Source organism: Podarcis melisellensis (assembly GCF_964234715.1).
Source record: "Podarcis melisellensis genome assembly, chromosome: 14".
Lineage (NCBI taxonomy): Eukaryota > Metazoa > Chordata > Lepidosauria > Squamata > Lacertidae > Podarcis > Podarcis melisellensis.
The window spans coordinates 49,688,005-49,756,137 of NC_138546.1; the positions used below are offsets into that span (position 1 = coordinate 49,688,005).

Here is a 68,133-nt window from a genome sequence, read left to right on the forward strand (position 1 = left end):
GCTGCATAGATTTAATACTCTGAGTAGAGTTGTGTAGTGTTTAGAATACTGGATTGTTGCAATGTACTCTACATGGGGCTGCTTTTGAAGATTTCCCGGAAATATAAAAAGTAAAGGGACCCCTGACAGTTAAGTCCAGTTGTGGACGACTCTGGGGTTGCGGTGCTCATCTCGCTTTACTGGCTGAGGGAGTCGGTGTTTGCCACAGACAGCTTCCAGGTCATGTGGCCAGCATGACTAAGCCACTTCTGGCGAACCAGAGCAGCGCACAGAAATGCCATTTACCTTCCCACCAGAGTGGTACCTATTTATCTACTTGCACTTTGAGGTGCTTTCGAACTGCTGGGTTGGCAGGAGCAGAGACGGAGCAACAGGAGCTCACCCCCTCGTAGGGATTCAAACCACTTACCTTCTGATCGGCAAGCACTAGGCTTCATGGTTTAGACCACAGTGCCACCCACGTCCCTCCTGGAAATATAAGTTAGTCCAAAATGCAGCAGCCAGATTACTGACTGGGTTCCATTTAGATCTCATGTAGCTTCTGTTGTAAAACTGGTTGTCAGTTCATTTGGGGGCCCAATTGAAGGTGCTCACATTAGTGTTTAACTGAACAACTCCAGCCCCAAACATCTCAAAGACTGCCTCCTTCCCAACAGACCCTATTGGGTGCTGAGATAAGCAGGGATGCTCCCTCAGAGGCTTGGGATGGTAGCCTGGGGGAGGGCCTTCTCTGGGGCGGCCCCTAAGCTGTGAAACCCCTTCCCCACAGAGGTGCCCTTGTCACCTTCACTGTATAGCTTCTGGTAATGCTTTTGACATTTGAGGTATTAGTTTTAGGAACCACTCTATTGTGATTGTGAGTTGTTTTAACTATTATTAACATAGTGTTTTAATGTTGTAATCTCACCTGAGACATTACAGTGAAGGGTGGGAGACAGATAAATAAATAAATGTCCCAAAACACCCCAGTCTAGTTGGTCTAAGACAGCAATCCTAACCCTGCATACCAGAAGCAAGCCCCACCATGAATTCAGTAGGACTTGCTTTTGAAGAGACATTGCAGGATTGTGCTGGATTTCCAGAGAAAGCCAGGCTCAAAGCTGTCTTGACCATGGAGTTCCATTGGTGGCGCTGGGCAGCTACTTTCTTGCAGCCTAATCCGCCTCACAAGGCTGTTGAGACAATACAATAGAAGGACCACAGAGGTCCCAGAGCTCCTTGGAGGGTATGGAATGCAACCTGGAACCATGTTAATGCCTCTCCCTTGTCTGAAGATCATGTGATCATCTAACTTTCGTATGGTTGGAATGCAGCTTATTGTGCAAATGGAAGAGTTGCATCCATTGCTCTGCCCACTTTTGCCTCTGGCCTGCCCACCTCTTGTATGATATAATAATAATAATAATAATAATAATAATAATAATAATAATAATAATAATAATAATAATAATTTATTATTTGTACCCCGCCCATCTGGCTGGGTTTCCCCAGCCACTCTGGGCGGCTTCCAACAAAGATGAAAGATACACTAAAATGTCACATATTAAAAACTTCCCTGAACAGGGCTGCCTTCAGATGTCTTCTGAATGTCAGGTAGATGTTTACCGCTTTGAAATCTGATGGGAGGGCGTTCCACAGGGCGGCCGCCACTACCGAGAAGGCCCTCTGCCTGGTTCACTGTAACTTGGCCTCTCGCAGTGAGGGAACCACCAGAAGGCCCTCGGAGCTGGACCTCAGTGTCCGGGCAGAATGATGGGGGAGGAGACGCTCCTTCAGATATACTGGACCGAGGCCGTTTAAGGCTTTAAAGGTCAGCACCAACACTTTGAATCCAAAATGACTCCCAGGCTGCGCACCTGGTCCTTCAGGGGCACAGTTACCCCATTCAGGACCAGGGAATCCTCCACACCTGCCCGCCTCCTGTCCCCCAAAAACAGTACTTCTGTCTTGTCAGGATTCAACCTCAATCTGTTAGCCGCCATCCATCCTCCAACCGCTTCCAGACACTCACACAGGACCTTCACTGCCTTCACTGGCTCTGATTTAAAAGAGAGGTAGAGCTGGGTATCATCTGCATACTGATGAACACCCAGCCCAAACCTCCTGATGATCTCTCCCGGTGGCTGCATGTAAATGTTGAAAAGCATGGGGGAGAGGACAGAACCCTGAGGCACCCCACAAGTGAGAGCCCAGGGGTCTGAACACTCATCCCCCACCACCACTTTCTGAACACGGCCCAAGAGGAAGGAGCGGAACCACTGTAGGACAGTGCCCCCAGCTCCCAGCCCCTCAAGACGGTCCAGAAGGATGTTATGGTCGATGGTATCAAACGCCGCTGAGAGATCCAGCAGAACTAGGAAACAGCTCTCACCTTTGTCCCTAGCCCGCCGGAGATCATCAACCAGTGCGACCAAGGCAGTTTCAGTCCCATGATGAGGCCTGAATCCCGACTGGAAGGGATCCAAATGGTCCGCTTCTTCCAGGCGTGCCTGGAGTTGTTCAGCAACCACTCGCTCAATCACCTTGCCCAAGAATGGAAGGTTTGAGACTGGGCGATAATTGGCCATCGTGGCCGCATCTAAAGATGTTTTTTTAAGAAGCGGTTTAATAACCGCCTCTTTCAGCGGGTCTGGGAAGGCTCCCTCACGGAGGGAAGCATTCACCACCCCACGAAGCCCATCGCCCAGTCCTTCCTGGCTAGCTTTTATAAGCCAGGATGGGCAAGGATCCAGGAGACAGGTGGTTGGCTTCACTCGTCCAAGCAGCCTGTCCACATCCTCGGAGGTAACAGATTGGAATTGATCCCACACAACTTGACTAGACAGGACTCTAGCACTCTCCCGCCCTGGCCCTGCTCCCACAGTGGAGTCTACTTCTTCCCGAATCTGAGCGATTTTATCTGCAAAAAACTTTGCAAAATCATTGCATGGGGCCACATACATCAAATGGAGGTAAAGCAGACTGGCTGGTCCAAATTCTTGCAAAGTTCTCAAGGTATCTGCTATTTATTGCTGTCTTAACAGAACTGTGGGGACGTGGGTGGCGCTGTGGGTAAAACCTTGGTGCCTAGGGCTTGCCGATCGCATGGTCGGTGGTTCGAATCCCCGCGGCGGGGTGAGTTCCCGTCTTTCGGTCCCAGCTCCTGCCCACCTAGCAGTTCGAAAGCACCCTTAAGTGCAAGTAGATAAATAGGTACCGCTTTATAGCGGGAAGGTAAACGGCGTTTCCGTGTGCTGCGCTGGTGCTGGCTTGCCAGAGCAGCTTCGTCCCGCTGGCCACGTGACCTGGAAAGTGTCTTTGGACGGCGCCGGCTCACGGCCTCTTGAGCGAGATGAGCACACAATCCTAGAGTTGGACACGACTGGCCCATACGGGCAGGGGTACCTTTACCTTTAACAGAACTGTTGGTTGAAAACTGAGAGATCAGCCACTTTTGACTCCTCCTCTCCTTGAATCCTTTTTTATTCCAGCCATTCAGAGCTCTGAAACAGCTAACTGGTTTTGCAGCTTCACCATTTCCCTTCCAATCCCTTTTTCCTTTTGGGTCTTGTCATTTAGACTGTTAGTCTGAGGTAAATGACTATCTTATTCCTGATGTGGGAAGCCACTCACAGAGCCTTTTTTATCAGCTGGGGGGAGGCTAAAAATTCTTTAAATAAATATATGAAACTGCTATATGAAAGATAAAATAGTGGGTGCTGGTTTTTTTTAAATGATTACTCCATATTCATTGTGATGGTGATGAAATTAGCTCAGTTGTTTCTGAGTTGCCCCTATGATGTCATGTCATGACGTGTTTAAAGACATTCTGACAGGCGAGGAGGAAGAGGAGGACTCTGTCATCGCTGCAGCGGCTGTGATGGAGGTGGAGCATCCGTGAGGCTGGGGGTAAGCAGGAACACTCATCTCCATCCAGCAGTTTCCTGTAAGTGGAAATTTCAATATCAAGGGCCATCTTTACATTCAGCAGGAGAAATCATGTGGTCTGAGAAGAGACATATTCCAGAGAAAAGGGTGTGGACTACTGCTTAACTTTTATTTTATTAAAAATTAATGTTAAAGTTGATTAACACATAAACCGCTTAATCCACCTCACTGAAATTGGGCGGGGTTAATCTCCTCTTGTGAGGCTACTATCTCATCAGGTTTCATGCAATGCAAAAGGTTATGGCCGTTTAGCTTTGAAATGTAGCCTCCATCTGCCTCCCTGACTCTGCTTTTTAGAATGGCGACCCCTGGCTTTATCTACAATGAGCCAGGGTTGTGTGGTGGTTACAGTGTCAGACTAAGACCTGGGAGGCCAGAGTTTGAATCCTCCCTCAGCCATGAAGCTCCCTGGGTCACCCCGGGTCAGTCACTGTCTCTCAGCCTAAACCACCTCACAGGGTTGTTGTGAGGAGAAAAGGGGGAGGAGAAAAATGTACAGCACTTTGAGCTCGGGTTAGGGCTAGGTGGCATATAAATCTAAGTAATAAATAAATGATAAAGCAGAGGTGAGGAATCCTCTTCATCTGGCCCTTGGGACTTCTCCTCCCAGGCCACACACTGTCCTCAGCCGCACCTCTTTTGCCTCTCTGGGTCATCTTGCTTCCCTGGATGGAAGATGCCAAGGGCTGTGTGGGGAAGTCGGCCTTTTGAACAAAGATAACATTTACATTCTGCCCACTTTTGCTTCTGGCCCCACCTGCCACCGACCCACAGAAGGGACATTTGTGAACACATTGGTTTGAGCCCCTAATTGGCAGTCAATCTTAACGAATGCCTTTCATTAACGGATATAATTTGAAGAACTGGGTAATTGACTCACATTTGATTAAGGCAGATTCTATTGGATTAACATGATTAATAGATAAAATTATAGTCAAACAGAAAGCAGTACAAAAGGTGACATAAGTCATGGTTCACATTAAGATCCTAAATTTAAAATAAGATGTATCTCTGACAGGAATATTTATTTTATGGCAAACGGCTCAAACTGATGAGGTACTCAAAAAGGCTGAGGGCAAAGCAGAGGAAAGGACTGATCCTGTGTCAGCAACTCATTGTATTTATTTAAGATATATTTTTATTTCCTACTTTTTGTTTCCAAGAATATGATTCCACATGGCATCTACAGTACAACAGCTGCACCACCTTCTGGTTCATTTGCTAGCGAAATCCAAAGTGATGGTGGTTTGTTTTTAAAGCTCTAAAAGGCTCGGGTCTGGGCAAATGCCTTCCTTTGGGACTGACTCACAGCCTTCCTCAACCTGTGGGTCCCCAGATGTTGTTGCACTACAACTCCCATCACCCCTAGCTAGCAAGGCCAGAGCTCAGGGATGATGGAAGCTGTAGTCCAACAACACCTGGTGACCCACAGGTTGAGAACCGCGGGAGGGAAAACATGTCCCGCAGGGGGTTGAATCTCAGCAGCCTGGAGAAAAGGCTGAGGAAGCTGTTAGTCCCCACTGAGGACTCCTCTGCCTTCCTTAAGCATGTGAGAAAAGCCCTGCAGCTGCATCAGGCCAATGGCCAGTCTAGTCCAGGATCCTGTTCTCACAGTGGCTGATCAGATGTCTGCGGGAAAACCTCAAGCAGGACTCAAGCAAAAGAACTATCTCTCTTTCCCCTGCTCATGCTTTCCAGCAACTTGACATGTCTCATGAGTACATGGCCCTGTCTTTGAAAGCTCAGTGAGTGGGCGCACCGACCCATGGGGACAATTTTGTGACTTTCATGCATAAGAGGCAGCTCCTAGGGGGCGAGGTCCCTTCAGCCCCCCCCCTAAAATATTTGAGTGTGATTATGCAGGTGGGACTTATCTGCTCTCCAATATTTTATCCGAGTTGGCACCCCTGTGTTCTGTGCAGTTCTGAAATCCTCATCCTGAACTTGGACTCTGTAGACTTTGACAGGCACGTCAGGTTTCGCCCAACATTGGGGGGCCTGGCACATGCTCACGATGTCACCCGTGTGTCGTGTGTCACATCATACTGCGGAACGAGGCCCAACGGGGCCTATCACGCTCCCCCAAAGGCCCGACGGAGCATAGTTGCAGCTGTGGAAGGACGCAAGGGGTCCCGCCTAGCTGCAGAATATTTAGGGGGCCCAGCCTCCTCAGTGAACATTTTGGGGAGCCTTGGCCCCCACAGCCCTGCATGGATGGCACAGATTTGGACCACTGCTTTCAGCCCAGCTAGTCTCGCCTTTCCTGTCCCCTAGCCTGGGCATGGCAGATGCCTCTTGTTGAGCCTGTCGGTCTTCTCCGCCTTGATAAAGATCTCTTACTTCCTCTCAAGCAAGAGCCTCTGTCATAATAGTCTGGGTTGGAGCTAGGGCAAATCCCAATGTTTCTGAGCTGGCCGTTTCATCTTGCTGTTGCTTGATTAGTTTATTCCAGTTAACCATATCAGGCGATGCTCAGTCTGGCTGTGTTCTTGAAACAAAATTGCCTTATGTACAAGGAACTGTTTTGCTTCTTGTTGCAACCAGGCAGACAAGCGCTGAAAACTGTTGCTTCATCTTGATCTCTAATTGAGACGCTACCACAAGCGGCAAACCTCTGGAGTATAATGATTTGTCAGTACAGGCCAGAGAGTGGACCAATTTAATGCTTGCTGCGGGGGTTAGGATTTCAACAGCCTTTGATCAAATCTTTTTAGGTCAGTAACATTTAGAGGTGCAGAGGGGGGAAATCGTATAATTAAGAGGAAAAAACCTCACACGGTTGGTGGCTAATTTGGAATACACAGATGATATTGTTGTGCAATATTGCCTCCTTCAAATGGAAAGGTCTTAAGTTTTCCAAAGAGCTAGATTAATATTGATATCGTGTTACTCTTTGTAACGTTCAGTGTGCAAACACCAGCCACCGCCTCTGCTCCCGCCCCTGCCACCGACAGCAGCTCAAACACTGAGCCCAAGGAAGTAGCATCAGGAAGCTCTCGTGTCCCAAGAGTAGGGCAGAGTGTGGTGGGTGCCTTAGGGAGCAGATGCAAGGGGCCATGGGGGTGCAGTGGTGAGTCTTGGGAGAACCCTATGCCCGCTAAGCAAACTTGATGACCTCATGTGCAATGCAGGAGGCTGTCCTGTAGAGCTGAAGAAAAAATCCAGGGCCAGAAAGTATAAAATAGGAATCAGGCCTTAGTGTGGTGGCACTACCCTTTGGAGAGTCCTCTGGTTCCATATGAGACAGGCACCAGCTCTGCAGTCCTTTCAGTATGTGGGGGGGGGGGGAGAGAATTGGTCCTTTCAGCGTTTGTGTGTGTGAGAGAGAGACAGAGAAGCTGGAGACACAGAGACATGCCTGCTCTACACTGGATTTGGGGGCTGCCCTGGCAACCGAATGGGAAAGCAAGATCTGTTGGAGGGTTCATGCTGTGAGACCCTCCATCCTATGCTCAGGTTGTATGTGTAAATAAAGTCATACAGTGGTACCTCGGGATGTGAACGGGATTTGTTCCGGAGCCCTGTTCGCATCCTGAACAGAACGTGAGACACAACAGCGCGTCTGCACATGCGCAGGTCACGTTTTGTCGCTCCCGCTTGCGCATGACGTCATTTTTAGCATCTACGCATGTGTGAGCGGTAAAACCTGGAAGTAACGCACTCCGTTGCTTCCGGGTCGCCGCGGAGCGCAACCCACAAGCACTCAACCTGAAGCGTATTTATCCTGAGGTATGACTGTATATCCTAAAAACCCCACAGTCTCTACAGTGGTATCTCAGGTTAAGTACTTAATTTGTTCTGGAGGTCCATTCTTAACCTGAAACTGTTCTTAACCTGAAGCACCACTTTAGCTAATGGGGCCTCCTGCTGCCGCCGCGCCGCCAGAGCACGATTTCTGTTCTTATCCTGAAGCAAAGTTCTTAACCCGAGGTACTATTTCTGGGTTAGTGGAGTCTGTAACCTGAAGCGTATGTAACCCAAGGTACCACTGTACTGATCTTCATTCCAAGGGAACTAAACCCTGGGTATGTTGGAACTGCTGGAGTCTTTTGACACCTGGAGATTGCAGAAGCACACAACAGTATTTATTGCTACCTGTATATGGCCATCTGATTGATTCAATATGCTAGATGCCACTGTTATGTGTTCTGTAAAACCAAAGTACACTGAATGTCCATTGCAACAATCATTTTGCCTTTATGGCTATTTTTAATATGTTATAACCCACTCTAAACGTTGTTTCCACAATGGAAGTTTAGGGATAGAAATACTCTCTGTAACAACAGCTGCAACATTTTCCCTACCCACGGCCATATTTGTTGCCCTCCTCTGAACCCACCTCAGTTTCTCCCATTTGTTTCTTGAAGTGCAGTGGCCAGAATTAAAGAGTATTAGAGTAGCAATTATGACCTCCAGGCCACTTTATTTCCTTTAAAAGGTTTCTAGGCCACCTTTCAACTGATGTTTTGATGGCAGCGCACACAATGAAACAAGCAGTAAGAAAACTTAATTAAAACATAGCAATGAGAAGAACAGTGGCAGAAGCAGAATGAAACGAAGTAATAAAATCAGGAATAGCAGAAATTTAATTAGCCATGAAAAGCTGGAAGAATAGAGCCATCTTCACCTGACAGCTAAAAAACAGCAAAACAAACTTGGTGCCAGCTGGTGTTCCTGGGAAGAGCATTCTGCAACTTGAGCACCATCACTGCAAAGACCCTTTCGCCAGTCGCCACACCCATCACACTTCTGACAGTTCCAAGGGCTTCCACTAGCCATCTTAACAAAACAACAGAGAAACAGGCACTTTAGGGAGCAGCTGGTCCTCCAGGCCTCTCTTGCTCTGTAAAAGATCCATGTAATAAGACTCCCCATTGCCTCACTGTAAGCATTTTCTCAGTTTTGTATCTCCAGTGCTGTTATCTTTAGCAGGAATTATTAATAATAAAAAAGAGAAGTCCGTCATTCCAGCAAAACTTCTCTGTGCCCAGTGTTTGCCAAGGACAAGTAGGCATTTCATGGCTAATTAAAGTTCCCTTTCCGTTGGAATGACGGTGCTGCAGGCAAGGCCCTCAGTTGGAGATGGTATCTGATAGATGAGATGACAGGCCTTTGCTGGACCAAATAACAGCATCACACAATTTTCTCCTCCACTATCTAATTCCCCAGTGAGCTCCCCATCTAATTTGACGGAATAATACCCTCCTTCCTATGACAGCAGAAACAAGCCCAGTAATTGATGCACAAGTATTCTTGTGCAATTATCAAGCCAGGGGTTTCCCTTCCTAGAAAATGTGCTCCCCACCCACACGGTTCTCACCATACATATTGTCTTCTAGGCTTTAGCCACTGAGCTTGCCTGTGCCCCGTGGAACCAAGGGTGCCCTCTGCACCTCGTCACTTGGGGTGGGAAGTGCATCCCTGTTTCCTTGGGGCTCATGCAGCCCTGACATGTCACACCAGCACTGGGCCATGATGAGTAAATCAGGACGCACCTTACAAACTGTAGATATTGTCTCCCAGATGTTGTGCACATATTAGTGCCAGGGATACCAGCTGGATGTGAATGCTGCATTGCTTTCAGTGGGGGGGGTGTCCCTATTATCATTTGTTTGCTGGTTTGTTTAAAACATTTTAAAGCTGATTTTCAGGGGAGGTCCAGCCATGGAAGTAAGCAATAGTGGTTAGTGGAGTAGGATCCCCAGATACCCCCACACGTCCTGTTTCGTTATTGGTCCTGGCAGCTGTGTATTGGCCAGGTAATCTCAGGTATGAAACATCTGCATGAGTGAGTTATTGCAAACAAAACCAGGTTCTGGAAATTTCCTGAAGAGCAGCAAAGTGAAAAGCACTGTGTCTCTTTAAATTTGAGTCTTCCCAAACAATTATAATTTATAATCCTTTCCCTTATCTGATATTCCTTAGGAAAGACATGCATATAGCCTTGAGCTAGAACTCCAACTTGGCTTTTAAATGCAAATATTTTAACAAGTATAACACAGAGAAGCATGAACTATCAATTATTCCTAGTAGGCATATGTAAAACATCTTGTTTATCACCCCACCTCCCCCCACCCACCCCACCCCGTGATCAAAGCCAAATTAAGACAGAGAAAATAAAAAGGTAACATTGCAGAGTGAAAGATTGCATTTTGCTTTCTGTTTCGTTGTATTTTAAGGATGCCTTTGTTTGTCTCAGCAGTTCTGACATATTTTTTTCAATGGGAAACATTTTTAGAGCAGATGATGGAAACAGGGGATAGGGAGATAACTACCGGTATATTGGGATTGTCTATGCTGAGATCATTCCTGGGACACACCAACTGTCCAGGGAAGTATATGTGGGGTTTGCAGAACAAGTTCAGAATTCATATGTAGTTAGAGAACTTCGGCTTCCTGGAAATCTTTGCCTTAAAAAATGCTCATGTTGCTAGACCTTATGATTCTGGAGGCAAATGTAGGGGCATCTGAGTGTTCCATTGATGTTGTTGGCATCCATCTGAGTCAAGAGTGTGTCTCTGGGGGTGAAGTCAAATCACTACTCTATCAGCACTGAAGTGATCTCTTTGGGGCGCAAGCCTGAGCAGTGTGTATGGAGGCCCTGGACTGCCCAGACAGCAAGAACCCCCTCTCAGCCTTGCTGATGTGGTTCAAAGGAAAGCGGAGCAATACATTTTGCACCAGCTTGGCTGCAAGAATTACCAGAAGGAGGCGTCCAAGATACCATCCAACCGTCTCAGGGACTCTATTCCACTTGTCTGCTCAGTCCGCTGAAGCCTGTCTTCATAGGCAGGGGAAGTCCCAAATTCATCAAGATTTGAGACCCATCAGCTATCTTCCCCTGGTTTAGCCAGCCATTGAAAGCTGTTTCTTGGGGTGTGGCTACTGTTGCATGCTGACAGCTTCTAGGAGTCACTGGTGAGAGTTGAGTGCAGGGTGAGGAGCAAAGGTGGGCAAACTAACCCAAAAGGAGCATGATGTGCCCCCTCACCTGAATTACTACCCCTCCCCTAACATCTCCACGTTGGGCAAAATATACCTGCGTTGCAGGGAGTTGGACTAGATGACCCTCGTGGTCCCTTCCAACTCTACAGTTCTATGATTCTAGGACTCCTTCGTCAAAAGTTGATTATCTTGTACACCCCACCAGCTGAGCAGAATCTTACAAAATCTCAATGAACGTCTAGTGTGGTGTAGTGGTTAGGAGCAGTAGACTCGTAATCTGGTGAACCGGGTTCGCTTCCCTGCTCCTCCACCTGCAGCTGCTGGGTGACCTTGGGCCAGTCACACTTCTTTGAAGTCTCTCAGCCCAACTCACCTCACAGAGTGTTTGTTGTGGGGAAGGAAGGGAAAGGAGAATGTTAGCCGCTTTGAGACTCCTTAGGGTAGTGATAAAGCGGGATATCAAATCCAAACTCTTCTTCTTCTTCTAGTGGTCAAGGAAGAGGAAAGTATCAAGCTTTTACTCCTTCTATAGCCACCGTTTCTTGGCATCTGCCATTACAACATTTTAAATTTGGGGAAACTGTTTTGGAAGCAGAGTACTTTGCCTATCACCCAACCAACGTTCTACAATCTGAACGTCTACGGTAGATATAGACACTTCACTGCAGCATTTCCCTCCAGTGACATCCAGTGAGTCTGCCTAGTAGAACCTGAAATGAAATTTTAGCTGTTGACCACCTTAGAAAAAAGTGGGCAGTAAGTCTTCTGACTGATTGAGGATTGATTGATATTTGACATTGGGGTGGGAGGAGAAATCCATTAAGTGGGTTCTAGTCTACAAAGGTTAATGTTAATCTGGGACAGCAGAAAGAAGCTCCAGAATCCCCATCTACTGGTAGATCTCTGGATGATTTGAAATAGATCAGCAAAGATGTCTGACTTGCTTAACAACAGAGTACAGCAACAAAATGAATACCCCCCCCAATTATATTGCTGAAATGAATGCACCAACAGGTGTTGGGGGGCGGGGGGAGGATTGTGAGCTCTGTTCAGCGCTGGTACTCAAAACAAATTCATGAGCTCAGGGTTATTTGAGTTTATGTCTTTCAAACATGTCTCTGAGGCTTGGTGAAGCTCATGGTTCAAGTAAAATTCAATGCCATTCAAACCAAGTATTCCTTGAGGGCACTCGTAAGTGACAATTGTCAATCTGATATCAAGAGCGATGATTTCAATACCAGACTGATAGCTCTATTGTCGTTGTGTTGGAATCATGCAGTTTAAAAGGCATTACCGGTACATTATAAAGATGTCTGCAAATGTGACATGGAAGCTGACAACACCAGCCCTGCCATGTGGGAATCCCTTGCAGATGATGCAGTGCCTGGAGACAATCAGTCAGATTGTGTATCCACAACAGTAACCAGAGGAGGAATGACTGGTGGGAGGAGCGAGAAGGAAGAAATGCCATGACACACCTGCATCAGCACAACCAGGCGCCTTCATCAGCCCCAGCTGCAACAAAACATGTCTCTCCCATATCAGTCTCCACAGACACATCAGGTGCTGTAACTCTCCAATCATTTGACTTCACCCCCAAAAGCGCACGCCTACATTGTGTCCCAAGACAGATGGGTGCCAACCCACAAATTATCTTTAACGGTCCACAGAATATTATTTCAAAATCACTACTCACTGAGACAAACGAATCATAGACTTTAAAAGTGTATAACTCCCAGCTTCATTCACAACATTCTCTACCAGCTACATGATTCCTACTTCACTCACAAGAAGAAAATAAGATGACTTTAGGGTTAGGCAAAAGGCCCCTCTAGTCCAGCACTCTGTTCTCAAAATGGCCAACCAGACCTCTCTGGGAAGCTCAGTGTGACTACCTGGGGCTCCCAGGCAGTCTCCCGTCCAGGTTCTGATCACGTCCCGATCAGCTTAGCTTCGGCAAGGCGCTTCAGGATCCTTGCACTTCATAGTCCACCTCCTGTAGTCCATCCACTTCACGCATCACAAGTGCAGGCACTTTGCTAGTGATTACCACAATGCTGATTTACCTTACCCAGGTGTTGTTTGCATTACTGAGATATCAAAGACACAAAGCCCTTTGAGGGGTGGATCCACTTCCATGTGTTCCCTCCTTTTTACTTTGGGGTTCAAAAATCCCGGATTTGGAACAATATTCTAATAGAATTATAGGATAGTGGAAGACATCCACAGGATAGCAGGGTTTTCCACCAAAGAGAAAATGGGCTGTTGAAGTACAACATATTGTTGTTGCTATTAATGATAATAATAATTGCATTTTTGTCACTTTTTTCACAAAAATTGACCCTAGTGACCCAAAGCTACTTCCAAGGTAATGTAAGTCCAGCTCTCATCACTTTGTGGAGCAATAAAATACTCCAGTTGTTCCTAGTAGAATTATTGTTCTGCAAATAGAGCATGTATGTGTGTATGTGTACGCGTATACACACACACACACACACATACACATAATTAGTGCCAATCCACAGCTTCCTGTGGTTTTCCTTACCTGACCTTGAGTGTTCCCATGATGGTTTTGTGCTTTCCTTGGACAGTTTCGCTGTCTATCTGCATCGATTAAACCTTGATCTCATTTATTATCTGAGGAAATGGTCTCAAGGTCACAGGGCTGGAAATTTAATTATGGTGGCAGTATATTAAGTGGCACATTTAAAGATGCTGAATCGTAGTAATTAATTTTTTGGATGGTGGTCTCCGGGGAACAGGTTCTCTCCACACTGGGTGTTTAGACATCCATCATGGCCATTGAGCGTGGCAGCTGTCTTTTAGCTTTAAACTGCACCATTATTCATCTTTTTATGACTGACTTTAAAAACACTAGACAACTTTACCCTTTTTATTGTAATATATGTCTCCTGTTTGCATCTAGCTATACTTCACCTTTGCTATAAAAATGCCAACAGGGCTTGCTCTTAGCTACCTGGGCTGGCCTAAAAAACTGAGACCACGATTACCCTTTGTTGACATCTAGTGTCAAGGCACGAGAGATTTCGCTGGCATGTGGAATCTGTGGCATGGAAGGGTAAACCCTGCACTTTCCGTGCAATTCCGTCCATCTTGCCCAAGAACGAGCTATAATAATTAGCGAACACAAGGGATTAGTTTAGCCGTCACTGTTGACTTTGCAGCAGCACTAAGTTATTGAAAGAAAGGTGTCTCTGCCAAGGTCTTAAAAAGCTTGTAATGTTTAATGAAGGGATGGTCATTAAACTTGCTGGTTCAAATATTAGGCGAGATGGGGATGGGAGGTGTTTAATAAAGAGGTAGGAAAATAAGAACTAAATTACAGATATTCATTAAAAAAGCTGGCAACAGCCCAGCCAGCCTTTGGAAACCAGCCATCAGCCTCGTTTTAATGGAGTCTGTGTAGGTCTCAGCTGCCACTAAACTTGGAGGAGGTTTTTAATCCCTTTGTTGAACTTTTCACAGTTTGGGATTTCAAAGTGGTAGTAAAACAACAGTTCAGGGGGAAGACAATGCACCATGAAGTAATCTGGAAATGCACTACAACGGTTCTTGGTGAGGCAGCAGCCACGTTCAACACCATACATGCTATAGTGCTATGGTACCACTTCAAAAGGGACGTGGGTGGCGCTGTGGGTAAAACCTCAGTGCCTAGGACTTGCCGATCGTATGGTCGATGGTTCGAATCCCCGCGGCGGGGTGAGCTCCCGTCTTTCGGTCCCAGCTCCTGCCCACCTAGCAGTTTGAAAGCACCCCTAAGTGCAAGTAGATAAATAGGTACCGCTTTCTAGCGGGAAGGTAAACGGTGTTTCCGTGTGCTGCGCTGGTGCTGGCTCGCCAGAGCAGCTTTGTCACGCTGGCCACGTGACCCGGAAGTGTCTCCGGACACCGCTGGCTCCCGGCCTCCTAAGCGAGATGAGCACGCAACCCCAGAGTCGGACACAACTGGCCCGTACGGGCAGGGGTACCTTCACCTTTACCACTTCAAACAGCCACGGCTTCCCCCAAGGAATTTGGGGAGGTGTTTTTAGTTAAGGGCACTGAGAGTGGTTAGGAGAGTTCCCTGTGGAAAGGGACTGATGGTTAAACCACTCTGGGAATCTTGGTATTCTTTGGGGGAAGCATTGTGGGTGGGGTGGGTTTAAATGTATAGTGTGGATGTGAGCTCTGAGACGATGAGTAGCCCCGGGTCACCCAGTGATGGTCATGACCAAGTGGGGTTTAACCTGCTGTGAGTCCTTTACTCGGGCTGTACATATGGGTACATAAAACCATATATCCTAAACACATCACAGTCTCCATTGACCTTCATTCCAAGGAAATGAAGTCCTGGGTAAGTGCAGGCACCCTTGGAGTCTTCCACTGCCTGGAGATTGGGATGCATGAAACAATATGTATGTACCACCTCTTACTCAGTGTACAGCAGCAACATAATTTTAACTGTATATTTGTATTCTATGTTAAGTCCAATCAAGAAGTCATTTAAGAAATACTTAGGATTCTCCTGTGACAATCTGGCAAGCGGGCAAAAGCCATGGCGAACAAGGAAGTGTTTAGCACCTGCCAAAATTGATCCAGTCAGTGCACACCTTTTTTCTGGGGCCATTCCAAAGTGTGGGGGCCACCACAGAAATGGCTCTTCTTCCTCGGTGTTGCCAGATGGACAACTGCAGGCCGTAGCCCAACCAATAGAGCCCGCTGGCTTGTTTCCTATTGCATGTGTTTGTATCCATATATTCAGACCACCCAACTGTCTCAATTTGAGCGGGACACCCTGGCTTCTGTTAGAAATGTGGGGTGTCCTGCTTCTGCCGGCATCTGCTGCCTCTGCTGCCGCGGGCACAAGGCCACTGGTGCCACCACTGCAAGGCCTCCCAGGATACTGCAAGGACTGCCAGGGCACTGCCACCGCAAGGCCTCCCAGACTGCTTCAAGGCCTGCCAGGCTGCCACTGCCAGGACTGCCAGGCTGCTAGGCCACTGATGCTGACATACTTCCAAAAGCTGACACTGGAAGTGAGCTTCCAGAAGTACGCAAACGGCTTCTGGAAGTACAGCTGTTGTGCTGGCAGCTTGCTAGGCCTCACAATGGCACCAGGAGGCAGTGGCAGGAGCGGCAATGGCCTTGCAGGTGTCAGAGGCCCCTCAGCACTCGCCAATGAGACCTCTTGGCAGCCTCAGAGGAAGAGGCAGAGAGAAAGCCAGCGAAGGTAGGGCAGCAGGTGGCTGGCGGTGGGAGGGGCAGCAGTGGCATGGTAAGGGGGTGTCAGAGAGTATGGGCTGTGGGGTATGTCTTGCTGCTGATGGAAAAGTCTTTGATCCAGCACAACCTGCCACAAGTGGAAACCCTGAATGTATGATGTTTCTCTTTCTCTCTCTCCATGTTCATGCCCCACATATGCAAACAGAAGCATAATTTGGTTCCGAAGGCAATATTCTCTGTCAGTAAGCAGGGTGTGATTGTTAGCCAGTGTGGCATAGTGGTTAGAGTCCTGGACCTGGGAGCTCACCGGGTGACGGGGGGGGGGGCAGTCACTGCCTCTCAGATGCACCTGCCTCACAGGGTCATTGTGGGGACTAAATGAGGAGGGGGAGAACCATGTGCGCTATCTTGAGTTCCTTGGAGACAAAAGTGAGACAGAAATGCAATAAACAATATGGATAATATAAAACAAACAAATAAACAAGGTGTCAGAACATGGTGGGCAGGTTGCTTGTGGGGATCAAACTATGCCTAGCATATACATTTGCACTTACTGCTCTTTTGCTACCGGGCCTAGTTCAAGGTGTTGGTGCCAACATATATGGCCCTCTATAGCTCAGGACCACGCTACTTGAGAGACTGCCTTCTCTCTTACGTATCTTGCAGTCTGTGGGAGAGTTTATCCAGCAGGTGCCAAAGATCTCAGAAACCTATTCTGCAATAACTTGGAGAAGGGCTTTTAGTATGGTTGCTCCTATTCTGTGGAATAGCATTCCTGCTGAGGTACAACACAAACCTACTATCTGCACTTTCTGGAAATAGTGGAAGAAATTCCGTTCTGACAGGCTTCCCCTGATGCATTAATTTCCCACGAGTGCCCACTTGTTAGGGCTCCGATCATATTTTAAATGCATTTGTTGTGTTTTTCACTGTTTTTGATTGTCTTATGTGCAAACCATCTCAAGATAGTGATTTAGAAGGTAATTCACAAATTAGGGTTCTTTTTACTGTGGCTAACCAGAGGCTGGGCTTTAAGGTTTCTTGAGGTCAGGGCTTGCTTCATGAAAGAGGCAGGTGCTGCAGTTCCTCTGCTTTGGAATATGGAGTCCTGTGTTGCAGTGGGTTGGACTAAGTGACCTTTTGGATCCCCTACAACTCTACAATTCTATGATTCGGTGATCCCAGGGCTGTGAAGAGGGGACTGCCTGTGGTTATTCAGTGATAAGGAAGCAGCATTCTGCACATGATCAGGGCACCCTTGTTTAATCAGTGTGTCTAAGCTCAGTCCTGCAATAAAAACAGATTGCAGGACTGAGCTTTGCTGCATTATGCAATGAGAATGGAGACACAAAAACCTTTCAGGCAACACGAGGTTTATGAACCCAAGTACAGAGCAGCATAACACCTAAGCAATTACTCATAACTTCTTTATAATTCCTTGTAATTTCAGATTTCAAGAAGACTCAACATTGAACAAACCTCTGAATAATTCTTCCTGTTTACCACAGCCTGATCAACAGAAAATGTATTGTAGCTGCTATGTGGCATATGCTCAATATGGATGGCAACTGCCATCAAACTTACAGAGACTTGCTCTTGAGTAAGCTTGCACGGCATCTGCCTGCAATACAACCATATGGAAAATAAGTGTTTTCACGCTCTATATCTGCCCTGCCAATCAGGCTAATTAAAAGAAGAATGCAAGCTTACAGTGGAGATAGGAACTAGAACCAGCTTTAGCAACTGAGAATGAAGACCGAAGGGTGCCTGCTATTCTAGCTTGATACTACCCCACTCCCTGGCTGGCACAGGCTTTGGGAAGGAGGTTTGAGACTATGGTAGCATCCTAGAGCCCCCCATTATCCTTCCCAAAGCTGGGCAAGTGCTAACTAGGCTTTGGGAGAGAGGCAGGAAGACTCTAGGTCCCTGTCAGAGTCTTATGCCCCCTTCCCCAAACCTTGCGGTCAGTGACAGAGCTACATGCTCTGGCACCAAGGGGGGGCGGAGAGCAGGCGGGGGCAGGGTTGGCGTGCATCCTGGGGCCGTGGCGCACTGCCGGCAGAGGCATGATGTGCGTTCTGGGGGTATGGCGAGCAGCGCGGGCAGGGGGTCTGGGATTGTGCTGCTGGGAGCAGTGCACTCCACACACACCCCACACTCCTCTTCCTCTGCCAGTGCTTGCGGTGCCTCACTTTCTGGACTTTGAGAAGGTGCCCCCCTTGGTTCAGCACCAGTAATTCAGGAAATTGTGTGACTGGGTAAGAAACCATGATGGCTTAAGGTTTTTTGTGATGCTCCCAATTTTTTCGTAGCAGTTGGTGGGTATGTGCATATGCTTATTATGTGTTGACAAAATTGTTTTGTGAGGTAATGTTTGCCAAAGGAATAGAAGCCTCATAGAAGTGGGGTTATCTGGGCTCCTGTTCTGGCATTGTACTAGTATGAAAGAGCTTGAAACACTCTTTTTTTCAGCTGCTGCTTAATGACCAGTAATCATTTTTCATATAGTTTTTTTTAATACTTCTAAAGTACTTTCCAGGACTGTTCGGTTGCCTCTTCACATGACTGATACTCTCATCACCAACCAGCCTGAACTACGCTCAACTTTTCTAAATGAGATTTTATTGGAACTGATTAGAGTTAGATAAATGGGCAGCTTCACTAATGTATTATACGTTTTCAATTACAGTGTGTGTATAATCATACACATTTCTTTTTGGATAGTATGACATTTATGTGACAGATTTTGGATGAGATTGGTTCCCTGTTTACATAATGATTGTGCTTTGTTATTAGGCAGAGTCAGGGTTGTTCACTACCTATCATATATAATACAATATTATAAAGGCCTAGAATAAATAACTACCCTTGAAATTCCAACTAGATCAATTACTGGAGAAAGTGATTGAATTTTTTAAAGAAAATGTGGCTCTGTACACTGGATCCTGCTTTTGCATTCTTATCCCCCAAAATGCTTCAAAATTCAACCCACCAATTTCAACAGACTTGTCTCTGCATGGATGTAAGACTGAAGAGCAGGAGTCGCCAGCCTTTGGGGTTCAATGAGCACATTTCAGGCACTGAAACTCTCTCCTCCCTAGCTGTAACTGCCTTGAAATCACCCCCTTGCTGCAATTAGACTTGAATAAAGCCTTCTATTGGCTGAAGAAGGTGTCTTTCAGTGGAAAGGGGGCAGAGGGGTGGGATCTTGCAGGCAGTCGGGAAAGCTTCTGTGGGTACATGTGCACCCATGGGTGCCACATTGGTGGCTCATGCTGCTGAGGATGCATAGACCAAAAAATAAGCCTCTGCCCAGGTTTAAGTAATCCAAGTAATCTATCATACCATTTTTTCATACTTGCCACCCAATGAAACTGATAGGACATAGATTCAAAACAGACCAAACAGTGGTGAGGAGGGTAGACTTCTCAACACCATGTATCATTTATAGAAGTTATTGCCACAAGATGAAGATGTCCACTAGCTTCCTGAAACTACTAGTTATGATAGCTAGATGGTCAGAGACATTGTCTCTCTGAATACCAGTGGAACAGTGGAGGGTGGTACAAAATAGCAAAGGGCTGCTGCTGGACTTCCCAGAAGTCTCTTGTTGGCCACTTTTGGAAAGAGGGTGCTGTATTAGATGGACCTTTGGTCCGATCCAGCAGGGCTCACCTCATATTACATTCATGAACACAAATAAAAACAATTGCTTCACTCAGGGAGCCAGATGCTAAGTAAGATTTGTGTCATGATAAAATGGGCAGCATAACAACAGCACAGCAAAAGAAAAATAAGCAGTTGACCAGGTTACTATTTTACTATTTTCGTTTCTGACATAAGGCATGCGCTGGCTGGGGCTGATGGAAATTGTAACCCTGAACATCTGGAGGGCACCAGGTTGAAGAAGGCTGCTCTAGAGCAGTGCTCACAGCAGGGTCACATCTCAATAAACTGACAATCTAAATACAAGGCCACGACTGAGAAAGAAATCCAATGAGCTCCATGGCTGAGCAGGATTTCAACTTGGGTCTCATCACTCATCGATGGGCAAACTGTGCCCCCCCCATGTTACGCTGCAAACCTCAATAGCCGCAGCCATTGCCAAGGTGTCCAGCAATGTCTGGAAGGCCACAGCTACCCGGTCCCTGCTCTAACAGCTGCACCACACTGGCTCCTTTAATATGAACTCATACTTAATCCAAGAGACAATTCTTAAATATCTCCTAATTTTCTCACTTCCTTTAGGATGCAGGTTGCAAAACAGTCACAGATCACTGCAAGACATTGTAGGTCTTTGATCCTGCCCCTAGTTAATAACGTGTGCATTGGTAAGCAATTCAGAACTTGGCCCAGCAATAATTTGCTGTGTGCACAATTAACAGCTATTAATGGGAAGCCAACCATCACTTGCCCTTTTTGCTGGGGAAATATTTCTCCAGCATTGACAAGTATTGTAATGACTCTGGCATGTGACCAAATTGACAGGCCTGAAATGGAATAGCAATAATCTCTTTGGACAGCAAAAGGATCATGGGGCCAAGTTTAACAATAAGAACCTGGCAGTGCAAGCATCAGCCTCTTGCCTGGCCTTGCAAGGGGAAAAGAATGTGGGAGGTGCGTTTGCTGGGTCAGACCAGAAGTCCATCATTTCCTGTCTTCTGGGGATGTGCAATTAAAGTTATTGGCCTCTGTGCAGAGTAAGAACCATGATAACAGTGGCCATCAGACCCCTCTGGGTGAAAGCCGGAGTGCAGGTGTCTGCAGGTTCCCAGGAGAGAGATGGGGTGGGGTCCCTGGATGTTTGACGGTTGGAAATAGATGCACTATCTGGAGCTTGTGGGTGTTTACTACATTGCTATTTAATTACCGTGTTAGGCATTATCCTCTCTCCAGATTAGTTTTAAGTGGTTATAATAGCTTGGCTTATTTGTATTGTTTTATACAAACTTGTCAGGGACGCGGGTGGCGCTGTGGGTAAAACCTTAGTGCCTAGGGCTTGCCGATCGCATGGTCGGCGGTTTGAATCCCCGCGGCGGGGTGAGCTCCCGTCTTTCGGCCCCAGCTCCTGCCCACCTAGCAGTTTGAAAGCACTCTTAAGTGCAAGTAGATAATTAGGTACCGCTTTATAGCGGGAAGGTAAACAGCGTTTCCGTGTGCTGCGCTGGTGCTGGCTCGCCAGAGCAGCTTCATCATGCTGGCCACGTGACCCGGAAGTGTCTGCGGACGGCGCTGGCCCCCGGCCTCTTAAGTGAGATGGGTGCACAACCCTAGAGTCGGACACAACTGGCCCGTACGGGCAGGGGTACCTTTACCTTTATACAAACTTGTATTATTTTTTCCTGTATTTATTTATGGTTCATATTATTTCTAATTGTTTCAGAGAGAGAGGGGAGAGAGAGGGAGAGTTATACTTCGTAACGTGACATGTTGTGAACCACTTTGGGCACAATTTTGTGGGAAAGAGGCATACAAGTAAACAGATGGTAGTGAGGATGAGGAGGATGAGAATGGTGTTTCCAACAGATTTAGAGTTGTGGGTGTAATTGCAATGGTTTGACTTACCCCAAAGGCACACTCTTCCATTGTCTCCCAAGACACCAAACGAATTTCTGCATTGCTTAATATATTATAAATATCTCTAAGCAATTTAAATATAAATATCTCTAAGCAACAGAAAACTGAAGCAACAACAGACAACTTAAACAAAAATATTACAGTTACATATAAAAATGTTGCATTAATACATAAGAAATCTTTTATTTATTTATCCTTTAAAGGCAGCCATCCACTTCATGCTTCAGTTTCAGACTGCCCAGCTTCCTCCCTCTGTATAAGCACACAGTTTTCTCCCGTCCCAGCCCCCCACCCCCTGTTAACCTATATTTGACTCTACAAGTCCTTTCCTGGGGAATCGGCCATTAAGAAATCGCCGTCCAATTGGAACTCTTCCGCTCGGATACAATCATGCAAACAACCAGGAGGATTTATTTAACCTTCAGCCAACTGCTCAACCAAGTTGAAATTATTGATAGCCCATCAGTAATAACCGAGACAGAGAGGTTAAATGAAGAGGTGTCCCCCACCCTCTCCCCTTCCCCAGCCCCCCCCCGACTTTACAAGAGAACCATTGAGCTGGTAACAGCCCTGGAAAGCTATTTCAGCTTAGATAACTTGGTCAAGGAACTCAGCTGCAGGAGGGAAATAAAACTGTTAACTGATGGCTGCTCTCCAATCAGTCACAGGGGTAATGGTGTTTGGCTTTAGTCAGGTTAGATGTCAGCAAATATACATCTTGCCGACAGCCTCTAAGAGAGCCTTAAGATTCTGCTTATTGTTTTATATAGATAGGGGTTGGCTGCTGATGTATGGCGGTCAGAGGCCATTGAAATAAATTTTGCAACGTTCAGTAGGTAGAGTTAATCTCAATCCCAAAGATAGGGCAGGCAGTTTTGATAGAATATTCATTGCATTGGTTGTGATGGGATGTTCTCTCCACCAAACCGCTCCTGGCTACCCCATCACGTTTTCTGTGAACCTCTTGAGGACAGACTCCCCCAATTTGTCTACAAGCACAACCTTCCAAACTCAGTTTTGCATTGCTAACAAATATGGTGGTTTTTTGTTTTTTTTAAGACTCCCAGAGCAGCTCAGAAATCACACACACGCAAGTCCCTGCTCCCAGACTGACAACAAGACACACAAGGAAAGTGTTTGGGGTGGGAGGAGCAAATAAGTAAGTTCAGGTTCAAGCTCTTAGTTATAAGTTGTCCTAATGACTAGCCGGGATGGAAACATGCAAGTGCCACACTTTTTAACAACAACAAAAAGACATGCTGGTACTGTGTACCCTTGAGTACCTGCCGGAGGAAAAGCACTGGATACACATGTCTTTGCCACGAGTGTCCACTTGTTAGCACTTTTTGTTGTTTTTGTGTTTTTAAACTGGTTTTAAATATCTTATGTGTAAATTGCCTTGAGGTGATTAAAGTAGGATTAGTGACTTTTTCTTCAGTCATTGGCTTCTTCTATTTTTTTTAAATGATATTTTATTAAGTTTTAAGAATAACAACAAACAGAAAAAGGAAAAAACACATACACAAAAATATAGTTATAAAATACAAAAAATACATAAATTTAACTTAAAAAAAGAAAAAAGAAAAACAAAAAAGAAAAGAAAAAGCACATTTAAAAAACACAAAAATCCCTCTTTTTAATTCCTCATCTTTGATTCACTTATTTTCCTGACTTCCTCACATCTCCCTTTTTTGTATCCCTTTTGAAAATTAGTTCAGCAAATTCATATCCAATTAATTTATCTATTATCAATCCAACCTTGTTGCTAGAACCCCTTCAGTTCATTTCAATGTCATTAACATTCAAAAATTTTACAATGTTTCTGTAGATAAATTTTAAATTTCCTCCAATCTTCTTCCACCAACTCTTCTCCCTGGTCTCGGATTCTGCCAGTCATTTCCGCCATTTCCATGTAGTCCATTACTTGCACCTGCCATTCTTCCAGAGTGGGTAGGTCTTGCGTCTTCCAATGCTTTGCTATAAGTATTCTTGCTGCTGCTGTAGGGTACATAAAGAAAGTTCTATCCTTCTTTAACACCAATTGGCCGACTATGCCCAGGAGAAAGGCCTCTGGTTTCCAGTCATTGGCTTCTTCTATGCCCATGTTTCCCAATGTGGGCCACACACCCCACAGGGGGGCAATTAGATTTTTAAGAGGGGCAGTTTGAGAATGAGTTATTAACAGTGGGTTTTTTTGCATTTCTTATGGTTCTAGAGGCCTCAGAGAAAGAGAAAGAGAAAGAGAAAGAGAAAGAGAAAGAGAAAGAGAAAGAGAAAGAGAAAGAGAAAGGAAATATATATTGTGACATACACATTTTTAAAATAAAATCAGAATGTACATGGTGGTCAGCTGGTGACAATGGAGAGGTTATCTAAACAGAAAATACTCTGGGCGCATTCAGGGAGGTAGCACTCCAGGAGTGCTCAGTCAACATTTGTGGAATTTCCCCCTGAATGCGACCACTCCATAGCTACACAGCTGGAGCAGTCACCATTTTTCGGTTCTCTATTATATGCTTTGAAACTTTATTTGCTATTTTTTCATATCACTTAACAACAGCAACAATTTTAACAATTTCTTAGTGATTTCTTCCTCAGTACTTCAACTGTCCTTTCATTCTTTTATTTTTCTCTTTCACGGATTGCATGTCTTTGGAAGCTTGTTTAGACCAAGTTGATGGCCTTTTAGGCTTCCTCCACATGAATAGGAGTTCACTTTTTGAATACTGGTAATAAGAATTATATTCACAGGGTGGACATCAGGATTTTCGAGTTGCTTAGGTGGGGCATGACCAAAAAAAGGCTGGGAACCACTGTTCTAGACAGTGGGGTTTCAAGCCACAGGGGTTACTTTGAGGAAAGTGTCTTGGGACTTTCCTGATCCTCTGAGAAGGCTGATCCATTCATTGGAATCCCGTGGCAGAGTCTGTTCTTTGGTGTTCAGGGCACATTGTGCAGGAGCTGGGAGTGGCTCCATCTCTTCCTTGGGGCTAACAGAACTTTGCATCCAAGAATTCCTGGTCCACCACCCGCAGGCTGCTGTATATGTAATCTGAGCTCTGGTGCCATGCATGCAAAGAACAGAGAGCCTAACAAGATTTCTTTTCCTGCACCAGTAAGGTACTGCACAAACTGGCGCCAGTAACCATTTCCTCGGAAGAAAAAAGAGAAAATATTTTGTGGGTTGTCTACGTTTCCCTTCCTAAATGAAGGCTGAGATGCTATGCATACTAATGTGGTCAAACTTGCATCATGCAGCTGAGCTACTATAACTCCACCTGCAATCAGTGGTCTCATTAAGTTTTCCACAATTACTGGAGAAATGAACACCAGAGTGACAATATATCTTACCTATTAAACACCCCGGGGACTAAGCTTGTGGGCCTGACTTGATAGGAAGATGCATCAATTATTGGGACCTGACTAAATGCTTCTTCAAGCAGAACTCCTGTTCCCCTGAAATGTCTTTGCAAGATGGAGAACCAGCCCTGACATTTCATGCAGAAACTCGTGGCTTTTTGTGTGAGAAGATAAATGAATGTAGTTTTTTCTGCCACTTATGGAGTTGGGTTGAAGGAAACCAGATTGCGAGGGTTTGGTATGTTAGCTTCAGAAGGATTATCATTTTAATCATGGGTATTTTGTCTGAGAACATGAAGTTTGTTTTTACTCCATCTCTTCAGGTATTTGTTGATTTTCCACCTTTTTCTTCAAGGAGCTCAGCCTCCCCATTTTATCCTCACAACAGCCCTGCAAGGTAGGATAGGCTGAGAGGTAGTGACTGAGCCAAGGCCATCCAGTGAGCTTCATGGTTGAGTGGGGATTTTAACCCTGGTCTCCCAGGTCCTAGTCTAACACTCTAACCACTATACCACACTGTACCCATCACCAGATAGTCACAGATGAGTGTGCACATTCTAAAACCAATTCAAACTTTGATACAAAAGAAACATGGTACATATTAGCAGAGGACACACTACAAACTAAAATATTATGGGCAAAACAAAGATAATGGCATCTTCTGCAGATTTTAATATACAGGCAAGCCCATGTCTGAGGAGACAGTGCTTCAGGTAACCTGGTCCTGAACTGTATAGAGCATGGAAGTCCATAACCAGCATAAGAACAGAGAAAGAGCCGACTGGATCAAGTCAGTGGCCCATCTAGTCCAGCATCCTGTTTTCACAGTGGCTGCCCAAATGCAAGAGTGCTCTTCCCTCCTGCGGTTTCCAGCAGCTGGTATTGAGAAGCCTTTACTGCCTCCAACTATGCAGGTAGAGCATAGCCATCATGTCTAGAAACCACTGATAGCCTTGATATCCATGAATGTGTCTAATTGCCTTTTAAAGCAGTCCATCACTGCCTCCTGTGGGAATGAGTTCCATAGTTCAACTATGCACTGCATGCAGAACTTTTGTCTTTTATCTGTCCTGAATCTTCCAACATTCATTGGCCCCAACCCAACATTGAACTGGGTTCGAAAACAAATTGGCAGCCATTGCAACTGCTATAAAAAGAAGAAGTTATGGGCTCCCAATAACCAGCCATGGTATTCTGGACCAGGTGACATTTCCAAATACTATTCAAGGGCATCTTATAGCAGCCATGTTATCACCTCCCCAGAACATGGAACTGATGGATGACTTGTGGCAAGGCAAGGCAAGGACTGTGTGGAGATATCAAGCCTTCCATGTGGGCCTTGCTGCCAAAATGCCATACTTTGCACACCTGTGTTGGTCCTTTTATGTGCTGTCACATTTCCACATATCTCAGGGAGAACATGGAAAGCTCACAAACTATATGAACTGGCCCAGCTGAACCAAAAGCTTGCTGAAGGAGTCACCATCAGACTGACAGCATTGTCTCCATTGGATGTACACTCACTAATGAGAATCTTTGGGACTCGCCCTACTTTCTTGATGATCAGGAACAGGAGCCTGGAAGTATATGCGTTAATTAGGATATTTTGCAAAAGCATGTTTTGCAAAATAGTTAACAATCTTCCCTATTCATCTTTTACCAGGAAAGGTATTTCATCAAAGACAGGGGGAGGGAAAATCTCCTGCCGTGGATCCCACTGAAACTGGCAAAAAACATTTAAATCCCATTAACAACTCCCCTACCAGAGGGGAAGTAGACTTAATTGGGAGTCAACATACATTTTAAACCTCATGTTTTCTGAGTGGGGGGGGGGGAATCTTAGAACCCAAGAATGATTAACTGAAATCACTCTCTACAGCACTACAAGGGGATAATTAAGTTGTAAATGTAGGCTTTATTTGCCAAATGAAAAACAATATTTTTTACTGTAGGCTTTCCCCACCCTCAGCATTGTCTGTCTAGATAAATATAATTAGGTAATGGATGATGGTTTGTTAGCATTTTATTACATGTGTTTGCAAGGGCATTAAGAATAATTATAAACCGCACAACAAATATTGTAGGTGTCCAGATTTTCAGCTGTAGACTACGTGACTTTCTCTGATCAGAAAAAAAGGCTGGGACATGCATTCTAAGAAATTAACTCTTCCCCTATTCAGAGCAAGAACTGAGATTCTTCTAGTTCAGCAGATTTACATACACTAATTGCTAATTCCTCATCATTCTTAATCACAGTAGTATTTTCCATGTTCATGGTAGCTGGCAGGCTTTGTCTCCTACAGGCACAGAATGGCCCTCTAAAGTGGTCCATAGTTGTGCCCATTTTAAAGATGGAGGAAATAGAGGCCCGGAATCAAAGAATAGTCAAGACCACCCAAGGAATCCTTGGTTTGGTACAAGATGTGAACCCAATTGGGTGAGGCACCTTGTTAAGATGGGTTCATTGACATTTTCCCAACAGAGCTGCTCCATAACTGAACTACAAATAAATGGGGAATGACCTTGTTGAGACCTCCAAACCATTTTAAAAGGACAAGAATGGTAAGCAAGAAGGAAACAAAGGTAGCTACCTAATTCTCTGCTGACCTATCCAGTGAAAGAGGATGCACATCATGCTGCTGGGTCTAGGGAGCCACTGTCCCTTAGCCACCTGAGCTCCAGCAAATTTCCAGCAAGATCCCAAGATGTGGCACTCCCAGAAGGGCCCGCTTTCCCCCACCACAACCCCCAGGAAGAGCTGCACCCCAATATCTATGAGACTCCTATTTCTATTCTCGCTGTTGTTTAGCTCAGGATCCCGTCCTATTAGTGAGCCTGGGGAACTGACTAGCATGTCAGTGATCAAGGTTGCTGAGAAAGCAAGAAAGGTGTCTAGCTAAGGAAGTCACACAGCTGAGAAGGATGAGGTGTTGAATTGGGAACTTCTAGGCATTGAAGGAGCAGCTCTATAGCTGGCCAACACCATTTGGAGCATCAGCAGAGCCCTGATCCAGAGCATGCTTTCATTTGGGCATCCTCCTCCCAGGGAAGGTTCGGGGATAACAGGCTCACATAGCAAAGCAGGAAATATCCTGACCTGGAAATATCCTGACCTCCTCTTCTGATACTGGGATCCTGGATATTATTTTAGAGGGCAGGATTTGGGGTGAGAGGCTGGAGATGTCTCCAAATTTGCAGGTTCCCTGAGGAGGGTACCCTCCTGGCTGATGTAGTAGTCTTGTGCAGGGGGGCTGTTGGGGTCTCCATAGTTGTTGGGACTGGCAAGCAAAGGAAGGATATTGACAAGCTGGAATGTGTGCAGAAGACAACCAAGATGATGAGGGTCTGAAAAGTAAGCCTTATGAGGAACAGTTGAGGGAACTGGGTATGTTTAGCCTGGAGTGGTGATATGATAGCCATCTTCAAATAGCTGAAGGACTGTCACTTAGAAGAAGGAGCAAGCTTGTTTTCTGCTCCTCCAGAGGGAAGGACTTGCATCAATGGATTCAAATGACCAGAAAGGAGTTTTTAACTAAACATTAAGGAACAACTTTACAGTGGAAAGAGCTCCCTTAGAAGGTGGCAGACTCTCCTTCAATTGGAGATTTTTTAACGGAGTTTGGTGGTCATCTGTCAAGGATTCTTCAGCTGTGATTCCTGCATGACAGGGGATTGGACTAAATGACCCTTAGGATCCCTTTCAACTCAAATTCTAGAGTTAAATTCTAGAGTTGGATTCTATGAATCTATGAAAAAGTCTCACCTGATTTTGCTCTGCTCCGCATGTAAATGGCCTGGCAACCTGCAATGGGATTCAGCTGACATAGAAATGGAGAATAGCCACACACATCTGCTTTGTGGTTGCCAGAAGGAGATCCCAGATCCCCTCAGAAAGGGGATGTTGGCTTTGACTGAAGCAGGAGCGTTCACAACATGGTATTCCACAGAACTCCTCCACTTGATAACAAATTTGGCGTTTCCATCAATCTTGCAAATTGTTACAACAGCAGAAATGATCACATAAAAAGATGTTCTTTTTGTCATTATGGGTTTTATGTTAACATTTAAAACAAGAGATAATGAAAATGAGTTTAGGATCATAACAAATGCACAAAACTGGCTATAGAAATATCCTGATTAAAGAAAAAAAGGGGGGGGACTCAGCCAGTGTTTTTAAATATTGCGTATTTGAGGGGAAACATATGGAGTATAAAGGCCGTAAATCAATCATTAATTTGGATATATGACTTTACTAGCTTTGAAATTGAAGTCGGACTCAAACAGAATGCTAAGCTGCAGGAAGTTGAAAGTCTTCCATGTTCAATATTTTTAATAAGAACTGTAAATAATAGATCATTTTGGATTACAGTCTGTGATCACTTCCAAATTCTAATGGTATTTCATTTTAGTTATAGCCTGTCTTACAGCAATAGGCGAGAAAAGAAACCATCCTTACAGCATATACACATATCATTTTTAAGACCTAGAATAAAGTTCTGGAGCAAGTCCATTCATTTAATTTATGGATGCCTGATGGACCATTCTAGGAATATTGTAGAAGGTTTTTCCTTCATCAATTCATTCTTGATTGTTTGTCTTGTTTTTCAAGCATCTCGTAGGTTTGGAGCTTCTTTCAGAGGTTCCCATTTATTTGGGGTCATGTTCAAATTGCATGGTTTGCACCGTTTTTCTATCAATGAATGTGGAGCTGGATGCCAGCAGCTCAAGTCCAAGGGTGGACAAGTGCCATCGGGTGACAGGCAGCAATAAACATAATTAAAGCACAAGTCAGGCAGGTTGAAACTTGGTATAGACAATAGCTCAGTGGTCGGGTGTATGCTTCACATACAGAAGGTCCTGGGTTCAATCCCTGAGCACTTGCTGCCATTGCTCCAGCACAGGGGAATGCCATCTGCCATTTGTTCATCATTGTTGCAACACCCCCTTGCAGTGCCCTCTTGGTTTGCCACCCAGTGCAGGTGAATTGGTTGCACTCCCCTAAATCTGCCTCAACAGTAGTCTTGGCTGGATGTAAGTATTGCACACATGACCGAGGCTAGGTCTGCTTTCTCAAGCTAGGGTCTGCAGGACCTTGGAAAATCCTCAGGCAGCACAGATGTTAAGAACAGGAGCAAAGCCTTGTTGGATTAGACTGAAGGCCCATCTAGTCCAATGTCCTGATCTCAAAGAGGCCAACCAAAAGCCCATTGTGGGAAACCTGCAAGCAGGACATCAATGCAGTAACACTCTTCTCATTTGTGATTCCCGGCCAATGGCATTCAGAGGCATACTTCTTCCAGCAGTGGAGGAACATCATGGTTGGTAGCCATGGATAGGGTTATCCTCCAATAATTTGTCTAATGTTGTTAAAGCCACAGCTCAGTCACTCTCTTAAACTCCAAAGTAGGACCAATAGTTGCCTTAACCCCACCTGTTAACTGAAGTATTTCTTCCTAAGGGCTGTGCTCTTGCCTCTACTCCCCAACTTCACCTACCCCCAACCACAACGGTTGATGTGCAAAGGAGAAGTGGAAGGAGGATCACCAAATGCTTAGAACCTTTTTCATCTCATGCTCAGATGAGGATCAGAGGCAGCTGCAGCCCTGGATTACAGGCCAGGGGACCACTTCTTCAGGCCTCCTTCCTGTGCTCCTCCTTTCAGATCAACTCTTCATCCTAATTGGCTGTATGGCAGTGGCAGAAGCAGTGGGTCACCAAAGTGGCTGGGAAGATGGGATTGTGCCTAGTAGCAATGTCAGCCAGCCTGGGGACCATGATCCCAGAGGCAGGGGAACCAGGGAGCCAGTGGAGCTGAGAGGTGCTGCCCCCACCTGTTCTGACTGTCCCTCCATGGCTTGTCAGCCATCCAGCACCTCTAATCATGCTGTAGTTTGCAGCGCCACCTGCCTGTGGCCAAGCAAACTGCAGTGTGACAGCACACCTGCATCTTTATTATATGTATTAGGGGCTGCATTCCTGCTCCCTTTGCTTGCTAACCCCACCTACCCCCCACAACCTCCCTCCCCAAAGCCACCCACCCCCACCATTTACTCCTTGTCAAAACCACTCACCCCACCCCTTTCCACCTTGCCAAGGCCACCAAGACCCCATACAGCTTGCCAAAACTACCCCACCCTGTTAGACCTTGCCAAACCCCAGCAACTTGCCAGCCCGCCCACTTGCTCACTGCCACCTACCTACTTGGCCACTTTCCCACAGGTAGGTAAAAAGGGCATGTAACAAAGCTTACATATTGGTCTGCTGAACACCAAGGATAGTCCGTGAAGTGCCCTGCAGATGTTCCAGGACTGCAACTCCCATCATCCATGACCACTGGCAATGCTAGCTTGGGGCTGACAGGAGTGTAGTCCAGCAACCTCTGGAGGGCCCCATGTTGACTACCTCTCCTCTACACTGACTGGCAGTGGCTTTCCAGGATTTCTGACAAAGTCTTTTCCCAACCCAGGCTAGAAATGATGGGGAATAAATGTGCCAGGAAAGGAATGCCTTCAGCATGGAAAACATATCCTCTGCCACTAAGTCTTGGATTGGAGCCTCACACTCTGCTGACTCTGACCTCAAAGAACCCCCTTAATGGTGTCCGGTGGAAGACGACATAATGCAACACACACAGAGAACCTACCGTGTATTGTGTAATGGCCAGCCTGCTGCTAGCCATACACAACGAGGAAAGTTTAAAAGAATTCACATTTCATCTATTTTAGGATAAAAACATTAGCAAAAGGATGAAAGCAATTCCTAATAACTTTTGGCAGGATGGGGATCCCTTTTCCACATGGGATTGGGACTCAAAGTGCCCCTGCTTGGAGATAAGTCCCATGGATGTTCCCTCTGAGCAAACCAGCTCAGGCCTGTTAGTATTTAGCAATCTGGAAAGATGGAAGATAATTTGAAAGAACAAAAATATTTATGGCATAAACAATAACGGATACTATGCCATTCTACAGAGCATAATAGAGTTTTAATGTATTCCTGCTGTCGGCATTGTGTATCTGAGTGATAATTTTATGTGACAGTGTAATTAAATTGGAAAACAATTCCCATTTCCTATGTCTTTTATCTATTTATCATCATTTATTTCTTTACTTTCACCCTCCACCATAAATATTACTGTAAGAAGAGTTAAATAAGTTAAACCAATGCAATTACTTTTACAGATTGAAATTAACTTCATATATCAATTTATTCCAGTTTCCCTGCTATTTGCCCTGCATTTGTTGCAGTATATTTATGGTGTCACTGGGTGGTTTCCATGTTTGCATTCACTTTTTGACGAATGATCTGTGTGTTAAAAGCTGACATTTTAACAGTATTTTCAAACAATTTCATTCATTATCAAATAACCATTTATTATACTGTGGCAATTTCAAACCGTTTACTGGACTCCACTGCACATTGCTAAACAATGATTAATCAACCAGCAAGCAAATTTTAATGCTTATCACAGCAAATAGAGAAAGTAACATTAAATAGTGACTTGACTAGAGCTGGGTCTAAATTATTGTTATTTTATTTTATAATTATTTTTGATGAGTCATTCAGTGCAAGCTCCTTTACATATGCTTTTCAAAAAACGAAGCTAGATAAAGCATTAGGTTAAGCAAGGCCCCATCAGACTCAAGGCTCTGTTTTACTGCATTTATCTGAACTCTCTCTGTGTGGAAAGCGAGACTTAAGTCTACACCGTGCCTTCAACACCTTCAGATGTTTTATATATGCTTCAAGAGTCCCAATTACTATGAATTGTCCTTAGTTTTCTGTCCTAGATAAACCACAGCTGTGGGTTTGTGTGTAGGAGACGAAAGAAAGAAAGAAAGAAAGAAAGAAAGAAAGAAAGAAAGAAAGAAAGAAAGAAAGAAAGAAAGAAAGAAAGAAAGAAAGAAAGAAAGAAGAGGGGGTGTTAGGGGGCAGAAAGATGCTGAGTGGTCAGCACCCTACACACACACACACACACACTCTCACACACACAATCCTCAAGAAGTGAAATCTCTGGGCAAAACTGGAAGTGAAAGCGATCAGCAATTGTATGAATGCATGTCTTGAGTAGCAGGTTGTTCTGATTTGTTTGCAGGGCAGCCTGAAAAGCATCAACAGGAATGCTATTCCACAGAACATGGGCAGCCACACTAAAAGCCCTCCCTGCTCAAAGTAATTGCAGACCAAGCTCCTGACATCTTTGGAACTTGCAGGAGAGACACTCCCACAGACCACAGTGATCTACTTGGTGTATAAAGGATAAGGGAGTCTCTCACGTAACCTGGTCCTGAGCCTTTATGTTAGACTTGGCTCAAGAATGGATTTACAGCCAGTGCAAATCCCACAAGCAAGTTGTTTTATGCTGGGAGTGGTTTGCCCCCCCCCCCCGCAAGCAACTGAGTCACAGTGTTCTGTGCCTGCTCCAGCCTCTACACCAAAGCCAGGGGTGGCCACCCCTCCAGCACCTTGCAGAGATACAACCGTGGTCCTGAGGTGTGATGCTAACACCTATGGCTGGTGAACCTGGAGGGCCTCTGCTAGGGACAACTGATAAAACTAGTCTAGACGGACAAGTAATCCAATTAAGGATAAGAACAATTTTGTATGCTCCTGTAATCCCGCTTCAAATTTGTCCTTTCAATCGTTCTTTAAATTTGTTCTTATTGGTAGGATGTGGGGTTTTGAAGCATAATTAGTAGAGACAATATGACCCTCCCCGTTGATAGACACAAGCAAAACAGCACCCAGCTGACTGAGTAGAAATGGGTTTCCCTTTTTATGTCAAGGTTAATGAGGAATTACTCATTGCTGCCTGGGAATTGGCAGAGAGGGGGATAAAGAGCCACTGAACTTAGGGTGAAAGACTCTGCAGCCACAGACTCTGTCCCCAGAACGAGCCTAAAGCTTGGCTATCATTTCATAATTAGCCATGTGTTTGTTGCAACACCAGAGTCCTTTACAAGCTTAACACATTGCTAATTACATTAACTTTGCATACAAAAGGAGCATTGGGGAAGCCCAGATGGGCACAATGGTGGACCAATTACCAGTCCCCACTGTAATATTCAGGAAAGCAAGTCTCTGATAGCTACAGAGAGCATGAGGCCACTTTTAAATTAATGCAAACATTCAGAAACACAAGAGAGACAAACAAACATCACATCAATGACTGAATAGGTGGAAGCGACAGTAGACTAACAAGGAGGGGATTGTGGCAGTTTATTCTTGGGAAATAAAACCAGGGAAAGAGAATAACAGGCAGTTTGTTGCATAGTAACGCCTCACTTTGGCCCACTTGCTCGCCCTAGTTCATGGGAAGCCTGTCCCTGGACTGGAGCACTTCTGTATCACAGTGGGGAGTTCCAAGATGAAAAACTCCTCCATAGGCACACAAAAATCCCCACACCTAGAAAACCAGCAGGAGAGCAAAAGGAGCTTTATCCCTGACATGTTAGTCTTCTATGTGCAAAGAGGCAGGGATTCCACCCCTTCCCAGGAGCATGGCTCCATCCATCAGCCAGAGGAAGTGCAGGAAATTTGCTTCCTCCCTGCCTGCAAAAAAGATCACTCCAGTTCCAACTGCCAGCTGCCGTAGAGCTGCAAAAGCAGAGGCACACATTATCCTTTTCCGTTGACCAGGATACCAAAGGCTGCTAGGAGGCAACCCAATATTTGCTTTCCTCTGCCCACTCAATTCCTTTCGTGTCATGCCTCTTAGCTTGTGAGCCTGCAGGCACAGGCTATCTTGTAATCATAAAATACACATATACAGCGTTTAGGAAATTTTAGCGCTTTCTAAAAAAAAATTATAATGCACAGGAATTAGATAATTAAGTGGCAGCTATCAGTCATGCTTGATGATTTTCATTTCTCATTTTGGTAGAGTTACAAAATTCATGGATCAGGGGAGTGCTGTGGAAATAGTGTATCTTGATTTTAAAAAGGCTTTTGAAAGTCACCCATTATATTCTTGCAAGAAAGCTGGTGAAATGTGAGTTGAACGAGGTAACTGTTAGGTGGATTTGTAGCTGGTTGGTAAAGATAAAGGACCCCTGGATGGTTAAGTCCAGTCAAAGGTGGCTATGGGGTATGTTGCTCATCTTGCTTCAGGCCAAGGGAGCCAATGTTTGTCCACAGACAGCTTTCCATATCATGTGGCCAGCATGACTAAACTGCTTCTTGTGCAACGGAACACTGTGATGGAAGCCAGAGCACACCAAAACTCTGTTTACTTTCCTGCCGCAGTGGTACCTATTTATCTACTTGCACCAGTATGCTTTCGAACAGCTAGGTGGTTGACTGACTCAAAGGAAAAAAAAAGGCCAGTAGCACCTTAAGAGACCAACTAAGTTTGTTCTTCGTATAAGCTGTGCATGCACATGAAAACTTAAACCCAGAACAAATTTAGTTGGTCTCTAAGTTGCTACTGGACATTTTTTTAGTTTTTTAATTTATTTTGACTATGTCAGACCAACACGGCTACCTACCTGAATCCTGAACTCAAAGAGTTCCTCATCATCCTGGAAAAAAGTGGCAAGTGGGGGGCTGTGGGATTCTCTCCTGGGTCCGTTGTTGTTGCCTTTATAAATTACTTGGAGGAAGGAATTGAGGGGATGCTCATCCAATTAGCAGATGGCACCATTTAGTCCAGCATCTGACATACTACTGTGGCTGATCAGATGCCTTTGCAAGCCTATAAGCAGGGCATGGAAGTAACAGCACTCCCCAGCAACTGATATTCCGAGATGCACTGTCTCTGAAGCTGGAGGCTCCACCAAGGTATCACGTTAATAGCACTGACAGACTTCCCTTCTCCTTTTATATCTACCATAATCCCCTTTTGTCTAATCCCCTTTTATAGCCATCCGGGTTAACAGCCATCACCACACCCTGTGGGAGCCAATTATGTATTGTGCAGCGAAGTACCACAAAGGGAAGGTTCCTCTCTGAAGGAGCATCAAATTACTGTATATACTCAAGTATAAGCTGACCGGAATATAAGCCGAGGCACCTAGTTTTAGCACAAAAAACTGGGAAAACTTATTGACTCGAGTATAAGCCAGTTCACCACACCACAAACCTGGTGGTGGCGGCAGCAGCGGAGGAAGGACAAGCACCAGCAAAGGGCTCCTTTTGGGCCACTCGTCCCTCTGCTGCCACCTCTGCTACTCACAAGAGCAGGCATAGGAGCCACCGTTGGGAGAGGCACAGCGCAGCGCAGCACCTCTCCCAACCGCGGCTCCTGCGCCTGCCCTTGCACCTCTCCCAACCGCAGCTCCTGCGCCTGCCCTTGCAAGAGGCAGGCGGCGGCGGGACTGGCAGCAAGAAAGGGCTCCGCCGCCACCTCACTCGAATATAAGCCATGGGGGGCTTTTTCAGCATAAAAAAATGTGCTGAAAAAGTTGGCTTATACTCAAGTATATATGGTAATTCTGCAAGTTAAGTTTTATTCTTAATCCATCTTGGCTGGATTAGTCCTGAGTCCTACTGAGTTCACTGGCACTTACTTCCAGATGTGCACAGAATCGCTGTCCAATATGTATTTTGATTTAATCTTGACACCTTTAAGCTTGACAACTGCAATCCCCACATATATCTGATAGCAGGCCATACTTCTGGGTAAATAGGCTTAGGCTCATAAAGCACGAAATTTTGGCAACATTTTTCCAATGTAGCCAAAGCAGAACTATTCTACATTTGTACCGGTGAAGCACTTGACAGATTCTGCTGCTTGTTTTCCAGCTTACAACTGAATCCAGCTTTGTGATTTCCCAATTTTCAGAGATTGGCTGCCACCCTGTGGCAGAAGGAAAACTCTGCAGGGCCTGCAGAAATGGCAGGTGTCTCTCCTCGCCCCTGCCCCCCCCCCAGCCACTTAAGCAGAATTGTGACAATTTGTTCTTTTGTTGGGAAAGGGAAATCAACATTCCACAATAAATCACAATAAAGACACACAAACATCCTCTCCTCTATGGGTTCAGTCCTCTGACCCCTTGCAGGTCAGTCTTCCTAGCAGATCCATCGATAAAAATTTTAGGAGTGGCACAAATAAGTTTTTGTGAAGCCAGGTGCACAGCACTTTGCATAGGCCTTTGCAAATACCATAGTACAGCTGCCAGACTTCAAGGTTTGACCTGAGGTATCCAGGTTTGCCCCCCCCCCATTAACCACTAAAAACTTCCCTGAACAGGAAGCCTTCAGATGTCTTCTAAAAGACATCTTGTTGTTTATCTCTTTGACATCTGGTGGGAGGGCATTCCATAGGGTGAGTGCCACGACCAAGAAGGCCGTCTGTCTGGTATACTGTAGCTTCACGTCTCACAGCGAGGGAACCGCCAGAAGGCCCTCAGAGCTGGACTTCAGGGTCTGGGCTGGACGATGTAACACTGAGTTAAAGTCACCTAGCAGTATAATTGTTCTGTGGGTGAAACTTTTTGCACTGTGATGTTTGTGCACCATTAAAACCCAACCTTACACTAGTGAATAAAGAACAATGGATGCAGACCCTAGGCTGGGCCTGCCAATTCTAAGGTCAGCACACCCAACTGGTACTCATTCTTTCGCCAAGCTTCTCCCACAGCTATCCCAGGGCAGCATGAATGGCATCACCTGTCTGACATTTCACTGATGAACAAACAGCATGCATATATACAATGTTATCAGATGGGTGTTGTCCTTACTGTCTTTTCAATATCTATTTAAGACCTCCCTTTCCCAACAATACTTTTGAGTCTGTATCAATATTGAATTTAAAAATGCTTTTAATACGTGTTATTCTTAAGTCAGGTCAGGGTCTTAAATGGAAAGCAGTGAGTAAGAAGTGACAGGTAACTTTCACTAAAAGGATCTTGGGCATGGCTGCCTTGTACTCTTGCACAGTTGAAATGGAAATGTACTCTTGCCAGTAAATGGAAGTATTTCTTCTAACATTCTAATCAAAACAAAAGCTTCCACAATGGTCCATTTGAGGAGTTATGTTCAAAAATAATCATCATGATTTTGTTTCCTCAAACAACCATTTATTAAGAGAGGTCTCCTGACTGCTGTCAGCTCCAAACAATGGTTCTACAGAGAATTGTCTCCCATTGGGAAGAGGAAGAAGGAAACCACAGCAGGCAATTTTTGCTTGTCATCTAAGGAAGTATTTTACACGAATCGTATGAGTTTTAGACAGTCTATCATCTGACCTGCTAAATGTTTATATGAACACTATCAAAACAAGACACAGTTCTAAAAGGATGTCTCCTGCTTTTAGAATATGTTTGCATGGACTGTATTCATAGCAGCACCAAAGAAGCATTTCCCTTCTGACCATTTCTGTCAGGTTTAAGACCTAAAATGGCAGGATGGTTTACAATCACCTTGGCTTTAAGTACAGGATTCCTGCAACTAAGTTAGTTCTTGGTATGAGCTTTCGTGTGCATGCACACTTCTTCAGATACACTGAAACAGAAGTTACCAGACCCTTCTATATAGTGAGAAGGTGGGGAGGGGTATTACTCAGAAGGGTGGTAGGAATGGGTGATTGGTAGATAGCTGTGATGAGCCTGTTGACGACTCTTAACGACTCTTAACGACTGCAATCACCCATTCCTAACTTAGAATCACCCATTCCTAATCACCCATTCCGAACTTAGAATGCAATCACCCATTCCTAACTTAGAACTAACTTAGTTGGTCTTTAAGGTGCTACTGGAAGGAATTTTTTTGTTTTTACTTAGAAAACTTCTTAATTGTTTTATATTCAAGAGAATCTCAAGGTGATATACGTAATATGCATAAAATACATGGTAAAATATTAATGTAAATAATCAAATAATAGCCTATTAAAATAACATACAAGCCATTCAGTAATACCCACAGTTTCCCACAGTACAAAATCCCAACCAGTTACCGTATTTTGTATAACAAGGAGGACTGGCCAGATGACAACTCCTACAGCCTCAGAATTCAAATAAAAGCAATATCTGGCCTTGCCTGGGGCAGCACATTCCCATCCTCCCTGCCTCACACCTGGGCAGACCAACACGGCTACCTATCTTTTCTAAGTAAGTTAGTGAAAACTAGCACTTTTTTTTTTACCACCCACACATCCCTTCTACAGATTATTTAAAAGCAGGGATGCCTCGTCAAAGCTTTTGGTTTTCTGAGTATCTCTAGTTTACAACTGGCTGGGCTTGTTAAAAGATTTCAGTGCCAACAAGATTCCTACAAGAGGCTGAAGCTCGCCAAGGCCTGCATGTGAACTGGAGCTTTGAAGTTACTTGCCCCCATTTTAGAGTAAGGAAAACTGGTGATGCAAGTCTCATTTACAGTACTTATGCAGCGGCCACATAAAGTCAGAAGTGCAGAAGAGCCCTGCTGCTTCGTGCCAAAGACCCATCCAGGCAGACCTCCTAATCTCCAGCCGCCAGCCAGATGTCCCTGGGAAGCCGACAAACAGGCCATGAAACAGCACTCTCTCTGCTTCTGAATTGCAGCAACTGCCATTCAGTGCATACTGCCCCAGACACTGGTTTTACTTTGTGCAAGCATATTGCATAGGAGAAAAGTGTCAACGTTTTCCAAATTACAGGTAGGTATCATAGAATCATAGAAGAGTTGGAAGAGACCACAAGGGCCATCGAGTCCAGCCCCCTGCCAAGCAGGAAACACCATCAGAGCACTCCTGACACATGGTTGTCAAGCCTCTGCTTAAAGACCTCCAAAGAAGGAGACTCCACCACACTCCTTGGCAGCAAATTCCACTGTCGAACAACTCTTACTGTCAGGAAGTTCTTCCTAATGTTTAGGTGGAATCTTCTTTCTTGTAGTTTGGATCCATTGCTCCGTGCCCGCTTCTCTGGAGCAGCAGAAAACAACCTTTCTCCCTCCTCTATGTGACATCTTTTTATATATTTGAACATGGCTATCATATCACCCCTTAACCTCCTCTTCTCCAGGCTAAACATGCCCAGCTCCCTTAGCCGTTCCTCATAAGGCATCGTTTCCAAGCCTTTGACCATTTTGGTTGCCCTCCTCTGGACACGTTCCAGTTTGTCAGTGTCCTTCTTGAACTGTGGTGCCCAGAACTGGACACAGTACTCCAGGTGAGGTCTGACCAGAGCAGAATACAGTGGCACTATTACTTCCCTTGATCTAGATGCTATACTCCTATTGATGCAGCCCAGAATTGCATTGGCTTTTTTAGCTGCCGTGTCACACTGTTGGCTCATGTCAAGTTTGTGGTCAACCAAGACTCCTAGATCCTTTTCACATGTACTGTTCTCAAGCCAGGTGTCACCAATCTTATATTTGTGCCTCTCATTTTTTTTTTTTTTTTTGCCCAAGTGCAATACTTTACATTTCTCCCTGTTAAAATTCATCTTGTTTTTGCCCAGTTCTCTGTCAAGGTCGTTTTGAAGTGTGATCCTGTCCTCTGGGGTGTTAGCCACCCCTCCTAGTTTGGTGTCACCTGCAAATTTGATCAGGATGCCCTTGAGTCCATCATCCAAGTCGTTGATAAAGATGTTGAATAAGACCGGGCCCAAGACAGAACCCTGTGGCACCCCACTAGTCACTCTTCTCCAGGATGAAGAGGAACCATTGATGAGCCGTGTTGGTTTGCCATAGTTGAAAGAAAATGAAATAAATTCCTTCCAGTAGCAGCTTAGAGACCAACTTAGTTAGTTAGTGGTATGAGCTTTCGTGTGCATCTAAGCTGCTACTGGAAGGAATTTTTTTTATTATTTTATTTTATTTGTTTCAACCTTTTCCAAAGGCAAACTGTTCTAAATTCCAGGTGTCTTGTAGCATGCCACAACAGAGAACACCAGCCCTTACGAAGCTGTAAAACAGATGAGAAACAAGTGTGTCTAAAGGAAGTTCTGGCTTTCCTTTTTATTGTCACCCCTCACACTACACTTGAACGCCACTCCAGAGGGTCTTCTGGCCTTCAGGAGGTTTTCAATGGGCTACTGGTAGGGATGCAGGACCTGGATAATCAAACCACCTTCACTCTAAGGCATGGGTGCCTACTATGGCCCGGGGTCCGGATATGGCCCAATCGCCTTCTAAATCTGGCCTGCACGTGGTCTGGGAATCAGCGTGTTTTTACATGAGTAGAATGTGTCCTTTTATTTAAAATGCATCTCTGGGTTATTTGTGGGGCATAGGAATTTGTTCATTTTTTAAAAAAAAAGTCCGCCCCCCCACAAGGTCTGAGGGACAGTGGACTGACCCCCTGCTGAAAAAGTTTGTTGGCCCCTGCTCTAAGGCTACCTGCTAAAATCCCCATCAAGTTAAGCAACAGAGCAGGAGTGTTGCTGGAATCCCAATGCCCTTCACCCTCAGCCAACACAGCTAACATCTGGAGGACCACAGGTCCCCCATTCCTATAGCCAAGCTTGAGAGGCTCTGACTATCATGGTGAATAAAAAGAAATGTCAACAAGGGTATTCTGGTGACTTATTTGCTCTCGCAAAGAACCAAAGTAGAATGGAATATTTCTGCAATCTCCAGTGCACTGCACCTCGTGAGAATCAAGTCCCATTACATGACCTGTATTTGTGGATGAATTCTGATGCTATTTTGTGCATTTATCATATATATTATTTGCATTAATATACAGTATATTGTTGTTCACTGCTTTTAGAAGCCTTGAGTTAAAAAGTGGTATATAAATAAACAATACCATACCACGAGTTTTTCAGATTTCCAAACAGCAAGCGCAACAGTCAGTGTATAACGTCCATCTAGACATAGGTTTTCCATTCTGCAAAGTGGCTCTTCTGCCACCTGAAATAGCAGGCGTTGTAAGCGTCAACACAGGAAAACTGTCCTGCAATTCCTTTAGGTAACTCTTCCCCACTCCAGGATAAAGGGAGAAGCAGCATTCATTTCCAACAAGGTGGCATTACATTAAGATCCAGGGTGCACAAGAGCCTCTGATAAGTCAATGGATCTTGACAGTAACTCACACCTACCACCACCTTAACTGTGAACACATACTCTGAAGAGTGCCAGAACTCTTTGTAAGAAAAACACCCAATTAATACGCATTGTCCTTTTTGTAAAAACACTATTTATTGACTAAGTTCATACACTGACACAAGGGCGGCATTTCCAAGTAAACAGTTTCGAGACAAAAGGGTGTTTTCAACGGTGTTGTGAATAAGCAAAAACTTTTTTAAAAACCATGTCTTCCATGGTCAGCAAAGTGTGTGTTAAGATCTCTGCTACAAGGCAACTGCTTTGATGATTAACCTATAGGAATTAGTGCATATGCTTAGGTCTGCAGTTTATAGATCCCGCCGCACAAGCGCAGCCAACTTCTGCACACACGTGAAAAGGCTTCAGAACATGCAGAATTTATATACATATAGAGACTCCTTTTTTAAAAAAAGTACATAAAGTGAATTTAGTGCTTGTGAAAGGTGCATGGGAGCCTTTTCTGGCCACAAAGCCTGCTGGCTGGGGCTGATGGGAGCTGTAAGCCAAAGCACCCAGAGGGGCCCCACAAGCAGCAGAGGGCTGTCACCAAGTACAGACTTGTGCCAAGCTTTCCTTCTCCACAGCAGGCAATTCACCACACCAACCATATCCTGATGCCAACATGCTGCGAGTTTCTCCAACCTACATTACTGGTGAGCAAGAAAGCCAAAGTGACATCAGGATATGAGAAAAGGTGTACTGCATGTCATGGGGGGAGGGGGGACTTCAACATTGCAGGAGGGGGCACACCACTTGGGGGTTCCTTACAAAATGCAATTCCAACCTTGATCTCCAGCTTGACTGGAAGGCACCTATTGTTCCAAGGGTGGCTCACCTAGACCAATAGGGTTCTTTGTACTCAATCTGGAAATTAGGGCTCCAACACATGCACATCTAAGCATCCTTAGTTCCTTGTTTCTGAATATCCATCTGTTTCAGAAGCGCAGCCACTCCAGACCAAATATAAAAAGCCCTCTGGCCAAAGAAACGAAGACGACTCAGGCAGTGTCTTTTTTGTGCCAAGGACACACCCAACATGGAAAACAAAAGAACCTCCTTGTTTATGCAAGAAAATCGAGGGGCTCTTGCTAGCTCAGCTAATCAATGAGGTCATGTTGATTTGCTTTTCTTTCGGTCTGGCAAGAAGTGTTTGACCATTTCTAGGAAATTACCATGCACTTTTATTATCAAATAAATGAAACAGTCATTTATAGCATGGCTTACCCGCGAGGGTTTTGCAGACAAACATTATAATTGTTTTGAGAAGTCATAAAAATATATATTATCTCTTTCCTTAACATTTAAGCATATAAATATTTACTAAGCATCATTTAGGATTAAAAAAAAAACATGGGTGCTTCCTATGATGCTTTGCGATACTGCAGTATAGAACAGGCAGCTATTAAGTGTCAACGTCTAGCCTGGACTTGAAAATTCATTCAGCAGCGAGTAGTCCATTAGGTAAAAGTCCAGAGGCAGGCAGTTCTCCTCCTCTTCCTCCTCCGAACAGGTTTTGAACATGCAAGACGTCATTCCATCAGCACTTTCTTCAGTCTTGGTTGGACTCCAAAACACACCAGAAATAAAATAAAATACTTTACTGTTCGGTCTTCTGCTCCCGTTTCCCATTAAGCTCTTGGTCAATTCTGCTCATCAGACAGAAGGGGGGTGGGGTGGGAGAGGGAAATGTTAAACTCTAATTTCAACCAGGGTGTAGAAATTTAAAATTCTTTGGTGGGGGGAGAGTAATGCTTACTACTTTGCAATTGCAGCAAAACTGTTAGGCACAAGTAGAGCAGCAGGTTTCCCCCCAGAATAATGAATTAGAACTTATAAGGAGAATACAATGTGACTTTTTAAAAATGACAATTAACAGGAAAATGAAAAAATAGACCATAATACAGTAAGATACCCAGTGCTTTTTTTCTTTTAAAAATGTTCTGGTGTACTCTCATTTTCCTACTCATATTGAAATACTGTCCCTCAATGAGGCCAAACTCAGATTCACAAAATGTTTGGGGTATGTGTACCCCTGCGTCCCCCCAGGAAAAAAGCAGTGAAGATACCACTTCCTTCATTTATCCTCAATTTATTCAGACCAAGACCTACAACCACACAGAACTGAATTATTGCACGTGACCCTACTGAATGAAATCCCTAGTAGTTTGTGTATAATGACATCTCTACCTGTTAACTCAACATGTACTTGGGGTCACTGAGTTTGACTCTTGTGGCAAACTCAGGTTGGCCAGCATATAGTGGTGTGAAACGTTCCTTACAGTTAGTATATCTAGATGTCTAGGGCTCCAAGAAAGTCAACTTTATAAAGGGTATTTTTGCCTTGAAAAAAACTCTAATTGCTTAATTTACTGACAGGCAGCCAATGAGGCATGCCAAGTTTTGGAACTGTTGCATCCATACCAAGTTTCTAACCCGTCTTGCTGGGACAGGGCTGCAGCTCAGTGACAGAGCACCTGCTTTGCGTGCAGAATCACAAGCATCTCCAGATAGGGCTGGGCAAGTCTTTGGCCTTAAATCTTAAAGAGCTACTGCCAGCCAGTGTAGGCAATACTGACCGAGATGAGCTAATGATTTGATTTGGTGTGAAGCCTGTTCTCTTCCTCACATGTATTTCCCTCTCCTTTCCACAGTTGGTGGTGAAGTTTAATATTTAAGTTATGTCAGATTTTTAGAGGAAAGGCAGGAGCAGCAAATCAGAGGTCTTCCAAATATCAATGTTTGAAAGCCTTCACTGCTCCAAGAAAATGGTATCAAATCTCTTATTCCACCTCTCCGGGTTTAAGCCATGGTGAAGAACCTCCTCCTCCACAACAGTGGGAAGTTTATTGGGGCTCTGTGTGTTAGGTCAAAGGCCCAGTTTGCATGCAGCATTAAGTCAAACCATGGCTAAGCGTGAATGCATAAGCATGCAGATACTCCCATTAGAAACTGTGGCCGCTCTGCACCTTCCCAAAAATCAAACCTTAACTGCAGCTCATGGTTCATCAGGAGAAAGACAAACTATAAGCACAGGTATGAATGCAAGTGTTATGAAAAACCATGGCTTAGCTCAGGGTTCCACAACAGCAGCAGGACCAGGAGAGAAGCAAAGCACCCGTGACCTTCCCTTGAGTACCCTCACTCTCAGCCACGGCGTGACATTACATGCAAACCGGGTCAATGAATGGCAGTTGTGGAGGCAAAGACCAACACAGCAAATGAGCAGTGGATTTCAGTGAGCTCATTTTAAATGTAGTCCAAGTTTCATTTTAAGGGCAAAGGGCAGCACTGCTGGGCAGTTCGGACACCAAAAGCTGAGCTTTGCCTCAAAGCAATGCTGTGCCTGATGCAATAACCTTGTGTGCAACCCATACAGACTGGCTGCGCAAATTCCTTCTAATGCTACAAAGGGTTGAATTAAATGTGGGAAAGCATCTTTGCAATCTGTTTCAGAATCCTGATGTACACATACTCCCTTCCCAGGTTTATCCTTTTGTTTTGTGATATGGCTCTGAAGAGAGAGTAGGTCTGTCTTGCTAAGTAGCAGTTTGCTCCCTTCTTTGCAAAGGGAACAACCCCTCCCCCCTCAAAAAAAATCACCTTCACAAATAGGCATTTGGAATCATTATACAGCATGGGCACATTCTGGATCAAGTGAAATTGTTAGTGGCAAGAGTAGCAGTTGGTGCTCTGGATTGGACAATATTTTGTGAAGTGAAGAAGTTGCTGAGATACGTTTATTAGCAGGCCATGCACTTCTTGAGCACCGGAGAACCCCAGCATGCATTGATAAGACAAAAGAAAAAAAGAAAAAGACATAACAAATGCAGGCAGCACAAAGCCCTCTTCCCCTTTATGGTGCTCAGCCAGTTTAGACTGTGACAATGCAAATTAAAGCAATTTTGAACTTCAGTGACTGCTGAGTCACAGTCACTCTCCACCTAGATAGAATTAAGAATGTATTTTGCAGCAATTGCTCTCCAACTTCCTAAAGCGGAAAATTGTTGTAGTTCTAGGTTTGACAATTAGACAGCAAATGCTCTAGCCTTTTGGCTACTCGGCTTCCTTCTGAAGCAACGAGCCATTTGCACAACATTATGTGAACAGCACAGCATAAGCTAGCCAGAGACACCCACACACGCGATGGCACAATGGGTGCACGTTCATTCATACAAGCAGCAGGCAGCCCAGCAAGCCAAATATATCCCCACATTCAGCACAGTGCAAAGTTGGCTAGATTAGATAAAGCCCTGATCAAGATGTGCATATACCTTTTGGGTTTCTTTTTAAATTTTTCTTCTTCATACCTTAGTGGGGAAAATGTTTTTTTAGTAAATAAGATGCAGTTCCGTATACCAGCAAAATCCAGTTTTGAAGCTAACAACACCTGTCTTGGGCAAGGGCTTTATGCAATAATGCTAAGGTGAACAAAAGTAAAGGCATTTAGTTTCTCTGTAGTAAAAGTACTATGCCTGCTGCAAGATCGCTCTGTGTGCCTCCCTCCCTGCATGAAAAGAACACTCTGCTCCAGCTGCCAGTTGGAGTGAAGAGATGAGAGGAGGCACACTCTGCCCTCTGCCACTGGGAGGCTGAACCCCGTGTCCTAAGAAGGTCATCATGGCAAGGAGGAGACCAACCTGGTCCCATTCATTTGGCCAGCAAAGGATGAGATACTCAAAAACTTTCCTCTTCCCTACCTATTCAGTTTTCCTTTTGTGTCATGTCTACTAAATTGGCAGCCTTGTGTTTTTCAATGTATGCGAAGCACATAGAAAGTGATAGGAAACACTATTATAAAATCCTTATCACATTTGCATCCTGCTCTTTCTCCAAAAAGTACCTGGGCACCCACTCCCCTTGTGAGGTAGATTAGGCAGAAAGAGAGTGCTTTGCCCAAGGTCATCCAATGAGCTTCATGGCTGAGTAAGGGTTTGAATCTGGGCTAGCCCAGTCTGGCAACCAAGAAAGCCATTGTGGTGCAGTGGTTAGGCACACAGCAGGAATCTCTCAGACACATGCTCTTATAACAGCCTTGGAAGACGGGGTGGGGGTGGGGAGTCACTAGGAAACTGGCACAAGCAAGTCTCATTTGTAGGATCTTCCAAATTTCAGTTCCCATACCAGATCATGTGCTGCTCAGCACTGTTTAATCAGCTTCCCCGTTGGTCACTTTAAAACCATTAAAACAATCCTAAGAGTTTTGGCATGTGTACGTGTCGTGTGAGTCAAAAGTAAGTACAGACCATCAATAAATAAGTTGTCAACCTCTGAACAAACAGAGGTAATAAACAGATTGTTCTATCTTCTCTGAGACCTGGGCTTTCTGACCCAGGGCACCCCCATCCCCGCCATGCCCACCCCTATCACCCTGTCCCAGTTGTGTTTCTTGGTCACACTAGGCTACCTTTGCACACAAGGCCAAAGGACCAGTGTTTTCTAAGTCCCCAGATGTCTTTTAGGTTCAAGGAAGCTCATAAGGCAATATCACTGGGTTATTAATGAGTAATAATTCTTAGTTTCTTGAGCAGAGATCACAGTGGGTGGAGGGCTTTTAAAGCCTTGGGCTTTACATAGCTTACCAACCCTAAATCATATACCTAAGCAGCACAACATTTTACTGCTGAACTGAGATAGAGGCCAAAGTCCAGGGGGCATGCCAGAGGCAGCCCCCAAGTCCTTCTGCTCCCTCTGGAGAAACACGTCACCCTTCAGATGTGGCTGAACAACAACCCTTGTCATGTCTGACTACCAGCCATCCTGACTGAGGCTGCTAGGAGTTAGTCTAACAGCATCTAGGAGGTGTACAGCTTCCCCACACCAGCTCTGGCAGTACTACCAATTGCTGCGGGACATAATTATGCCTCCTTGCACATAACCCAACTTATACTGTACCTTCACTTTGACTACCAGCTGCACTGGGAGGAAATATTGGCTGAGGCAAGCATTTTAACTTTTTCAAAAACTCAGAGTGCAGTTATATACATGTCTACCCAGAAGTAAATCCCATAGAGTTCAATGGAGCTCGTGGCATCCAAGTATAGGACTGGAGACGTGGGGAGGGAAGCTGCAGACCTCATTCTCCACTGGAAGAGGAAAAGATCTACTGCTTCTCACTGTAGTGGCTCACAACACCCCCACTGCTGTTGGCACAATGGTGGTGCTCCAACAGTGGTAAGGCTGAATATGGGGTGTGATGTGGACATGTCAGAGGTGGCAGCAAAGTCACAGAATCATAGAGTTGGAAGGGACCTCCAAGAGTCATCTAGTCCAACCCCCTGCAATGCAGTCACAGGATCCCAAGCCCCCTTGTCCCTGGACACAATCACACGTGCACAAAAGGCCCTCAACTATGCCAGCTGGAATCACTTTTGGGCACAGGGGAAAACACTGCTCCTTCAACCTCATAATAGCCACTGTGAGCTGGCAGGGCTCTTCATATAGCTGTGTCTGTTTCCTAAAAGTTTGGATTGCTCTGATACTGAACATTTATGCTTCATTTTTGGGATTATGAACATGGAACCAGCAACCTACTGTTTTATGCATTCAGGTATGCCAACGTATTCCATGGGGACAAGTTCAGCCAGCTCTGCCAAAGTAAAGACATATCTGATTTTTTGGCTGAATTTTGAGCTAGAAAAAAAGAACAGAAAAGACACTGTTACTGTTGAAATGCTAAACATACCAGCTCTGGAAAAAATGAAGTAAGTATTATGGGTGTTACCTAATAAAAGGTTTTGTGATTGCCAGAAGTGTTCTAATGAACCAGGAAGGATGAACTATTATTAATGATTTCAGGTTTTTCCTTAACCTAAAGTTCAATCAAAATATTAAAAAGATGCAATCAACAAGAGAAGCAAGAAGAAAATAACAAATCCTAGATACTAGCAGACACTGAACGTTGCTAGTGCTCTACTCTAGGTGTAAGCCAGAAAGAAACTCCTAGTGAGTCTGGGATCAGCATTAGAATTAGACTAAAATAGCAAAGTCACAGTTATGCTCAGGTGATCTGAAGCGACAATGAAGGGGAGTGTGTCCCCATACCTGCAGAGACAGGCTCTTGCCATGTTTCCTGGGCAGGAGATAGGAATGGAATGGAGAGCCATTCTGGGACAAGGGCAGAGGTGAACCCATACACCTGCATCCTCAACCTAGTTGCCAGAACAAAGGGGGGTGTCAGGGACATTTGTTTTGGGGGGCTGTTTCAGGCCTCCAAACTGGAGCTTAGTCACCCTGTTATCCAAGCGGCTGAAGGAATGCGAGACACCTGCCTAGCAAGACATGCAAGAGGGACACTAATGACATGTAGTATCCAATATGACTTTTCCTTCCAGGATAGAGAACAGAAACAATTCTATATAGTAGCTCAGTGGAAAAGTATCTGCTTTACGTGCAGACGGTCCTTTGCATCCCCTTGGAGGGCTGGGAGGTTCCTGCCTTAAACTCTGGAGAACTGCTGGCAGTCGGTGTAGACAATACGGAACAACATCCTGGCTCAGTATAAATAGCTTTCTAGGTTCTATAGTCCACTCTTCTGAAAGTTTCTTCAGAACTATGCTCAACACTGTGTAAAAATGGGCTCTACTACATTTCCATAGAAGGTTTTTTCTCTTCATGAGAACACGCCACCTTAAGCACCAGCACTACTTCTGCCCTGGGAGTATGGAAGCCAAATCACAAAGGATGTGACAACAGAGCTTTCTTATATCACTTGACAGAAGTAAACAACACTTTAAAAGAATTGTCATGTGTTATGCAGTTGGCTGCATCTCAAATTCTTCTTACCTCCTATCAATCTGTTGGTAACATTTCCTGAGCCAGCCTAGACTAGGCATCTTCCTCCGTGTTGTTGCACCATTTAGGTAAACGATCATGTAGTTCTCTGCTACTAACAATTCTAGTGTGCCAATAACATACCTGTTTGGGGGTGGGAGGAGAGACAGACAGTGAGGTTTCTTGTGCTATCTTCCCCTACCTACTTTCCTTATGGCCACTGCATCCCTCTCCTGTGCTCTGTTAATCACACAGCAGTTCCTTTTAAGGAACATGTAAAACTGAGTCAGGAATGAAAGCCAAAATTGTATTTGTAGTCTCAGAGGTCATCACTCACGCGCTTGGCATGAAAAAGGTCTCTAGGCATTCCCTGGCATCTCCCACTGAAAAGGGTAGGAGGACTTTGCAAGAGCTAAGGCAGAAGCTTCTTCAGGTTGGGTTAAGGAAAGATCATCATGAGAAGAGGCCTGCTCAATCAGACCAATGGCCTATCTAGCCCAGCACTCTGGCCAGCCAATGTCCCTGCAAGAAAAGGCCACAATGGCCCTCTCCTGCTGTCTGCTTCCACCTCCACCACTTGCAAGCATTGTGCCTCTGACATGGGAGGAAACGCAGGGATCAGAGGTCTGACTTGGAATAAGGCAGGTTCATGCATTCATCAAGTACAACTCACTTAAAGAGATTATCCATTAAGTATCTGTAGTTTGGCTGCCCGCTTTCCGGCATGAAGCAAACTGCAAATACAACGATTGCATTTAACCCATCACCATAATAACCTAGAAAGAAGAAGAAAAATCTAATTGTTATGCTTTTTCTTCAGGCATCCTGCAATTCTTTTTTTGGGGAGTGGGGGACTGTCACTATTCTCACCTCCATGACTGATAACTTTCTTATATGGCTCAATTGCCTTCATATCCACCCTGTGATCTTGTTCTCCAATCCGGAACATCCGCCATCGCCGTTCCTCCTCTTTTTCGTCTGATGCTGCATATTCTTGTAACGATCCTTTTTGAATCACATCTGTAGTTTTCGGCTTTGGAAGATCATCTGCCCAGAGATTTTTGTTTTTGTTTTTAAAAAAAGGAATTACAATACTGTTACAGTGAATCGCAGATCAGACAAAGTAGGTTCGTTGCTTCCCTGTATACCCGAAATCTTCAAAAGTTCTGTGCCCATTATATTGAAGGAAGTGTCAAGAAACGTATCTACAAATTGTTTGGGTTGCATTTTGACTAAGCAGTTAAGCAGTGATTGTGCTGAGTTGCTTTTAAATGGAAAGAACATAGCTGTGATTCCTTTCCAAACCCGTAAATATATATTGAAGCTTAAACAACTAGTCCTCTGATCAGATAAGAATCTATTTTGGTAAATCAGAGCTGTCGCCTGTAAAACAGACCACAGTCTTGAGGTGAATATACCTTTAATCAGGCAATGATTACATATATGCAATAGGTTCAATACAACACTTATTTTGATATTCCAAATCAGTTTGTGGATTAGGATAATGCCCAAACCCTTTGATCAGTTGACAGCCCTAGATATCTACCCTTCACCTATTATTTCCCCATTGATTTTAGTGAATCATCTCAACACAATGATTAGTGGCAGACATGCAAAATAGAGATTTCAATCCAAACTAAGCAGGACTTGGGAAGTGTCCTGAAGAATACATCATCCTCACGGCTTTGTCAAATTAATTTCAGTAACACAAACCTTACCACAGAGGTGTGAAAAAACTACTGCAGCATGTTAGTAGTTTGTTTCCAAGACAGAGTTGTTAATGGAAACTATCCTTCCAGGAAAACGCAGACAGCCGCATTAAAGAGAAGAGAAAAGACAGAAACCTTATTCCAACAACGAACAACTCCAGCCTCTCTTCAGCCCAGCGAACTGCTAAGTCTAAGTACGTAGAGCTGCGAACTTCTCACCCCACATTTGAAAAGCTTGTACAAATAAGCAATATGCCACCACAGTCATCGGCTGCTGGATGCACCAAAGCTGAAGTCTAGTCTCTTGCTCTGAGCAACTGAATAACTTTGAAGTAAAGAGGCCCCTTTCTGAAATCTCTACTGAACCATTGGTACACAATTGATTCAAGAGCTATCATCAGTGTCAATTTGTACCAGCTGGAAAATCCTGTGCTGAGCAAAAATAACTTCTGTTTCCCTTCATATCAGTAGCATTTGTTTATAAATTAAACTAAAGACACCACTAGCAGCCTTGAAGCGAAGCAGTAGCTATGTCAGTTTGAAAAAAACAAGCATACAATTACAAAACAACTAACTATCACCTGCTTTTAGAACTTCCACCCTATACATTTTACTGGCTGGCACAGCGATGCCCACAGTGTCCTACCCCAACCTGACAGATGTGAGCAGGCTCTGGTTGCTGGGCCCTTAGATTCTAGCTTAAAAAAAAAAGCAGATCACACGATCCAAAGTTCTGCCCATGCCAGCTGTACACAATTTGATATGGAGGACTTTTATCATCCTTGTAAACAGGCCGCAGCAGGCTACAGAAACCAGCAGCAGTGACCAGAAACCCAGTGAGCCACCCACCACACAGAACAGCTCCACCGATCAACAATGCTGACAAAAGAATCACGAGGAAATACATATGCACAAGGCTTAGATAGAGTCAAGTCTTACCTTCCCATTCAAACTCATTGCTATTTTCAGACGGTGTGTCCATATCGTCCAGATCAATATCCCCGCTCTCATCCAAGTCAGACAAAACTGATTCTTCACTGCAATCCAGAGTTAAGTTTATATTTGGAGCCAATAGTTTCTTCTTAACTTTGTTGCCATTCACTTCTAATAAATTGGAAAGGGAAGTTTATTCTGTAAGACATGTTAAAGCCAGTGACGGCCATACACCCCCACCAAATACAGATTAAGTTATTAAAAGAAACAGAATGATGAAAGCATACTCCAAGACTATGTAAACCAAACTCAAACATGAGTAAGTGAAAACCTTTTTAAACAAACAGCATAAGCATTATGCTACAGTTTCAATCGCCCTTTTTAAAGAGGTGTAGCTAACATACTGTGTATAGTTCTGCAAACAGTTCGTTATATACTAATACAGTGCTGAACTAGATGGAGCAACGGTCTGATTTAGTATAAGGCAGCCCTCCATGCTCCTACTATTTGACAAACAGGAGTCACTCAGAAGAGTGAGTAGTGGCCTTCTGTTACAGTTAAACAGTCAAAACTTTCCTACGTAAAAAATAAATAAAATAAAAAAATGACTGAAGATTGTCCCTTAAAGATCTGAGCAAATAAATAGTATCTTCCATCCTTGAATATTTAATCCAGAGCAGTTTATTTTCCACTTTCATTTTCTGCCTGATTTACCCAGCATCAGAAGTGGCCAACAAAACAGAGGGGGGCCACGGGGAATGCAGGACCACAAAATGGTGCAAGTATAACCCCTGTCAGCCACCCATCACTGGAGAAAAGGCAATTGCCTCAGCCACCACTGCACTTGCTCCCAGAGAAAAGCCATTTGAACATCTCCTCTGTACTGATTGAATGGGATGATAGATGCCCAATCCTGTTTTCAGGAGTGGGGGAGTGACTGACGTAGAGGAGGCTGAGGCAGTGCAAACAGGAACTGGGCAGGAACAGCAAATAGTTTCTCAGGCATTATTGATTTTTAAGGGGATATTTACCTACAGCTTTACCAAGTTATGGGCAAAGTTGCACCTGCAGGTCCCACATGGGTGACCCCTGGGTAAGAGTAGGAATGAGAAACCTGTGGTCCCCCAGATGCTAATGGACTCCACCTCCCATGCTGACTAGGGATTATGTGAAGTCCAAAGTCATATGTAGAACCATATATTCCTTTATACTAAACTTACCAGGTTGGTCCCCTCTTTCAGCATGATCTGACATATCATCAATATGGTCATCTTCTGGTAGAGGTCTGGGACAGTAAAAAACAATGAGGAAACAATGAGGAATAGTGCTCAGTAGAGATTGGGGGGGGCCCAGTAGAAAAATCTTTCCTCACCCCCCTCCATCTTTCACATCTCTATCAGTGCCCAATCACTTCTTACACAGCATCCAGACACCAGCTTGGGGTGGATCTGCAGCTGATTGACTGGCTGAACCCAAAGAGTACTCTTAATGGTTCCTCATCATCCTGGAAAAAGTGAGAAGCGGTTCTGTCCTGGGCCTGTTGTTGTTCAACATCTTAAAAAACAACTTGGATGAAGGAATTAAGGGGATGCTCATCAAATTTGCAGATGACACCAAACTGGGAGGGTTGCTAATGCCGCAGAAGACAGAATCAGAATTCAAAATAACCTTAACAGACTGGGTGCAAGCTAGCAAAATTAATTTCAATAGGGACAAATGTAAGGCTCTGCATTTAGGTAGGAAGAACCAGATGCACAAATATAGGATGGGGGACACCTGGCTTACTAGGAGTACATGTGAAAAGCATCTAGGGGTCTTAGTGGACCACAAGCTGAATATGAGTCAATAGGATGGGCAGCAAAAAATGCTAACGCAATTCTGGGCTGCATCAAGAGTAGTGTCCAGATCAAGGGAAGTAATAGTACCACTCTATTCTGCCTTGGTCAGACCACATCTGGAATACTGCGTTCAATTCTGGGCACCACAATTTAAGGAGCATATTGACAATCTGGAACGTGAGCAGAGGAGGGCAAACTAAGATGATCAAGGCTCTGGGAACCAAGTCTTATGAGAAATGGTTGAAGGAGTTGGGGATGTTTAGCCCGGAAGAGGAGACTGAGGGAGATATGATAGCCATTGTCAAATATCTGAAGAGCTATCACATGAAAGTTGGAGCAGGCTTGTTTTCTCCTGCTCTGGAGGGTACAATCAGAACCATTGGCTTCAAGTTATAAGAAAGGAGATTCCAACTAAGCATCATAAAGAACTTTCTGGTGGTAAAAGCTGTTCTACAGTGGAACAGACTCCCACAAGAGGTGGTAGACTCTCCTTCCTTGGAGGTTTTTTAGCAGAGGTTGGATGACCATCTGTCATGAATGCTTTAGCTAAGACCCTTGGGTTCCCTTCTCACTCTACAATTCTACAAAATGTGACGCAAGCCCCAAAGAGTTAGCAACTGGGATTTAACCAACCCTTGTGGGAGTCAGTGAGCAAGCTAGGCACACACCAAATTGTGTGCTACAGAGTGCTGCAGAAAATTCAGCCTGATGAGTCACAGAAGGATTCCTATTTTTAAAAAAATCATAACCTGTACCTAGATGGCCCATCAAGGTGGCTGAATGTCTGCACACTGGCATTCCAACTCTAAGAGCTAAAGAGCTGCAACAGCTGGTGAGCAGCTTGCATCAGCCTTGGCAGTGCCAGACCACCCTGCAATAAGAAAGCATGTCCTGCCCATTATATCAGGTGAGGAGAGTTGCCGGGCAGGACAGAAAAAAGAGCAGGGAGGGAAGGACCTCAGTGGTGCAAAACTCTTAATTGTAGGTTAGCATGCTTTGGGGTAAAACACTCCTTCAGGACCTTGAAAAGTTGCAAGCTCTTTAAAATCTCAAGACCCAGTTTGGGAAAAAATGGTAAAGCAAAATTTTATTACCTCTATGCTGAACCTCTGCAGTCAGGTTCAAATCATGTGGCAAGTGTGTATATGTACACAAGACAAGAATGTATGTGCAAAGATAAACTGCGCATTTTTCCTGAGCCTGCTTTTGAAATAATATAATTTAAATTCATAGCTGAATATGTGAAATATCCCCAACATAAAAAGAGGGCAGAAGATGAGGCTTACAGAGCCATATGAACACACAGGAAGCAGTACCTCCCTTGGCTACAACTGACAAACACTTTTTAGTGGAGCCAAACTCCACTTTCTGAAGAATATGTTCCAGAGCAAATCAACCCCTGCCACAGCTACTCCTTACCTTGGAAAGTCTTCATCTTGCCACTCTTCTTTAAGTTCAACTCCTTCCATCCTCAGTGTCGCCTCAATGGCTGATGCAGATTCTACGGGATCCAGAATTCCTACTTCGTGTTAGATCTTAGGCAAGAACTGCAAAGTATTTTGAAAGTGTTTGCTCAGCAATTGAAATTCCAGTACTCATGAGCTGATCTATCTTCCTAAGAATCACAGCTATAAGCAGATGAGTAACATAAATGAGAAACAGCAATACGAGGACACAAATCTGAGGGCAAAGCAAAGAGGCATGGGTTTATCTGAACAATCCCATAACCTACTACATACCGTATTTTTCGCTCTATAAGACGCACCAGACCACAAGATGCACCTAGTTTTTGGAGGAGGAAAACAAGGGGAAAAAAAACTGAATCTCAGAAACCAGAACAGCAAGAAGGATCACTGCGCAGTGAAAGCAGCAATCCCTCTTGCTGTTCTGGCTTCTGGGATAGCTGTGCAGCCTGTATTCGCTCCATAAGACGCACACACATTTCCCGTTACTTTTTAGGAGGGGAAAAGTGAGTCTTATAGAGCAAAAAATATGGTATTTTATGTAAAAGTTCCCTAAGAGTGGCTTTATGCAACTTTTTGAAACTTTCTCCACTTTTCATGGTAAGCTCCACTATCCAGGACATACTACGTATGAAGGAAGAAAGTCACTAAGTAATACCAGTCCTGAAGTATGGAGGTATTTAGTAAAGTCTGTGGTTTACATAATTATGATTTGGCAACGTATACCTCCCACATTACATTGGCAACATCCCAAATGCTCTTTCAGTAGAAAGAGCAGCTTCAACAGTTCTACCTGCTGTGGTCAGTACAGTGTCATGTTTTTACAAAAGACCAGACTTCCCTGCAATTGTGAAGGATTACCATCCCACCACCTCCCATGGCACCTAGAGAGCCTTGGTCACCTGGGCAAAGTCAGCCAACCCACCCCACATGCACACACAAATCATTGCCAGAGATTTCGATTGTGCTGCCACAGAGTGATTTGAGTGTCTCCGAGCAGCCAACCAGCCTCCTACCTCCCCCCCGCCAGCCTTTCCAGAGGAATTACCTTGGATACTGTTATGATAAGGCGCTTGGGCAGCTTCAAGCACCGTCAACGGCAATGAAGCTGACACACTCCTTGGGGGCAGGGGTTGCCAGGATAAGTCTGAGGAAGGTAGGTTGGCTTGACCAGTAGGCCAGGCAAACAAAAGACCACCCACCTCCCAAGGAGAATCCCCAATAAAGTCCATTGCCTGGCTTTGCAAACCTTGAAGGAAAAAGAATTCTAGCAAGTTATGCACCCTTTTGTTTAGGCATGTCTGACTCTTTGTAACCCCATGGACCAGGCACTCCTGTCTTCCACTGTATGCACCCTTAGGAGAACAGTTAAAGCTGCCAACTAGGAAGCCAAGCTGAAGATTTCGTAATTGCTCAACTCCACCCAGCACATCACAAGCAATGTTGCTTGCAGTTGACAGATAGTGTTTTGGCTGTGTGCCTTACAACATAACCCAACAACTTGTTGCTTAATAAAACACTCACTTAACCGCCTCCAGGAACAAAAAACACAAAGCTATAGCAGTGAAATAGCAAGTTATTCGTGTACTTTGAATATATGATGTGCGAATTGTTTTCCTTTGAGGATCACATTTAATTCTTCACAAAAAGGCCACAATAGCATTGGTGGTTATTCCTAATAAGCCATAGGATTTTGACACTCTGAACTGAGCTAACTGCATAGGCTATCACATACAAGGCTATCAAGTTCAGTCACATTTAACACTGATAAATTATTATAGCTTGAGTTTTTGTACAAGATTACATAAAATGCCATTCTTAATATTGCAGAATTTCAAAACTCATAGTGAAACTCATCCTAAGAAGCCAAGATATGCAGAACAAGTCACTTTGGCTCAATAGCTGAACAGCATATATCCTTTCTTGTGACACTGGACAAGCTCAAAAGGCAATTAACTATGCTGAAAAATACACATCACTAATCCCACAATTCCCACCATTGCTAAACCTAGTTCACTGCATAGTCATGAGATCTCAATTTTACCTTTATTTCTACATTATTTCCATTAAAAGCCAGGTTTTCGTTCCTTCCTTCTTAACCTGCAGGGTCCCCCCCACCCATTTCTCATCTTTAAGATCACAAAATCCCATTCCTTTGTTTATGCAGCAAAATTGCATACAACCCCTGTCCTGCCCCATGTTCACACTTAAGCTCCCAACACAAGCTTAATAGCAGGCCCTATTCAGCTCAGCAGGTCTTACTTCCAGATAAGCAAGCTTGCACAGGATCTATGTGAACACATAAGAGTATAATCTATGGCTTTCCAAACTGTGGATGGGTATATTGTTTTTGTCCCTTTACCTTTACCTATGCCACGTATTTTTGTATTTTTATATTGTAAACTGCTCTATGATCCTCAGCTGAAGGGCAGTATAGAAAATAAATAAATAAATAAATAAATAAATAAATAAAATGCACTTAGGACTTCAGTGAAAGCTAATCAAGCCAATATAAGAACCATAATTATTAGTGGAGGTTGTTACAATTTTATCCCAACTTCCCTCCAATGAACTCAAGGCAGCTTACATAGTGCCCCCCCAAACCCTGGTGAGGTGAGGTTGCGAGTGTGTGACTGTCCCCGAAGGTCACCCAGTGAGCTTCATGACTGAGAGGGGATTGGAACCCTGGTGTCCCAGGTCCTAGTCTGACAATCTACTACTTATTTTCTCAGTGCTCTTGGTTAGAACATGGGGAGGGCTTCTTGCTGCCCCCCTCGATTCCTGTTACATCTGCTTGCTAGGGTTGCCGCCTTTCCTGTATAATACAGGATTGTCACCTATTCCAATGGAAAATGCTACATCCTGTATTGTTACAGTTTTGCCCTGTACTTCAGGTCTTCTCTCCCTCCAAGTGCACGTGTTGGAAAGGTTGTGGGAAAGGTCATGTATTTAAGCTCTGGGTAGCCAAGCACAGACAGATTTACCATTCCGTGTGTGCGCGTGCCTGCCTGACGAAGTCCAGAGGGGCATCCTGTGAGGCTGCAACAGACTGAAGTCACTTCAGTAACAGATGGGGGGGGGAACCGCCCCCAGCCGCCCCACCCTGTCCTGTATTTTGCCAGAACAAAGGTGGCAACTCTGCACGCTTCCCAGTTTTATAAGTATTTCAACGAATAAACAGACATACGTAAGCAATGACAACAACTATCCAGATTATTGGGGGGGGGTGAATGTGAAGCGACAGAGGGAGCCCCCCCCCTCATTTCCTGCTCCGAAGCTTCTGTGCGCGTCAATTTCCCTTGACACCCCCCCCAATTAAAACCCCCTCCAGGCGCCCCATCCCATAATATCTCCCCAGCCTCCCGCCCCAATACTCACCAGTCCCCCTCCTTTCCGGCCCGCCTTTCCTCGCCCCTTCCCCACAGATGTTCCTCAAGGGACGACCCTGCCCCGGAAGCAAACGCCACCGGACAGGAAGCGGCGGCGGCGCCACCAAAAAGCGGACGAGGCGAAAAGAAAACGGGGGTTCTTCGACTCCGCCCACTCGCCCCGCCCCGGCAGACGCATGCGCGGAACACGCCCAAGCCCAGCTAGGCGGAATCTCTATGGTGGTCGAGCGACGTCCTCTTTCGATTTCCGGAGCGGGAGCTTCCGCTTCCGGACCGAGCAGCCTGAGGGAGCGGAGGGAGCAGAGTCGTGCGCTGATCCGCGTCGGTGGCCGTGAGGGGCGGGAGGCGCCGCGGCCTCCTCCTCCTCCTCCTCCTCCTCCTGCAGGTACCGCCTTCTGCCGGGAAAGGGGCGACCCTGTCGGGGCGGCGCCCGGGAAAGGGAGGCCTCCGCCGCCCCGGGAGGCAGCGCTGCTGCTCCTTCGCCGTCGCTGAGAAGAACAAGAACCGCGGAGGCGGCGGCGGCACCAACAATAAGTCTTGGTTGTTGAAGTGGGGTGGTCCAAAATGCTCCTGCTCTGCCCGGGCTTTCGTGTGGGGAACAGTCGCGCTCTTGGAACCTTGTAGTTCTGGCATGGAAATCTTCTTCTTCTTCTGTTCGTTTATATGCCGCCTTTTCCCCAGGCCGGGACTCAGGCGCCTTACCCAAGTCGAAGCAGCACAGACATAATACTGTACAGACATAATACCTGTGAAAAGCAACACTTGAAAAGTTACTGAACCCCAAAACAATATTTTTAAAAATCTATAACAATGCTGTTTTGCTGTACAGTATTATTATTATTATTATTATTATTATTATTATTATTATTATAATGCTCTGTGGTTTTAAAACAGGGGTGGTTAACTCCCAAATATTGGGGCATGGTTCCCCACCCTAATCTTCCTCGTCCTGCCCCAGTCTCCACTTGCTTTGGCAGAGGTGGAAATCTCTCATAGAATCATAGAGGGTCATCTAGCCCAGGAATCTCAACACACAGTTCCCAATCCAACTTGAAAGCAATACCGGATGGACCCTACATGCTAGCAGTTTTCTTAAAGCACCACTATGAAAAGAAAAATACAGTGGTGCCTCGCAAGACGAAATTAATTCGTTCCGCAAGTTTTTTCGTCTTGCGAGTTTTTCGTCTTGCGAAGCACGGTTTCCCATAGGAATGCATTAAAAATCAATTAATGCGTTCCTATGGAGACCGCTTGCCAGGCTGGCGGTGCGGAGAAGGGCTTTTCTCCCCACCGCAAGCCTTCAGCACAGGTCCGAGAACAGAGGGGAAGGCGCGCAGCGCTTCTCCTCTGTTCCCGGAACTTGCGGTGGGAGGAGGGTTTTTCCTCCCCACCGCCAACATTCAGAACAGCATTCTGAATGTTGGCGGTGGGGAGGAAAGCCCTCCTCCCACCGCAAGCCTTCAGGACAGGTCCGGGAACAGAGGGGAAGGCGCGCAGCGCTTCTCCTCTGTTCCCGGGACTTGCGGTGGGAGGAGGGTTTTTCCTCCCCACCGCCAACATTCAGAACAGCATTCTGAATGTTGGCGGTAGGGAGGAAAGCCCTCCTCCCACCGCAAGCCTTCGGAGGAGGCAGGCGATGGGGCGGAGAGCTCTCCGCCCCATCGCCAGGCTTCGGAGGAGGTCTGAGGACAGTGGGGAAGACGCGCTGCACTTCCCCGCTGTCCCTGGAGATTTCCCTATGGGCTTTCGTCTTGCGAAGGAAGCCCATAGGGAAATTCGTTTTGCGAAGCGCCTCCAAAACGGAAAACCCTTTCGTCTAGCGGGTTTTTCATCTTGCGAGGCGTTCGTCTTGCGGGGCACCACTGTATGGTAAAGGACAGATGTTGCTGGGGTCTTTGGGGAGATGGATATTGCCTGCTCATCCAACTCTGGTGATCTGATCAATTGTGTCTGGTGTGGGCAATGGCACACGCCCCCACACACCATGCAATCTGCAGGCATCAGTGGGTGGTGGCTGGTTTGGGGTGTGGGTGTTCTGTACACATGTTTGTACTTCCACTCATGCAACCCCAGGGACAGGTACCTTCAACCTTTTAACCCAAGTATGCATCTAGATGACCTGAGGGTCATCTAGTCCCCCACCTGCCATTCAAGAATCTCAGCTAAATCATCCATCTGCAAGCCCACGTGCTAAACCCTGTCCCCGAAGCCTACCCCCCCCCCCCTGAAATGAGACATGACAATAATGTATGGGTTTAAATTAGGCCACAACTTTATTGAATTTTAGGTGTAGGAACCTTGGCTTAGGCCTTGGAAGGTATCCCTCTCAACCCAATGGGCTGAGGATGCGCAGGGCAGTCAGGTGCAGTGGGAGGGGACTGTAAAGCGTGAACTTACAGAGCGTGCCCTCACCAAAGCCGGGAGTTTGACCTACTTGCCACCGCTCTAGGGCCAGTGACTCCAGTAATCCACACTTTAAGGGGCCCTGCAACGCTGCCGGGTGGGGTTGCATGAGGATGTCACCCCCCATCTCAAAGATAGACTAGGATACCGACCAAGGCCTAAAAACCACCAAAGTTGTGACGAATTGCTACTGGGAAGGCGAAACCTGCCAATGCAGGGAAATTCCTTCCCAGTTCTGAATACCGCAGCAATCTTCCGACCATAGCAGCACCCGCTGACTTAGAAAGCAAGAAGTTAGCCTGCAAAAGAAGACCGTGTTATCTTTTTAGGGGGGGTGAATCTGGAAGGAAACCAAGTGAGTCCACTCTAGGCCAAAGGGCATTGGCCTTTTTTCCTGGCCCTCACCGCACCCCCAGCTGGCAGCCCATTGTCTTGCCGAGATGGGGGCGGGGTGATGGCCACCCTATAGGAAGGTGGGTGGCACCTGGCCAGGTAAGCCCGTGCAGTGTCGCAAACCCTGCCCACCTCTTGGGAGGGGGCGAGCAGAAATTGCTCCTGTTGCGACCCACCTTGGATCAGTTGAAGACCAGTACCGTAGAGGGTTGGCTAAAGGTTTGTGCAGCCTCCACCTAATTTTCCAAATCCAAAGAATTTTAGGTTAGCCACCCCTTTTTAAAAATGATAAAACTCCCACCTTTGTCATTTGAAACTCCACTGGGTTTTTACAGCGTGTGAGTTTCCTTGAGAAAGCTATGCCCAAGAAGGTGTTCCACAAATTAAATTATAAATAAAATAAAATTATACATTAAAATATTTATTCCTTCTCCTTTATCCGCCTCTTGGGGTAGGGCACAGAGCATAAAAAGAGTTATGTAATACAGTTTTTACACTGCATAATAACAAAGCAGCTGAATGCAGCTAAAAGCAAACAGCAGCAAGTGAGGCCTTAAATTAGTGCAGAAGAAGCTCTGTGACTGAAGTGCTAAAGGTATGCAAAAGAAATATAATTACTTACTTCATGTGCTTTTAAATTAGAAAAGCCACAGTACTACCTTTTGGAATTTCCAATTCGACTCCACTGTTAGTCTTTAACATCCCTAACACTATTTTTGCTCCCTGTCTAGGTCATTAATTGTTATGCTGGATTTCCTAGGCTTTTGGTGAAAGTTGCAGCAGTTTCAGATCTGTGGATGGTCAACAACGGTTTTCTGCCCTTCTCATGAGCAATGGCCTACCAGCTGTATAGAAATACCACGCTGGGGAATAGTCTTCAGGAGAGCCTAGATGAGCTCATACAGGTAGACTGTGGACTTTGATGCCCTTGTAAGCCTGAGGAGCCCAGTGCTGAATTTACACCAGGGTTATGTTCTGGCCCCCTGGACACATAAGTGGAATGAACATAAGTGGGGAGCACCCTGCTGCACCTCCAGCTCACAAGGAGACTTTCCTCAGAGCCCAAAGGGAGCATCCTCTTCAGGATCCTGGAATGCTCTCCTCGTGAGCCAGAGGTGTAGCAGAGCTTTGTTGAGGCTCTTCAGGTCTCTCCCATACTTCCAGGTTTCTGGCACTGTACAGTGGTATCTCGGGTTAATTACTTAATTCGTTCCGGAGGTCCATTCTTAACTTGAAACTGTTCTTAACCTGAAGCACCGCTTTAGCTAATGGGGTCTCTTGCTGCTGCTGCGCCACTGGAACACAATTTCTGTTCTCATCCTGAAGCAAAGTTCTTAACCTGAGGTAATATTTCTGGGTTAGCGGAGTCTGTAACCTGAAATGTACGTAACCCGAGGTACCACTGTACATGACTTGAACGCACGTAAATGGTGGGATGCTTGTACAAGCCACAACAGATATTCAAAATATGACTGAATAAAATGTAACATAGTGTTTATTTGCTCTTTCCCCCCTCCCTCCGAAGCCTTGCATCATGTGTGGATTTATAAGTAAAGATGAAACACATTAGTGTAATGGTAAGAGGAAATCCACAAAGGAAGATGGTCTTTCTAACTTTTCAGTGCAACCCTAACATTTAAAGTTTAAACTTTTTAAACTGAAAGCATAAGGCTTGCAGTCTAGCAAACTCCGTGCCAGAAAGGAAATGCTTATTTGCTAGACTGGAAAAACTGAAAATGGGCAGAATACCCATGCTAAGACACACACAGATCTGACTGAAATATGTTAAGAGGGTAGCTAATTTTTGTATTGGTGTTCAGGTAAAAATGGAAAATCATTGGGACTGTACTGGTTAGAATTTAACAAGGGAATTTTCTATCTTTTGTTAGAATTGTGAAAGCATATTTTTTTGATAATTTTTGCTCAGGCCTTTTTAATTGGATTGGTGTAACTGAGAACAGCCACAAATTTAATTTAATTGTCAGCCTGCTAATGTGTTGTTTAGATAGTGGTTTAACATTTTTGTTTAAAGTGTTGTATGATTTTATTGTTGCTATGTTGTCCATTGTGTCCTACCCTAGGATCATTGATTTGGTGGAGGGAAATAATAAATTAATAAAGGAATTTTATAGTGGTGATTACAATGTTTCTATGTAATCAGAACTGTTATAAGATTTTGGAGAGATGAGCTTGTATTCAATATTGAATGTAATTTATCCTCAAAGCTGAATGTTTTTCTTTTTCTTCTCCATTTTAGTCTCAGCAGATCACCCCCCAGCTTGCCCTTCAAGTGCTACTTCAATTTGACAAAGCTATCAATTCTGCATTGGCACAACGGGTCAGAAACAGAGTCAATTTCAGGGTAAGAAAGCTAAATGCTAATGAAGAGTAGCTAATGGCTTCTACCATTTACAGTAGCTGACTTAAAATGGGTGCAGACTTGTTTTGACTCCAACTTGCAGCGTCTTCCTCTGAAGCAAGTTGGTATGGAAAATCTTCCAAGTTTTTTTTTAATTAATGTTAGGAATCAGCAAAAATGTGGACTCAGAAGAATATATACTTTGATGTTCCAATGCAGTCCAAAACTGGAGGAGGCACCTTGGTTATTTTTTCTATATGTTGACATTATTTTTTCCTGATTTTTAAAAAAATGTGGTTTAGTGTTTCATGTGAGCCATCTTGGAAGGATTTATAAAAGGTGAAATATATGATATGGAAAGAAACCAGCATATGGACTTCATGTCCTGAAAGGTGGATATAAATCATTATAACAAATTAGTTATAAAATGTTGGTGGCAGGACATGCAACAGTAATACAAAATTTCAAATAACTGGGTGAGCTTTGCTATATGCCCAAGGGCTGGACTGTGTATGGGGGGGGGGTCTAATTGTACTTCTCAGTATGGCATTTGGCTGTTCTAATTCTCTCCTTTATTCTGTGTGGGTGCTTTATTCTTTTTCTTTAATCCTACCACAAGGTGGCACAAGAAGCACACCCTTCAGAATTACTCTGAGGCACATGGGTGGCACAAAAAATGAGTGAAACAATTCCAAAGAAGTTTTTCTTGAAGTTACTTAGATGTTCTTTTCTCTCTCTCTCTCTCTCTTCCTTCCCCTGTTCGCTCCTGAAGGGCTCCCTGAACACATACAGATTTTGTGACAACGTTTGGACATTTGTACTGAATGATGTTGAATTCAGAGAGGTCACTGAGCTTGTGAAAGTGGATAAAGTGAAAATAGTAGCCTGTGATGGAAAAAGTAAGTTCTGGAATGTGATGCTTGTGAAGATGCTGAGATCAAGTGGCAGAGTAGCAATAGATTATTTATATATATATATTGCACAAGAATTACAGCTGTCGGTAAACCCATGAGTCTTTGATGAGAAAATTTTGCACAAAGCATATGAAAGTCTTCTTCTCCCTCCCCTTAAAGGATCCTAAAATACATTTGACCCATTGTTTGGTGGTGGTGCCACCCCAGTCATGAAACTTCCTTTCCTTGGTAGCACAGTACATGATGAAAATTTACTGACTCTCCTAACTATTCAGAGACTATGTTAATTTCAGTTATTTCAGCCTCTAAACTTCTTATTTCACACATGTTGTTTTTGTTTTACTGTTGGTTTTTGATTGTATTTTGACTCTCTTTGATAGTTTTATTTTGATGTAAGCTTCTTTTGGGGTCATTTTTGAGTATAAGTGTTACATTAGAATGCAAGATAAAATAAGACCTGGCTACTCTGGTTCTTGAATTGAGCTTTTCAAATGAGTGAGTTCCTCTGTCACCTGCCCTGCAAGTCTCAATTAAAATGGGATTTTCTACCAGGGCAGGATTTTATGAAGAAAGGATGTGTTTGGGTTTTAACCTGATAAAAAGTGGCAAATGCATCTTGGTTGCTATTGTGTTTATATCCCACTAGTTTTTATTTCGTACAAGTTATGTACCGCTTGACTGTAGGAAACCTCAAAGCAGTGTACAAGCTATAACTTCTCAGCCAAATTGGCTTACAATTAAAAGCCATCACAAGGGGTACTAAACATTAGAGATGTGTGTGTAGCTCTTTCTTTTGGTCTCTGGCAGCTGGTGTAATAGTCCATCCAGCTCTAGATTTTTCCCTCCAGAGGAAGGTGGCAAAAGTATCTGCAGGTGGGGCAGGGGGTTGGCTGATGGTCAGAGTGCCAGGCCACAGACAAGACCTCATCATTTCATTAGGGAAATGCCCTTTAGCCACAATGGGTATTTGTTGTGTAATTGCTGTGTGTGTCTAATGCTGTTTGGAAGCAGAATTTTAAGTGTTTACACTGCACTGCAGCAAATAAAGGATGTGTTGCCTGCCTATGAAGGCCTGAAAGCCAACTGGCTTGGGGCAATGGATTTCTAGAGTCTCTATGGGGAAAGGCCATAGCTTAGCAGTAGAACATCTGCTTTGAATGCAAAAGAGCACACAGCATCCTAATCCACAGCACCTCCAGTTAGGCCTGGGGATATCCCATCTGAAACTTTAGAACTATTCTGCTGCTATACAGGGTAGACCAGGAACCTGTGGCCCTCCTCGTGGCCATGCTGTTTGGGGCTGATGGAAGGTGGAGTCCAACAACCATAGGCTCCCCATCCCTGCTATAGACAATGCTCAGCTTGGTGGACCAATGGTCTGAATTGGTATAAGGTAGCTTTCTGTTTAAATCAACCCTTTATTCAGTACCTCAAGAGTTAGAATCTCTTTATTTTTTAGAGGAAGGACCCTAGAGTAGAATAGGGGTAGACGACATGGTTCCTGCTAAGTGTTGTTGGACTCCAACCCTCACCAGCCCCAGCCAGCATGGCCATAGTCAGGGATTATGGGACCCTTAGGCCAAAATATCTGGAGGGCAGCACAATGCCTGTGCCTGGACTAGGGCATATGCTTTGTATGCAGAAGATCCCAGGTTCAGTCCCAGCATCTCCAGATGTGGGAGAGAGAAAACCCCTGTCTGCCATGTTCTTTTTAAAGCAGGAGTGGGAAACCTCAGGCCCTATATAGCTCTTGGGACTCTCCCCAAGCCACACCTCTCAGCAGCCATTCTCCAAGCCCTTCTGGGGTACTCTTGCCTGCCTGGAATATGTCATTGAAGTGTGACAATGCCTCTTTCGTGCCTGGATGGAGAAATGGGTGTATGGGTGCAGAAATATCTCCACTTCTGCATGGATGGAATGTGACATATTGTACAGAGGAGAAGCTTCCATGCATTGTTCCACCTACATGTGTTTCAGGCCCCACCCATTACTGGTATGTGCTGCCCACCCCACCCCAGAAAGCTTCCCTTCCCCTGCGTTAAAGACAGTGAAGCAGGAGCTGACTAAAAATAATCAGTCCTTCGGCACATAAATGCAATTTTTGTAACTTGCTGGTGCAGTGTTAGATACTGAAGAGTTTCAGAAGGGTGCAGTCAACAGCCCTAGAGATAATGAGAGTGAGCCACTGTTACTGATTGCAGTGTTTCCTCTCTAACTGCCTTCTGTTCAAAACTGGCTCAATCCATATGAAAAACCTGGTCTATGAAGTTTGTATACAGCTCCCCATACAACCTCCACCAGAACTTCAGCAGGAAGGGTTTCTAGGTCAGTGGTAAAGTGTATGCTTTGCATAAGGAATGTCCCAGGTTCAGTTCTTGGCATCTCGGCCTGACTCCCTGAAATTTTTTGCAACTGGCAAGACACCTGGAAAGGTGCCAAGCACATGCAACAATTCTTAGATATATGGATCAATGGCCCAACTCTTAGGGTAGGGTTTAGAATGAAATCAGTGAAAAGAATTCAGTAATGTAAAAATTAGGCACAAATCTCTTAGTTTCATTCAGGGTTCACGGAAGCCGTGTGGAGCTAACAAAAGTTGGAGAGCTGCTCATAAAATTTGTGAGAACTCATTTTGGGCTTGGAGTTGTCTTTAACAGCAGTGTCCTGTTTTAAATTGTCTTCTTCTCACTTCCAGATACTGGATCCAATGCTGCAGAGTGAAGAGGAAGATGGGTCCCTGTGCCAGCAATGTCTTTAAGAGGCTGCAATTCTGAAAGAGGAGGGTGGCCAGAGAGTGTGTGGATGACTATTTTAATGATGCAGATATGAGTAATCCATGCTGGAATGCCTTGTGGAACTGTCTTGGCAGAAGCTCTGTAGAGCATCTTTTGAGTTCACCTAAGACATGAAGGCAAAGAATATTGCTTTTTTAAAAAGAGAGAGAAACAAAAAACTAAGGATT

General features: G+C 44.8%; 2 protein-coding genes across 5 annotated transcripts in view; one reads left to right on the top strand and one right to left on the bottom strand.

The window, feature by feature from the left end:
* Nucleotides 1-42,068: 42,068 nt before the first annotated feature.
* Nucleotides 42,069-59,221, bottom strand: BNIP2 (BCL2 interacting protein 2). 4 transcript variants are annotated; one of them, XM_081887810.1, is made up of 11 exons: nucleotides 59,092-59,217; nucleotides 55,670-55,797; nucleotides 53,633-53,697; nucleotides 52,419-52,583; nucleotides 50,641-50,817; nucleotides 50,444-50,546; nucleotides 49,783-49,914; nucleotides 48,722-48,808; nucleotides 48,532-48,630; nucleotides 46,272-46,307; nucleotides 42,069-43,646 (listed from the first exon to the last, which is right to left on the bottom strand). In XM_081887810.1, the coding sequence occupies exons 2-11, from the start codon at nucleotides 55,717-55,719 to the stop codon at nucleotides 43,598-43,600; spliced, it is 963 nt and encodes a 320-aa protein (XP_081743936.1). In that variant the 5' UTR covers nucleotides 55,720-55,797; nucleotides 59,092-59,217; the 3' UTR covers nucleotides 42,069-43,597. The 4 variants fall into 4 exon arrangements, with proteins under 4 accessions (XP_081743936.1, XP_081743938.1, XP_081743937.1 ...); XM_081887812.1 differs by lacking the exon at nucleotides 46,272-46,307; XM_081887811.1 differs by lacking the exon at nucleotides 59,092-59,217 and having other exon boundaries at nucleotides 55,670-55,819.
* A 3,440-nt stretch (nucleotides 59,222-62,661) lies between these two features.
* Nucleotides 62,662-68,133, top strand: part of GTF2A2 (general transcription factor IIA subunit 2) — a 5,537-nt gene continuing 65 nt past the window's right edge. Inside the window, exons 1-4 of the mRNA XM_081887840.1 lie at nucleotides 62,662-62,803; nucleotides 64,156-64,260; nucleotides 65,030-65,156; nucleotides 67,867-68,133. The exon at nucleotides 67,867-68,133 is cut by the window's right edge and continues 65 nt beyond it. Of these exons, the coding sequence (XP_081743966.1) occupies nucleotides 62,732-62,803; nucleotides 64,156-64,260; nucleotides 65,030-65,156; nucleotides 67,867-67,892 (330 nt within the window). The 5' untranslated portion in view covers nucleotides 62,662-62,731 and the 3' untranslated portion in view covers nucleotides 67,893-68,133. The remainder of the gene's footprint in view (nucleotides 62,804-64,155; nucleotides 64,261-65,029; nucleotides 65,157-67,866) is intronic.

Excerpts from the sequence above, each read along its gene's own strand:
- BNIP2 (XM_081887810.1), bottom strand. The coding sequence starts at position 55,719 with ATGGAAGGAGTTGAACTTAAAGAAGAGTGGCAAGATGAAGACTTTCCA. Across the intron at positions 50,547-50,640 it reads GAAAGTTATCAGTCATGGAG|GTTATTATGGTGATGGGTTA; the intron begins GTGAGAATAGTG and ends TCTTCTTTCTAG. Across the intron at positions 46,308-48,531 it reads ATACCTGAATGCATAAAACA|GTATGAAGAAGAAAAATTTA; the intron begins GTAGGTTGCTGG and ends TTCCCCACTAAG.